Genomic DNA, 69,528 nt, shown 5'->3' with positions numbered 1-69,528 from the left:
TCTCTACCTGGCAGTGGGGGTGGGGGGGAGGGGCAGTGACCCTAACTTTCACTCCCGAAGAGTCAAGACCATTAGTAATCCTACCTGAATTGGGTTGTAACTTTCCATTGACTTTAATCACAGGGCATGGTCCTAAAAGACACCCTAATGGACCTCCTGTATTCCCCAAATCTTATCTTCATTGTATAGTAACAGCCTAACGTCTTCCTGATAGCCAGGATCAATCCACCCAGCCAATAGAATAACCCCCTTCTTTGCCTATTGATTCAGAAGCATGAGGACCCCAAAGTGGCCAGGCGGTAGTCTTAGCTTCCAGTTCAATGGAATCATCGTTGTGTCTCCTAGCAGAGGCGTTGCTCTCTGTTGTGGGTTTAACTGTGCCCCCCAAAGCTCATGTCCATTCAGAACTTTGAAATGTGAAAAGGGGCCTTTGCAGGTATAAATCCAATGACTGGCATCCTTATAAGGAGGTCATATAAAGCCAGAGACACAGAAACAGAGGGAAGAAAGCCATATGAAGGAGGCAGAAATTAGAGTCACACAGCTACAAGCCAAGGAGCACCAAGAATTGCTGGCAACCACCAGAAGCTGGGAGAAAGGCCTGGAACAGGTTCTCCCACAGGGAGCCCAGAAGATCCAAACCAGTAATTTTCTAAATATTGAGTGACATGAAGTACATTATTTTACTACATTTAGCTACCTGCTGTGGATGCATTGACATTTCTGCCACATCCCCCACCTGTCAGCTGTCTTAAGCCTGATCTGTTGTCTGAACATTCCCCACTTTGTCCTGGTGCAGCTTGGGCCAATCTGAACCCTTGTCAGCTGTCCTTAGGAGCATCTTCCTGGAACTATTTTGGGCCCATGGAATCTGGAGGTTAGGGGTCACAAGCTGACCCCACCTCCTTTAGAAACAGGAGAAACAGAAACCAGGGGCATCTCGCCAAATGGTGATGCCCCCTCCTCTGAAAATGAACAGGCTTTTCTACCCAAGACTTGAGTATGAACTCCTAATGATCACTTTCATAAATCGCCAAAACTAAATACCAAGCATGCCAAGAATCCAGCTTTGAGGCAGGAGGCGGCAAATCTCACCTCTGTGCTTTTGCTTTCACCGGGACCCTTCATCTCCTCAGATTCCTTCCATTATTTCAGACCCACTTCCTCACTCGCAAAACCCTCAAATCCACAATCTCAAGTTCGTTCTTCCATCAGGCAAATCCTGCCTTCTTCATAACTTGTCCATAATGGCTGCCTTCTCGTCGCTCCTCTGCTCTGGAGGCCAGCGTTCTTTGAAACTCCAGGCCATTTAACTCCTGGCACAATTATATTTACTGGCTTTTTAAGGCACAACCGTATACAAAATACCTTTGTGTCTACCCAGCATCTTGCTTTGAATTGTTCAATGAAGGTTTATTTGATGTAAATGTTTTCAGTAATGATTCATTTAAATGATCACAACACCATAGTATAAGAAGTGATTTAGTGTGCCAAAAACACACTGCCCAGGCCTTTAGCATTCTGCCTGTAACATTATTTGTGTGAAAAATACACAGGACTGTGCTTTTAAGATTAGTCTTAAAGAGGGGCGCCTGGGTGGCGCAGTCGGTTGGGCGTCCGACTTCAGCCAGGTCACGATCTCGCGGTCCGTGAGTTTGAGCCCCGGGTCGGGCTCTGGGCTGATGGCTCGGAGCCTGGAGCCTGTTTCCGATTCTGTGTCTTCCTCTCTCTCTGTACCTCCCCCATTCATGCTCTGTCTCTCTCTGTCCCAAAAATAAATAAACGTTGAAAAAAAAAAAAATTAAAAAAAAAAAAAAAAGATTAGTCTTAAATAGTTAAAAGATTAAAATCACCAAAGCAAGCTCAGCTTACAAAAGCCTGATATATGAGCAGGTGTAACTACCGCAGAATTGTCAAGGTGGAAGGTACTTAATGCCTTTTTTAAGAAAAATTTTTAAAGGAGGCTCCATGTCCAACATGGGGCTTGAATTCACGACCCTGAGATCAAGTCACACGCTCTACCGACTGAGCCAGCCAGGTGCCCCAATGTTACTAACTTTAAATCTGGAGAATTCAAGTTTGATGGGTTAGTATATAAGCCAGTACTGCTGGAAACAGGGAATGGGGACAAACACAGTATATTCTTAGTAAATTAAAACTTTCATGGCCTTACCTTATCATTCTTTATTGGTACAAATAATCCTTTTATAAAAAGAAGCAAAACATTCAGATTACTTCCAAGTCAGCAACTCAACTATTGACCCTCCAGTGACAAGGGACATGGAGCAAAATGCTAAGATGACAGGAGTCTCTTCCACGGTCATTCATAGTAAAACTTTATTGAACAGAAAACCCAGCAAAGGTTTTCACCTCTGCGAAGTTCCCTTGGTTTAAAGTAAAGCACTGCATTTTAAAAAGCAATTATACATAAGTCTTCCCTAGAAAAGTCCTGCTAAAACATGTCTAGCAATTTCATTGATTATATAAAGTAGTACACTTAGTGTAATTTAAACATTCCAACAGGAATCAAATCGTACCAGCAGAACCATTTCTGCATCTATGAGATCTATGTACAAACACACATGCACACACACACATCTGAAAAGTTCCTCAGGCATAAGCATGCGACACTAATGCCTTCTACTTACAATGCCTATTAAACTACATACAGTATATATTAAAGCTCTTCAGAATAAAGACAGGAGAAGCCTTGGGCAAAACTTTTGTTCATCAATTTGTATCATGGCTTCACGTCTTAGTTTCTGCTTTTGCTTGACCACAAAAGCATGTCCTTCTCCTTGTTGGTTCTTTACTAATTCTGTGCCACTGCCATGGCTGGGTGAGGAAATCTAGCTGGAGCTAGATGATCCAGTCCACGCCTGTCGAGGCCTCCAGCAGCCAGAAAGCAAGCACCATCAGTTTGCTATGGCTGGGGGACCTTCCGGAAGAAGAGAGGCAAAGAAAGTCTTGAAGACAAGCCAGGCTGTGCTCATAAATGAAGGGCTGGTCTGCTCGTCATCCAGTACGTCCCTGTCCGGAGGGAGGTGGTTGGGGTCTTCGATTTCAGGATCGGGACCTTCCTGCAGTTATGAAATACAATGAGAACACAATCAGGACCGTGATAAATACCAAATAATGTAATAATGTTAGGAGAGGGCAGACTAAATCCCTGGCCCCATATTCAAAGCAGCCAGGCAGACAGGACCCCAGGGAATGGTGTCCTAGGCTGGATGGAGTTCTCAGGCCTCACAGCACAACCGTGCTAGTGACATTCTCACAGTCCTGAAAGTTCCTGGCAGTAACATTAAAAGAAATGAGGTAACTACATCTTTATTATTAAACTCATGAATTAAGTTAACCACTTCATTAACTATGAATATTCTAATTTTGGCAGTATTCTGAGTTAAGAAACAAAAATAGAAACCCAAAGTGATAATTTATATTATAAAAATGGTAATAGTAGGGTGATAATTAATAATATAAAAGAATTCTTTTAGGATTATGCATTAAACTGCTTTATAAATCTAGGGAAGTTCTCCAGGACATCTATTCTGTGAGACATGCTTATATTCTTAATCCTTAATTAGATTAACTATCCATTAGCTGGGGTGCCTGGGTGGCTTAGCCAGTTAAGCATTCAACTTCAGCTCAGGTCATGATCTCATGGTTTGTGAGTCTGAGCCTCATGTTGGGTTGTGCTGACAGCTCAGAGCCTGGAGCCTGCTTTGGATTCTATATCTCCCTCTCTCCCTGCCCCTCCCCCACCCATTCTCATTCTTATTCTCTCTCTCTCTCTCTCTCTCTCAGAAATAAACATCAAAACAAATTTTTTTAATAAAAAAAACTATCCAATAGCAGTTTCCATGATAGAACACATTGTTACAGACCACTGAACACTCAAAAACAGTGTGCTAAAAAACCCATTATTTACACATGCCAAAATGCAAACTGCCAAATGCCAAAAAATACCTGATGGATTTTATGGCACATTCAATGTTTTTTAAAAATAGCTACTGCTCGGGGCGCCTGGGTGGCTCAGTCAGTTAAGCGTCCAGCTTGGGCTCAGGTCATGATCTCACAGTCTGTGGGTTCGAGCCCCATGTCAGGCTCTGTGCTGACAGCTCAGGGCCTGGAGCCTGCTTCAGATTTTGTGTCTCCCTCTCTCTCTCTGCCCCTCCCCCACTCATGCTCAGTCTCTCTTTCCCTCCAAAATAAGCATTAAAAAAAACAACAGCTACTGCTCTAAGAATAAATTTGAAAAAATCTTGAAACTTCCGCCTAATGAAATGGTAAACCAGGAGGCTAAATATCTAAAGGTTAAGGATTTGAGAGCCCGGCACTTCACATCAAGCTTGCTGGACTCCAATGGGAGTTCCTTACCTGTAAGTTATTGTTGGGGTCCTGATTTACAGCTTCATGAGGAGGACCATCATTGGGGAAGTTCTGAACTGGCCTCTGCCTAAATGGAAACCATCCAACGTGATGCCTTCAAAGGAAGCACATAAAAGCTCATCTTAGCTAATCACAGTGAAATTTACTCAAGAATTTGAGTCTTCTTGATCAGATAACGTTCCCCTTGCTCCCCTCCTCCAATCAGAGCAGTGCTCTGACTATAAGCTCACAGTGGGCAGATCTGCAGAGATGTTCTGTCACACCATCTCCTAGACTTCCTCACTCGCCCATCGGCTTCTTCAAGGTCACTATGGGGACTATGTTTTATTCACCACTGTATGCCCGGCAGCATTAACAGCACACAGTATGTGCTCTATAAATGCTTGCTCATCCAAACTAAACTTTACACAGGAAAACCTGAACCGGGGGATGGGGGAGGGATAAATACACACACACACACACACACACAACAGAGGCAGGACTGGGATTATATGTAATAACCTAAGATAATAATACCTAAATTTGATCACTTAAATATATGATTCTAGAGACTATAAAACTTAAACTGACTAGAAGTTTTATTTGGAAAATCCAATTAAGTGCAAGTTTTGAAGCAAATATGACAAAATATTAGTAATGATTAATTCTGGATTTATGAGTATTTTTTATTCAGATATTTCTCAAGATTTTTAAAACTAAAGTAAAAATTCTTTTCCACCACAGAGGAAATATTTGTCTGTCTCGACCACAAAGGAGGACATGTCACTCGATGCCAGGGTTTCTTAACTTTGGCACTACTGACGTATTGGGCTAGGTATTTACTGGGGGGCTGTCCTATGCACTGCAGGATGTTTAGCAGCATCCCTGGCCTCTACCCACTAGATAACAGCAGGACCACCCCCTAGTTGCCAATCAAAAACGTCACACTCTGGGGATGCAAAATCATCCTGGTTGAGAACCACTACTCTGAGCTAAGGACAAGCCAAATGCCAGGTCTGTACAGGTTCTTTGGCCCTTTAGAGCTATGCTGACAGTCAGTGCCTGACCTTTATCCTGGAAAGCAGCAGCTGCAGCTTGGTAAACATGTTTTTATTCAAAACAAATCAATTTTCCCTTCCATGCCTCAGAACGGCCGTTATTATTGTGGTTCATGAGCCTGGCAGGTATCTTATCTAGAAGAAAACAGAATGTTCTCCTTGCATTCGCACACGATTGATGTGTTTTCAGCAGTGCCCAAACAAGCCATCAGCTCCTTGCATTGAAAGTGCCAGAATGATATGCTACTGAAATACACTTCCATTAACAATGACTGAGACTGCTCAAAAAGAGAAAAATCTGTACTTGGCTTGAGTCACCATGCAGTGTTAATTTGTATTAAGGGAAAAAAGGAAAGCAAAATCATGTGCTTACAGGTACATAACAACGGTGGCCCCCATGACCATGAGGAACCTGCTCAGGGAGGAGTAGAAGTAGAGGATACTGAGAAAAACGGAAAACGTGGCTGCTGAATAGGTCCAATCCAACCAATCTCGATTTATCTCATCATCTTCTTCCACAATAGGGCCACCTTGTGCATTCATCCGCAAATTTTGATTCGCCCCAGGATTAACCACCACTGGAGGAGCAGCGTTCTGATTAGCTGGCTGGTTCTCGGCTGGAAACTGGTTGTGAATAGGGGCTGGAGCAGGTGCAGAAACCACAGGTATCTCTTGTGCACTTGGTGAGGGGACAAAAGCCCCTGAGGCAGCAGTGGCTGCTAAACTAAAATAAAAATGATAGAGGCAGATACTGTTGAAAGCAAATCACCGTGAAGACTGTGCTTCTCATAATCTGATTTACGCAGGGTCTTTTACTGTTAAGAATTGTCCGTAGGTACATGAAAAACCTGACTTTTAAGTTAGTGAAGAATTTCCTTACTAACAGTCATATCTATACATGCCTCTTCTGCTCCTAAGAGAGACTGGCCATAAATTTCATCTGGAGTTATACATTAAGGCCACGATAAAAGTATGGTATGTTAAAAAAACTAATTAAACCTTCCGCAAAACTTTAAAGCTACCACATACTGAAAAGGAAGTAAAGTAGGTACAGACACAAACACTCCTGAATTAACACACGATTTAGGTAGCAGATATCATTTATACCCTCCTCCACCCACCGAACCAGACAGAACAGAGCTCTGCAGAAACTGATGAAAGTACACTCCTTCCTCCATTCCTAACCCCGGGCGTGCCTAGCATGACGGGAAAGGACTCACTATTGCATGTAGTACTGCCGTGCGTAGATCTGCTGGAACCAGGAGAGCTGCAGCCAACCATAGGTAGTGTAGCCCGAGAAACCAGGCCCCAAGCCTTGGAAGGCTGGCTGGGCAGCTTCAGGCCTACGAAACATTGTTAAAAAACACTCGTTTTGACTTGGTTTAGTATGAATAAATGAAGTCTAAATGACAATAAGGATTTCAAATCAAAGAGACAAAAACTCCATGACAGCTACATGGTAGATTACCGTGCGATGCCCCCGTGTGACCCAAGCACGGAAAGTGCTGCCAAAGCCCTCCTACCATGGTCCAGACCCCACAGAGAAACGAGCGCCCATGGCCAGCACTGGGTTCTCATGCCATGTCATTGCTATGGCGTATAAACAAGCTGGACCCTTTCAGACTAGATGGATACTCACTCCCATTTTTCATTTGCTGAGTCTCACTGCAGCTCGAAACCGACTGTTTATCCTTCAAAGGACAGCTCTAAAAAGCCACATCTCTCTCAAAGCCTTTCCTGAAGGAAACTCCCTCTTCCTTCTGACAGCCATTTCTCCCCACCCCTAAATCTGACTACATGGGGGGCAGAGTTCTGTGTATATGTGGCATCACTCATATATGCTTTCTGACCACTTGTGCCCTCTACAAGCTGCTGGGTTGTTGCCTCACTGGATTCCCGACAACCTTGTGGGGAGGGGGCTATCCCCTGCATTTCACAGAAGGGAGTCTGAATAGAGCTCAGGGAAGACAAGGGGTTTGCACAAAGTCACTGAGCTGGTTAAATAGCATGCTGGATTTGAGACCTGTTTGACACCAAACTCCTGTTTCTTAAACAGCCTAGGGCAGAGCATAGGAGTGTCATCTTTGGCCTTGTGTGCCTTAACAGAGTGAACTCCTTTGGCAGCAATTCGCAAAACTGAAACTATAAAAACTTATGGTAAGATCATGAATGGATTATGTCAACACCTCTGCTGGTTAACTCCCATCCTTAAACAAAGTTATATGTATTGACTGTTCAATAAATACGTGTTGGATAAAATCGGTAAGCTTTATCCAGGTGAAATTCACATAGATATGGGCCACAATTCTCAGGCTGTATAGCCAGAATAAGGGAGGCAATTTTAAGTGGTTCTATCCAATTATCCAATTTATAGGCTGACAGCCTTTTACCCAAATTCCCTACCCAGAGTGCTTCTAAAATGGTATTCTAGTTCAAGTAGGTCTTGGTAGAATACTGGTTTTGATCATTCAAAAAAGTTGCAGTGCAAGGAAATGAGACCATAACAAAGTGCTTTTGTAGCTCTGATGAGAACAGCATTGTAGATATACAAGATAACTCTACGGTTTTACTCAAGTATGTAGGGGTGAACTGACATGATGTCTGGGAATTACGGCAAAAGGAAAAAGCAAAAGAGGAATAGATGAAACAAGCATGGCAAAACCTTCATCATTATTGGGCCTGGGGGACGGTTATGCAGAGATTCATTGCACACTTCCCTCTGCTTTTGTGTGTATTTGAAATTTCCATGAAGAAAAAACAACTCCTCATTCCCGAAAGACCTGACTTGTCAAAATCAAATATTAAAAACTAGTAGGAAAAGGGAAGCAGGGGAATTGAGGGGTTATAGAATTTCAACTCATAGTTAATGATTTTTTTCTCATAAGAACTTTCATAATAAGGTGTTCCAGGAGTTATGAAATCCAAACATCAGAGCATTTAGTCTAGAGCTCTAACTGCTCTAAAGAAACGATCTTTTTTCTAGCACCACCAACTCAGTCCTTGGCAGAGCATTTCTTAAACAATTTTTCACCTTTTGTCACCCATTGTTATGATAGACAAAGCACAAAGCCACTCAGCAAAGCAGCTGCGAGATGCTTACACCAGCTGTTTCCTCTGCAGCAGCACGAATTCCCTCTCATGAGGTCAGCACAATGCAAAGCATCTCCATGTGGGAGGGGAGATGCCTACGTTGTCAACACACGCATCCCTATGTTTATATGTACTTAAAAGGCTATGTATTAAGAAGAGTTAAATAAATAAAAAATCTTTAAAGTGAAACCCTTAAAGCAAAATTCTGTACATTAAGTTCTGCGACTATATACTATCAACACACTTTATTCTTAAAATTGACGCAAATGATACACATCCATGTTGTATAAACCTGGTTCTTTATTATGACACTCACCTTGAGATGTTCTCCCATCCAGAGGGAGAAAGGTTCCGAAGAATCTCCCTTTGCCTTAAGCTATCACCTGAGGAATCCCCAGGATACTGTCCCTGATGAAGACCAGCAGGCTGCTCTGTGGATTCGGCAACCTAAATAAGTGGAAGATGAACATTAAAACAAAGGATCTGATGCAACAGTCTGCAACCAAACTGAAAGGATTATTCTGCTGTGAATGGCTTATATCCCTCACCCCGACCTCTGAACTTCACAAAATTGAACAGATGCAGTGTTATGTAAAAAATATTCTGAAATTTGTTCAACCTAAATTCAATATACAGATATTCTTTAAATCCTTATTTTTTCCTAGAAGAACTATGCTGTGGTTTCATTAAAATCTTCCAATGAAGTTATCACTGGTGAGAAAGCATCCTGATAATGTTCTACAGATCCTACAGTGCTAAATTTACTAAATCAAGAAACCAAATCTGACCAACAAGATTTATAAATACAACCCAGCCAGCAACCTAAAGGAAAGAATGTTCTATACTATGTTCAGATGTTTTAGGAAATAGAGCTGTAATGCTAATTTAGAGTCCATCACTACACTAGAATATTATTACTATATATTCAAATCAACACCATGAAATGAAAAATAAACAATTTTGACTGTCAAATGTAAGTCTTTAGAGATCACTTGATAGAGATTGTGGTCTTTTCCTATCCAATTAAATAAATCATGATGAAAATTCCCAAAGAAGGGGTGCCTGGGTGGCTCAATTGGTTGAACATCAACTTCAGCTCAGATCATGATCTTGTGGTTCATGAGTTTGAGCCCCATGTTGGGCTCTGTGCTGACAGCTCAAAGCCTGAAGCCTGCTTCAGATTCTGTGTCTCCCTCTCTCTCTCTCTCTGTCCCTCGCCTGCTCATGCTCTGTTGCTCTCTCTCAGAAATAAACATTAAAAAAAAAAAAAAGAAAATTTCCAAAGGAAAGATATTCACTTTTGTACTGTTTACAAAAATTAGTGATTCCTTAGAAGAAATTTATTGTGTGCTAAATTTAATAAAAACCCATTTTGAGTGCCTTGCTAATTCAGAGATCTGGATACACAGCTATTGTAGGTCAAATCATGTCCCAAAAGATAGAGTAATGTAGAACTCTACTCTTCTACTACAACACCAATGGCATACAGTCTACTACTGTAATAATAAACACACACTTGTATTGATAAGTTTCTCATTCTTTATTCTCACTGGGGAGAAACAAAATTTTACTTGATAAAAAGGTAATAAAATCTCTTAAGAGTTTTATCCAACTCCGTTTATTTTTACCATGTGGGTCTGAATGACACAGATGGTTATAATCTTGAAAAAGCAGACATACCTTTGTACTGGTCTCTGACACTTTTGAAGGACCCTTCACATTGCATACCAGATGCAAAACATGCCGTTTTTCCTGCTAAAATAAGGAGGTACTTTAGGACCTGAATTCAACCTTGTTTAAGTGCTTAAACATTCAAAAGTTAATGTGTAAATGATGTACCTTTGGAAGCAAGTCCTTGAGACACTGGTGATCCAACAAGAGCTTCCCAGAATAAATTAACCTCTGGTCCTCTGGACGCTTGTCAGGGAAAGAAAGAGAAGCACAGGTCAGTACTTAGCTCACACAAGTTCCCACATACAGAAGAAACTGTTTTATACAAACAACTTGAATATGTGTGTTTTTTTCCTAGAATCACAGGAAAACATTTTTTACAAAAGTCTCATATACAAACCTTTCCTTTAGAAAGTGCTGAACTTTGAATTTCTAACATGCAAATAAATTTAGGATGGCAAATTATCTCTAGTCCACAAAACCACGGCCAACTACTTGACTTTTAAAGTCCTAAGGAAATTCCTTTCTGCCACTAAAAACACAAATTTTATTTGGGGATCCTACGGCCTAACTTCAAAACCTGGTTTGGTCTCACACAACAGTCAAAGTACTCCCAACCAAGGTCAGCCTTCACCAAAACGACCTCGTACTGTCCTGAGATAACATAAGGCAATTCTAAACTAAGCTCTCAAAGAGACTTCCCAAAATACAAACGCAGTTATAGAGAAGATGGTGTGTAGGTACCATTTCGTATAACCCTGTGAGATTTAGTATCCCTATGTGAAGGGAGGAAAAGTTTGAAATTGACTTGTCCACAGTCAACCTGCTGTTGAAGTCAAGATTCCAAACCCGCTTCTCCATTCCAGTGATTTCAAAATCACAGGGACTCTACACACTTTCATACAAATCTGATTTTTAAAAATCTAGTTTTAATTCCTTTAAAAACCATACTTAAAAATAATGGCATCAAATGACACATACCAAAGTAGGTAGTGATCACCAAACAATGCCAGAATAAACAATTCTGCAAAATTTGGAATAAAGCCGCTCCTGCCAAGTAGCTGGAGATTATAAAGCAAACTGTTTAAAACAATCAAAACAATAACCGCATCTATTTATCTGCAGAAATCAGGACTTTTTGACACTGTGCACCAAAAACAAACCACAGAACCGAACTGGATACTGCGTTCACCACTGTTCTGATTGACTTTATAGGGAAATCCCATACACAGAATTTTGTAAAATGCTACTGCAGAGGTGGGATCCTACATTAAAGAGTTCCACACTGGTAAAGGTTTTGAAACCAATAGGTGCCTGTAATTTAAATTGTTTTCCTTTTTAAAGGGCTGACTTGATATTCTGTGCCTTTACCTAGAAAGCTCATTTGAAAAAAAATAATAAATGTTGAACTATTATAAAAGTAAGACTTCTCAGGTTAGAAACCAAATGCTGAGTGCTCTCTAGCCATAATTTTTAAGCACCAATGTACACACCTGAGAGACCTTTTACAACTTTGGCTCTTCAGACTTAATAGGAGTCATGTTTGTCACCCAAGGAAGCCCTTAAGGGAAGCTCTCCTCCAAAACACTGCCTTTTACCAAGTGATGCAACTAGAGACTACGCCAATCTGTATCTAACAGCCATTCTCACAGCAACACGGCCACCTAGTTTCTTGGAAGCAGGTGCAGTGAAACTACAAACAGTCCCAAGGTGAGTGCTAAGGAAATGCAAGCTTATTAGATAAATACACAAAATTCAAAAGAATAAGTCAGAAGGAAAACTCACTTCTACATTCCACCTTGAACAAATCAGGAACAAAAACCACCTGACCCGTGAGCTACCACACACTGCAACTCTTCAGATAATGAGGAACAATTTCACAGTGTTTTTGGGTCCCCATGCTTTCTCTGGTCTGATGGGGATTTACACTTGTGGGCAGTAAAGCACACTGCTGACACTTACATAATATCAGACAGAATAGAAAGTAAATACAGGAAGGTCCAGCTCACAGCCTCCATCACGTGGTGGGGAGAGAGGGCGGTGCTAAGGGTGATGTTGACAGATGTGTCAACCAAAACAAAGCGAGGAAGTCTGTAATTGAGGGGCCAAAGTCTTAAAACGCAGACTCAGGAAGACTCTTGCCGCCTGCTTCCCTTCTAACTCACTCTACCCAGAAAGCGCCAGGGGCTCCTCCCCGGGACTAGGCAAAGGCTGCGGAGTCCGGCGCGGCAGGGAGGGGCCCCGGGCGGAAGGTGGACAGGGCGGGGAAGAGCCACGTCTCGCTCCTGGGCGTGGGACCTTAAGTACACACTCCCTGGGCGCTCACCGTGGCTCCCTAGCACTGGCCCAGGGAGCCTCCTCCGCTCCGCACCGACACACTGCATTCAGAAAATTCACTTCCAACCATTTCCGTGTCCTCGCTTCTATCCAGTGGATGCAATCCTAATGCGGAACACCTAGTCGCCCTGTCTTTTCGGGGAAACTGAGGCTGGGAGGGTGAAATAATTCACCCAAGGTCAAACTGCTGTCTCAGCGGCGTGGCTAAGGCCGGAAGCCAGATCTAGGGGACAGGGCAGTGGTCCGGGTTGGGCGGAGGGGGCGAGGAGAGGGGCTGGGGTACAGCGGGAGGCGAGGTGACAGGGGAAGGCGAGACGACGGTGGCCTAGGACGTGGAGGTGACGGCCACTGGGCAAGGCGAGGCGGCGCCTACAGCGGTAGGACAGGGAACGGGGAGACCCCAGCCAGGGGAGGTGAGCGGGTGAGGGCCAGCCGTCGGGGGAGAGATGGCGAAGGGAGAAGAGAAGCTGTAGGGGAAGGGGAGACGGACGCAAGGAGGGCTGAGGTGAGGACAGCGGAGCCGGGAGTGGGCGCTGGCAGCGGGAGTCGGGGGCCCCTCTCACCGGGCGCTCGGGATAGACGCGGCTCAGATGGGCCTTGAGGCGGCCCACGCTCCAGCTGCGGTCGCCGCTCAGCTCCAAGTCGCGGTGGCGCTGGTTGGGACTCTTCACCAGGAGCGTGACGGGCTCAGGTTCGGGCTCGGGCTCGACCTCCATGTCGGCGGCGCTTGGGGCTTCCGCGGCGCTCTTGAGATGCCAGGCAGGCGGCGTCGCAGCCGCCCCGAAACCTCCGCAACGACTGTACACGCCTCTGGGACGCGCGCCCCCGCCTCGGGCGCCTTTTATAGGCACCTCGCACTAGGGCTCTGCGGCGAGAACACTCTGTGGCTGCCTCGCATTGGCTGAGGCGGAGGTCACGGCCCTAACGTGGCCCAATCAGCGCCCGGATCCGTGGGCGGAGGGACGGGCCGAGCACGTGGGCGCGGGCTGATGCAACCCGCCGCCGTTGCGTCACCCGGAGTCGCGGCCGCGGCCCCGGAACTCCCGTTCGGCGGCCATGTTTGGGTGCGCTTCGGCCCTGACGGAACCGGAGTGCTACGTAGCTTGGGCTGCTCCCGGTGCCTCGCGGAGGGTCCGGCCGGCGGACCGCCAATTTGGCGGCCTCTGCAAATTGTTTCCTCACAAAGCAGCAATCCCCGCCCCTTTTCACCCCCAGCCGCCGAGGCCCACTTCCCCTTTCCCTGCCCTGGCGCTCCAACGAGCCCTGCTAGGGAGGCCTCCCCACGCCTACCGCCGCCCCAGCCCAAAGAACGGCTGGGTCGACCCGTTTGCGAGCCCACCCGGAAGGGCAGCCCCACAAGGCCTTCGCAGGGCGAGGAAGAAGCCTGGCGGATTCTTCCTGGGGCTACGGACAAAGGCTTCTGAGCCGCACTTGCCACTTCATCTGTGGCCTCAGACGTGAACCTTACACCCTCAAGCGTGGGACATCACCTTTGTGCCTGGCAAACAGGCCACAGTCCAGCTTAGGCTAGGAGACCCTTGCAGAGGGCCTCGCCTCAAAGGATACTAACACATGCTTCCTTTAAATTGCAGTTGAGACAAGCCAGGGAGGGTTCTTAGTTAAGGCCCCTCTGACGTAGGCCCCCTCCCTCCCTCCCCTCTGTAGGAAAAAAAGATCTTGAAAAACAAAACTGACATTGCACGGGCCCCATCCTTATTCCAGTCCTGTTGGAACATCTGTTTGTGCAGGTGTCGGGAACTTGACAAGGGCAGGAGGCTAATGGGAGGAGCCTGGTCTGGTTGGTGCCTGTAGTACCACAAACCCGGCACCCTGAAGGACAGAAATGTGTCGTCTCGCAGTTCTGCAGGCCAGAAGTGGGACATCAAGGTGTCGGGCAGGGTTTGTTCCTTCTGAAGGTTTTGAGAGAGAATCTGTTGAATGCCACTCTACTAGCTTCTGGTAGTTTGCAGGCACTCTTTGGAGTTCTAGGGTGTGTGGCTGCATCATCCCATCTCTGACTTCGTGGTTACATGGGGTTCTCCCGGTGTGCATGCCTTCACATCATTTTCCCTGCATGCACGTCTGTCTCTGTCCCAATCCCCCTCCATCCACCCATTTTATAAGGACACCAGTTGTAATGAATTAGGGTCCACTCTAATGACTTCACCTTAACTTGATCATGTGCAAAGACCATATTTCCAAATGCGGTCACATTCACAGGTACGGGAGTTAGGACTTCAGCTTCCTTTTACACAATTCAATCCACAACAGTCGGCCTTACTCTAACACAAAACTAGGATGGCTTCTTCTTCTTTTTTTTAATATTTATTTTTGAGAGAGAGAGATACACACCGAGCACAAATGAGAGAGGGGCAGAGGGTGAGAGAGACACAGAATCCGAAGCAGGCCCCAGGCTCCGAGCTGTCAGCACAGAGCCCGACTTGGGGCTCAAATTCAAGAACAGTGAGATCATGACCTGAGCTGAAGTCAGACACTCAACCGACTGAACCACCCAGGTGCCCCTCGGGTGGCTTCTTTTTCAGCAGGCTTTATGTTAAGAAGGGAGGTGGAGGGCTTTAGAGAGAAATTGTCCCCATGGTGCTTCAACTTTCTGTGATTGGCTTTTGTCTGCTGAGGAGGATCTCTGTCCCTTTTCATCAGGGCTGGCTTTACAGAAGTGGGACCTATACAGTCACGTGGAACCCCACTCTTGGTTTAATGCTCTGCCGTTACCGTGTGAAAATTCTTAATAAATTTTGAACAAGAAGTTCTGCATTTTCCTGTTTCCCTAGGTCCCCATAAATCATGTAGCTGGTCCTGCTTTTCGTACATCAGGATGGAAGAAGGTGACTGATTATGATCTGGTAGTTTTGCACCTAGCTAGAAGCCGACAGATGGGGCCAGGCCATGTAAAACAAACAGAGGCCTTAAAGGAGGCAGCCAGGCAGGTGATATTGACTTCCCTGGGAAATTAAGTATGCCACATGGCATGGTTTCCTCTAGCCTGCAGTGACAATTCTTAGGACCCCTTAAGACAGCCCATCCACTTGTACCCAGTAGTAAGAAAGTAAAGGGATGTAGTTTTTTTCCTTAGGGAAAAGGGAATCTAATTTCTGTGATTCCCTTTTATCTTCCAACAAGAGAGCTCCTTTTATTTTTATTTTTTAAGTTTATTTATTTATTTTGAGAGAGAGAGACAGACAGAGAGAGGGAATGCTTGTGAGAGCACAAGTTGGGGAGGGGCAGAGAGAGAGAATATCAAGCAGCCTCTGAGCTGTCAGCACAGAGCCCGATGCGGGGCTGGAACTCACGCACCATGAGATCATGACCTGATCCAAAGTCAAGAGTCAGGTGCTTAAGTGACCACCCATCCAGGTGCCCCTAGAGAGCTCCTTTTAAAGGACTTTCATGATTTTGCCTATAAGCATATTTAGAGAAACATTGCCACAAATAGGAAGATACATGGCCATAAACGTGCCAGAAATAGGAAGATAAACATAGAGTGACCCTATTCTTAGTAACCTTACAAACAGTATGGGCGTGATAAGACAGTACAAAAATACAAACGTAAAGGACAGCCCGAAGGTCTCCCACTTTCCTGAAGGAATCATGATTACATTGAGGGACTCCACAGTGCCAGGAGGAGAGGAGGAGTCAGAGAAATCTTGATGGAAAAGGTGTTATCTAAGCTGAACTTTGAAGGATGCATGTTTGAATACAAATAATAATGGCGGCAATTACTGATTAAGCCCAACAGGGTGCCTGCATACAGAATTTGTGTAGGCAGTATAACTCAGTGATTAAACTCAGGGTCCCACATCCAGACTGCCTGTTTTCAAACCTAGCTTTTGCCACTTGAGAGCTACGTGACGTTAGGCAAATTACTTAATTTCTCTGTACCAAATTGTCCTCTTCTGCAACATAAGAAAAATAATAGTATCTACTTTGAAGGATTGTCGTCAGGCTTGATGAATAGAACATTGCTGAAGGTCTTGCGACAGATCCAGACGGTAAGTGCTCAACAAATGTTGGCCGTTAGTACTTAGCAAACTGAAACAAGTCCGGCCCAGTGGTCTTTAAACCTGGCTGTGAAAGAGGATCACCCAAGGAACTCTCTTGTAAAGTGGAGACCCCTGCAAGACTGAGTATTGGCGAAGCTATGAAGCAATTGGAACTCTCATACGTGGCTGATAGGAGTGTAAAATGGTACAACCCTTTTGGAATTCGCTCTGGCAGTTTCTCACAAAGTTAAACACACTCCTCCCTACAACCTAGCCATTTCACTCATGGGGATTTACCCCAAATAAATGAAAGACTGGCACAAGAACATTCATGACAGTTTTATTCCTAATAGCACCAAACACTGGGAAACAGTCCAGGCGTCCATGACCAGGAGACTGCATGAACAAACTATGGAACATCCACACGATGGAATACTACTCGCTAATAAAAAGGAACGACTGGGGCATCCGGGTGACTCAGTCAGTTGGGCGTCCCACTTCGGCTCAGGTCATGATCTCGCGTTCGTGAGTTGGAGCCCCACATCAAGCTCGCTGCTGTCAGCCTGTCAGCACAGAGCCTGCTTGGGATCCTCTGTCCCCCTCTCTCTGCCCCTTCCCTGCTTGCGCTCTCTCGAAAAATAAATAAACCTTTCTTTTTTTTTTTTTTTTTTTTTTTTTAAAAAAAGGAACCAACTACTGATACAGGCAGCAGCATGAATGATTCTCAAAACCACAAGCGAAAGAAACAGACACAAAGAGTACATATTATAAGGTTCCATTCATATGAAACTCTAGAATAAGCAAAGTTAATCTATGGTGACAGGAAACAGATTTATGGTTGCCTGGGGGGTGAGGTGACAGAGATCGACTTGGAAAGGACACAGCGGTGGTGTGCCGAGGTCACCTGGTCCCGGGTCACAAGAACGCACTGTGAACCTCTTCAGTGAGAACTCTTTCAAGGGACATCCTATTGATAGCTTGAAATTGGCCATGCTGGGAATATTTACACCACAGAGATCAGCAAACACTACAAAGAGAGGCTGCTTTTTTTTTTTTTTTTTAATCCCAGGGAATCAGATATTAAAATTTACCAACACAACACCGGACACGAAGAAAATTTCTGGGGTGTTGAAATGCTCTGTCTTCATAGGATGTGGGTTATACAGGTCCAGGCATTTGTCAAAACAGATCAAGCTGCACACTTAAGATTTATGCATTTCCCTGTGTGCACATTATGCCTCAACTAAACGTGTAAATGAACAAACAAGAAACCCAGGATGGGTGTCTGGGTCCCTTTTTAGGCCTAGCAAACGGGGCCTGATGCATCTAAGTTGGTACTGGTTCAAGGGCCAGGTTTGGAAGTCACTGGTCAAGTTTGACAGTAAGTACAGGGCTTATTTTAAACTAGTAATAATGATAATGTCAGCGAGAGGTAAGACTGGAAAGAATTCTCGGGACCGCCTCAGGAAAGACTTTACACGGCCACCCTTGAGAGCTGGAGCGTCTTTTGTGGGCAGTGGGAAGTTTTCGAGCAGTAGTTCTGCCTATTCCGGAAGTCCATATAAATGAAATCATACATACTTATTTTGTGTCTTTCAAAGATAGAAATTCAAGCAGATCAGAAAAAGAAATATAGTGAGCTAAAGGGAAATCCATACTCTTATTTTTTAAATGCTTCTGTTTATTTTTTGAGAAAGAGCTCCAGTGGGGGAGGGGCAGATTGGGAGAGGGGGACAGAGGATCCCAAGCAGGCTCTGGGCTGACAGGCCGACAGCAGTGAGCCCGATGTGGGGCTTGAACCCACGAACTTTGAGATCATGACTTGAGCTGAAGTCCAACCCTCAACTGACTGAGCCACCCAGGTGCCCCGAGGGAAATCCATATTCTTTTCTTCTTCTTTTTTTTTTTAACGTTTATATATTTTTGAGAGACAGAAGGAGACAGAGAATGAGGGGGGAGGGGCAAAGAGAGAGGGAGACAGAGAATCCGAGGCAGCAGGCTCTAGGCTCTGAGCTGTCAGCACTAAGCCGGATGTGGGGCTCGAACCCATTGACTGTGAGATCATGTCAGATGCTTAACAGACTGAGCCACCTGGGTGCCCCGGGAAATCCATATTCTTAAATGAGGTTTCTGGAAATGTGGAAATTGAACGGACTATGGAGATATTTTACCTTGATTGTAGTAGCACCTCCGTGATGTTGTCTCTGCTGTGACCTAATTCATATTTAAATTCTGAGGAGGGGAAAGGGAAGAAGGAGCCAAGAACTGTTTTCCTTTACAGTCCGGTTGTGAAGGTCTGGAAGGGGCCTTTGCAAATGTCGAACAGGCAAAAGATCACTGACAGTGCACGTGCTTTATTTTAAACAATCTGGTGATTAGGGCCCACTGCACCTCTGTACTTTGTTCTTGGATCTCTTATTTTACTGGGGTGTTAGAGATTCCCCCAAGCTCCAACCCGAAACCTTACCTTTTATGGTCATTTCTGAAGTCCCAATTTGGCCACACGCACGCACGCACGCGCGCGCGCGCGCACGCGCGCGCGCGCGCCATCTTCTTTGGCCCAGGAAATGGACGTCCTGTTCAACACTCATGAAATCCATTCCATAGCAACTCTGGTGCCCTTGCTAAGCAAGGCCGGAAGCAGCTTTCTTTCCTCACCAAAAGTAGCTACCCCACCCCAGGCAAACCCTCCCTTTTGCCGGGCCAGTGATGGGGGAAGTGTCTTTGCTTGATAAAGGAAAGAGGTATCTCAGATTATGGTTCTCAATCTTTGAGCAGTGTGGCATCCACTTCCTGCAGCTTCCCAACCGTGCTGCTGATCTCTTAAAAGTGCTTGTTACTGGGGCGCCTGGGTGGCGCAGTCGGTTAAGCGTCCGACTTCAGTCAGGTCACGATCTCGCGGTCCGTGAGTTCGAGCCCCGCGTCAGGCTCTGGGCTGATGGCTCGGAGCCTGGAGCCTGTTTCCGATTCTGTGTCTCCCTCTCTCTCTGCCCCTCCCCCGTTCATGCTCTGTCTCTCTCTGTCCCAAAAATGAATAAACGTTGAAAAAAAAAAATTAAAAAAAAAAAAAAAAAGTGCTTGTTACATGCCTTTTCAATTCACAGAAAATTGAAACCGATTCGGTTTTTGAAAACCCCAGGTGCCTCTTGAATGGGAGACACCAAGGGGTATGGCCAGTCAAGGTTGACCATTGTGGCCAACAACGGGCCTGACAGTTACCTGCAGCGTGCGCTTCTAAACCTGGCCCTTACAAGGTTTAAAAATACACCCGGGGTTCATTTACCGGGTAGGTTAAACATAGAATTACCATATGCCCCAGCAGTTCCACTCCTGGGTATATATCCAAAAGAACTGAAAACAGGAGTTTAAACAAAAACTTATCCGCGAGTATTCAGAGCGGCACTGTTCATAATAGCCAAATGGTAGGAACGACTCAAATGTCCGTCACCTGAATATGAATCTATTTATATGAAATATCTAGAGCGGCCAAATTCACAGAGACAGAATCTGTGGTTGCCAGGGGTTAGTGAGGAGGGATTGCTTAATGGGTCTGGGATTTCCTTTTCAAGATGACCAAAAAGCGTTTGGAGCTAGGTGGTGGTGACGGTCACACAACAGCGTGCGTGTACTAAATGTCACTGAACCATATGCTTTAACGCCAAGCTGGGTGTCGGGGTGCAACGATGAATCAGATGTGGTCGCCATCATGGCTGACGTGCACTCACTGAGCTACTTCAGCAGTTGAGATATTGAAATACCCCATGCCGGTTGGTAAACAGCCTCTCCCCTGAGTACCCTTCAGCTGCCCTGGGCCCTCCCCTGAGACTTCTAGATCTCACTACCATTCATCCAATAACCCAGATGTTCACCCCACTCGCCACATTCGCAGATCTCATAGTCAAATGGTGGACATTGGGTGCCTTGATGGCTTAGTCGATTGAGCATCTGACTCTTGATTTAGACTTGGTTCACGACCTCATGTTTCGTGAGATTGAACCCCTCCTCAGGCTCTGTGCTGATGGTGCAGAGCCTGCTTGGGATTCTCTCTCTCCCTCTCTCTCTGCCCACCCCCTTGCCCCACCACCAAATAAATAAAATAAACTTAAAAAAAAAAAGCTCTAGATTTTGCTAGAATATTATTACCTCCTGCAGAATCTCACACATACTAACCACAAACTACCCTGTGTTCTTCTGTCTCCCTCTCTCCCACTCACACCGAGCACCCTTTCTGTCCTCATGAGACCAGCCCCACAAATCTCAACTCTTGTAGTTCACTTCTGGCCTCTTAGCAACCTTGGAGCTCATGGTCAGCCATCTCCAGGTATTTTTTATCATTCTCCTTGACTCCCTTCTGCCTTGGCCTTCCATTCTTGCTTGGCCAGCCCCACTGCTGGGGAACATGTCAGCTGCCTTCTGCATGTTCACTATCTGCCCTGGTGCTCGGGAGCCCCGCCAGGGAAAGTCACAAGGGCAGGTGTCCTGAGAGTTCTGCACCCTTGGGCTGGCAGACATCAGCGAGGCCTTCCCTTCTGACTGGCAAAATCCCGCCGCCCCCACCCCCCACCAGTCATTTTCTTAATTCCCCATTACTGCCTCTTTGTCAATTATTTTCTTTCTTGCATCCTGAATCTACCCGCCTCTGACCTGTAGATACACTCAGGTCTCTATTACTCACCCCCACCCTATAACAGAGACATTTGTGGCTCAGTGAATATTCAAATGTTCCCTCCAATTTTCCAGCACTCTCGCAGTTAGGTGGAGACAGGTGACTTATCTGGCTAATGAGCTTTGAACGGAAGTAACATGTTGCTTCTGGCCTGAAGCATTTGGAAGCCAGAGCACAACATTCCAGCTTTCTTTTCCCTTCCTCAGCTACCGGCTGGAGTGGTGTCCTCACTAACTGGAGGTAGTTGGGATCACTGGCTGTTGATGTGGAGAAGAGGGGCCCCGAAGAGTTGCCTAACCAGCATAGAGATGTTCGGAAAAGAGAAATCAAACTTTGCCATGTAAGCCACTGACAATGCATAGCCTAGCATTGTCCTGACCGATACGCGCCCTAAGATAACAATAATCAGAACGTCTCTGGAATCTACTTCTCCCTCAAGTTTCCAACTTGTTTCTCCCCCACCTTCTTGTCCTTATGTTTCTCTCCCTTGCTGGGTCACTCACGCATAAGGTCTATATATGCATGTCTGCCGCTTTCCTTTTCTCTCTACAAATTATTCCTCAGTCCCTGGGCCCTGACTCACCACTTTACCAGATTATTCTCTGCAAAGCTCCCAGTGATGCCCAACACCCCAAATTCAACAGCATTTCTCAGCCGCTTCAGCCCCTCTGCAGACAGCTGCCCTGAGGGCTCTATTGTGCTTCTTTGACCCTTTCTCTGGGGTCTTCTGAGGGCTTGGTTACCTGGGTTTTCCTCCTGCTCCATCAATGCTGTTTTTTAGACTGCCCCTTCTTCTTTCTTCCCCCTAAATATAGCCCATCCCAGGGTCCAGTCTATACCCCTCTCCATCCTCTGTTCCTTCTCTCTTGGTGATCTCACTCAAGCCTTGGCTTCAGTATTCCTGTTCGAGAATGTGACTCTCAAATCTGTTTACGGTCTCTGTTCTCAAAGAGCGCCCAGCTAACAGTGGACACCCTGAGCTCTCGGAGCCCCAGGACCCCAATTCTGCCCACTGGGATGTCTTCATACTTCAAGTATTCAAAACCAAACCCACTCTCTCTTTCTCCACCAGAAAGCTTGGTACCTCATCCTCCATATTACATGGTTTCTCCATTCTTATAGCTGCCCAGGCTCTCTATCTCCACCCACACATATATCCAGGAAGCCCATAGTTCTGGAAGGTATGGTTTCTTCATCCTCTTTTCCATAGCTTTTGCCACTCCTGGAGCGTTGGGTCTTGCTGACTTGCCTTTGCAGTCTGCACAGCCTCCTCCCTGGGTGCCCTGCCTTCTCTCTTCCAGGCTCCTCCGTCTCCTGCCCAGCCAAGCTTTCTAAGGCTCTGCCCCTTCACCTTCAGTGGCTCCCCAGTGCCTCTGAGTCAGTCATGCGCTCCCCGGTCTGAGAGGGGGAGCCTTCCACGTTATGACTTTCCTGATCTTATCACCACCCCCCCCCCCCCCCAGCTCTCATGCTCCAGGAAAACTGGCTTATTTCTTATTCTCCAAACAAGGGCTCTCCTTATTCAAGTCCTTGTTCAAACCACCGATGCCGCCTGAAATACCTCCTCCCAACCACAGTCCTTGTGTCTGTCTGTAGAATCCTACTGATCACTCAAACCTATTCTAAACACCATTTTCTCTAGAGAGACTGGCCTAATTCCCTTGCTCTTATGGGTTTGCTCCCTCCTTCACATCCTTAGAGCCTTTGATTTGTAACTCTAAGCTGGGATGAAAAACACTTGTTCTCTGTTGACACTGTCCTTCATCCGTATGACATGTTGCTGTCCGTCCTCTCAGCCAGGTGGTTCTGCACAAGGTTCTGCCCACATGGCATTTTTAGAAACTGAATTTATTTTGGCTCCCTTTCAGGAAGCAGTGCTTACATGATGCTTGTGCTTTCGATCATAGGTTTAACCGTCACGTCAAGTGGGGAGTTACCGATGCAGGGGTGGCTGGGCTCTCCTGGGTCCTGTTTTTTGTGAACACTTTTGAATTTAGCAGCATTTTTTGGGGTAACTTCCTGAGCTAAACACAGCTACAAGCGTAACCTGGCTGCTCTGCCTGTGCCTGGGGGCCTCGCAGCTAGGTGGTCCTTCTGGAACATTCCAGCTGGTCTCATCCTCGTAACACCCATCTCTCCCTTGCCACGCAGGAAAGGCCAGGCAGGTGTGTAAAAGGGAACCCAGTCCAAATGGGGACTCTCCGTGTGCTAACGAGGCCCACAGCTTTCTGCCTGGGAGGTAGAACTCAGCAAGCCTATTGGGTGAAAAATGGGCCACACTGTGCTTACTTCAAAGCCACAACAAGTCTGAGCAGGAACTAAAGGAGGATGTGAAATCTGGAGGCTGAAATGGTGAGGGGAACATTGGGAGCTGACTGGGCAGCGGATCCTGGGGGGGACATGGGGGAGGAGTCCCTGCTGAGGTGGCCAGTGTGGCTGCTGGCTGCCGCTGGGCTCCGGCCGTACCCAGCCACTTCCCAGCCCTGAAACTCACAAAAGTGGAGGATTTTATCACTCAAAGGCAGACACACACACACACACACACACACACACACACGGGACTGAAATCTGTCACACCTATGCTGCCCTATGGGCCAAACAATGAGCTGGAGGACCTTGAGAGCCTCTGATCACACATTAAGGCAGGAGGCAGTGGTGGCTGAGGGTGGGGGTGACAGAAGAATGTGGTTTTCGCCCCACCCCCAGCATTCACAACTTTGATCAACCATGTGTGGGCCAAACCATAGCCATCAGCAGGCAGTCATCTGGTGACACCTGTTCTGGTCCAGTTCTCTCGTTCTACACAGAGGCCCAGAGGGGTTAAGGGGTATCCAAGGTCACACTGCCGGTTTGGGGAGGAGACAGAAACTCAAGTCCAAGCCTCCTGGTGGCCATGCTGTGACTCTTTCCACTTAACCCCTCCACCTCTTGGCTTGAGGTAAGATTGAGATACTCAGAGACTCTTATCAAGAAGATGGGGTGCCTCGGTGGCTCAGTCGGTTAGGCGTCTGACTTCGGCTCGGGTCATGACCTTGCAGTTTGCGGGTTTGAGCCCTGCATTGGCTCTGTGCTGACGTCTCAGAGCCTGGAGCCTGCTTCAGATTCTGTGTCTCCCTCTCTCTCTCTGCCCCTCCCTGCTCATACTCTGTCTCTGTCTCTCAAAAATGAATAAACATTAAAAAAAAAAAAAAAAGAAGAAGAAGAAGAAGGAAAAGAGAATGAGTTCCCTGTGAATCTGCAAACACAAGCCAGAGAAGCAAAGGGAAAATTAGTGGCTCCTGTAAATGTTCACGTGGAAGTCTGGCAATATGACCTAAAGATCTAGAAGAAGCTCAGAGAAAAGTTCAATCCAGGGTTGATAAAACAATACAGTTAATTTTTTCAAAACACTCAGCAGAGTTGAGAAACAGCATGTTCCAAAACAAATAAATTCTGTTGACCAAGTGAGCACATTTTTTATTCATTTGTTTTTGACCTTACTGTTAAGGCTTTTTAAAAAAAAATTTTTTTAATGTTTATTTGAGAGAGAGAGAGAGAGAGACAGAGACAGAGTGAGTGGAGGAGGGGCAGAGAGAGAAGGAGACACAGAATCCAAAGCAGGCTCCAGGCCCTGAGATACTAGCACAGAGCCCGATGTGGAGCTTGAACTCACGAACCGTGAGATCATGACCTGAGCTGAAATCGGACACCTAACCGACTGAGCCACTCAGGTGCCCCTCAAGGCTTTTTTTTTTTTTTTTTTTTTTTTTTTAAACAAAGCTATTATCAGTGCTCAAAATGCAGTTTCCAACAGAGTGAAAATTGGTTTTTTGTTTGTTTTTCCAACGCCCTAACCCAGAGCATTTTTTGTCCTTGGATCAGGGTCTCCCTGAGATCTGAAAAGGGAGCACCCATTCGCCAGGAAATGGTTTTCTATGTGATTCTAGAAAGACAAGCGTTCCCTGACTGAAGCTTCACCTTATCTGGAGTTGGGGGTTGGTCCCAGGTCTAAAGAATGGCTCAGAGGCAGGACCCCTCTCCGGTCCCTCAGGAGCAGAGGAGCCATCCCTAATGAGCTCAGCCAGGCACTAGGTGACCCTCACCAAGTCCCCATGCGGTGAACCTACTGTGGGGCTTGTAACAGCCTAGAAGCCCCCAGCCTTTGGTGTCTGCAGCCACAGGACCTGGGAGACACTGAAGTCCCTTGGCTCCCGATCCTAAGAAAGGGATTTTTGCCTTCGTGACTAAGTGGGCACTTCAGTGGGCTTGGAGGGGGCTTACCAGACCCAAAGATGCCTCGTTCCTTTGGCCGCCCTCAAGAAAGTGGCCATTGCAAGGAGGCCCAGCCAGTCATACCTCCCAACAACCCACTTGTATGGGTTGCAGGGGTGCATCTAGAGCTGAAATGCCCTTTCAGGGAGCCTCGCCCGCTGGCACGGGGCATCTCTTAATGTACCTTCTGCTCATGCGTCCTAGCTTGGTTGGCGCAAACGCTCTGTAAGCATCCAAACACCCTTACCTGAACAAGGCTCATCTTCCCCAGGTTCCCTCTCCCTGCTGAGCCCCGTCTTGCACTCACCTCCATCGCAGCCCCCTCTGCCTCTGTCTTTGGCTGGTGCTTCCTTAACCCTCACTCTTTACCAGGCCTTGGACGGGGTGTGGACCTTTCTGATCCTTTGCCACTCTGGCCATCTTTATACCTCTTCTCTGCTTCTCCATTCCTGACCCACCAAACCTGCATCCTGAACATCCCTAACCAGACCTCCATCCTCCCTCCCCAACCACACCTGAAAATGAACATCCTTCCATGAGACACCCTAACTCTTGTCCCTCCTTTGAAGCTCGTTCTCGACACGTCCACCACCAGCACCCCTCCTCACATGTTTTTTTCCTTCCTTTTCCTTCTCTGTGGGATATGATGGAGAAACGCCAGTGATGCCCAACATGGCCTTTCTGCAAATCATGGGTCACCACCCATTAGTGGATTGCAACCAACGTCAAAAGAGAAAAAGAGGGGCACCTGGGCGGCTCAGTCTGTTGAGCATCCGACTCTTGATTTCAACTGAAGTCGTGATCTCAGGGTCATGGGTTCAAGCCCTGAGTCTGGCTCCATGCTGAACATGGAGTATGCTGGAGATTCTCTCTCTCTCCCTCTCTCCCTCTACCCTCCCTTAAAAAAAAAAGAGGAAACAAAATATAACAGAAAATATCAGAGCGCATCACCCATAGTAAGGAGAAGTATCGTTTTGTGACACTTTATAGTTTCAGTGCATGTTTGTCTCAAGTCTCAACAAAAAATATATTTCTCACTGGGGGTTGCAGCCCAAACAAGTTTGAAAGTCCCTCGTCTACTAAAGAACCAACCCAAATGCTGAAGACACGTTATTGAAAGTGAAGAGAGTGAGAAGTGGTTAAAGAAATTTGCATCATGGAGGCCCAGAGGGCCCTGTGATTCCTCCTTGGAAGGGCTGCAGAGGGGTGTCCATCCTCCTGACTGTTGGAGGAGGGAGGTACACTGAGGGAGCACTCCTAGGGAAGGTCTAGAAACTTCCAGATTCACACTCAGCACTCCGACTCAAATTTGCAGATAAATCAAAGACGGAAATCTTAATTCGTTGTAATCAAGATCAAAAGAAAACTTAAAAGGAATATATATCCACCAGAGAACTTTCCACACAACTTCATCTGCTACTTCCCTAGCCTATACAAACAAAGCCCAGAGGATGTGTCCATTCGAGTGGGGTCTAGCCAAAGTCTGGAAATCTACCAGCTTCTTCAGTCGGATCATCAGATGCTACCAGTTAAGGTACATCAGGACACGAGTCTTGTCCCCACCGACAAACAGATGTCCCAGGCCTCCTCAGCTTTGGGCAGGCGTGGCCATGCCTGGAGTTACTGGCAGTAAAAGGTGAGCACGTTTTCCTGGTTTCCTCGGATCAGGATGACCGGAGGTCTGAGGTCCTGGGACAGCGTCTCCAACCAGGCCATGTACAGGGAGCTCGGACACTTTCCTTTCCTCCCTATAGGCAAGGTACTGCAAGGCAGGAAGAAGCGGCAGATGAAAAATTACCAGGAGGCCTTCCCCGCACAGCCCCCCCCCCCCCCCCCCCCCCCCCCCCCCCAGCTCATGACTTGCTTTCCGAATAGCAACTCTGTTTATGGAGTCCTTCACCACTCCTTCTTCCTAGCCACCCTAAGAACGATCTCCCATTCTCCCTGAAAGCTCAACTCCAATGTACCTTTACCCACCAAGCTTGTGTAAACAAAGCCATGGCCCTGGTAAGACTCACACGATCTGGTCTCCACCTATCTCCACAACCTCACCTCCTCCCAGCCTGGGCCTCGCTCACACCCCTGTGGACACAATGACTTTCTCTCCATTCCAGAAAAAAAAAAAAAAAAAAAAAAAAAGGCAAGCTTGCTCTTGCCCCAGGGCCTTTGCATGTGATGTTCTCCCCACCCAGAAGGCGGGCCTCCAGCTCTCCACTTTGTCTCCTCCTTCAGATCACTCAGGCCTTGGCTTACAAGCACCTCCTTCTCTGATCACCTTATCCAGAGCCGGCCTGTGCGGGGAGGGGGGGGAAGGGGGGGGGCATTGGTGATACAGTGGTTAACATAGCTGCCTTCCAGAGCAGGCCACTGTCTCTCTTTATCACAGCACCCTGTTTCATTGTCCTCACAGCCCTTCCCACTCTCCAAAACCTCTTTTCATTTGTTGTCTGTGCTGCTCACTATCCTTTCCCTGTGCCTAGAGCACAGACTGGTACAGTTGGGCCATCGCACGGGTGATCTCACCCCCTCAGGCCCCTTGAGTCGTGCCAGCCTGTGGCCACAACAGTGTGATACGCTCACATGTTTCAGTGTGTTCTTGTCCTGCCTCCTGCCGTGTATGTGAGGCCCTGGGAGCAGCACTCCCCCTTGCCTTGGGACAGCCCTTTGTCCGCACTGCAATGCCGTGCAAATAACGAGGTGCCCTGGGGCGGCCGTTCAACCACATAATTACGGCTATTTCAGGAAGTGACTTTTCCACCACCTTAAGATTCCAGAAATACTTCAGGATGACGGTGGCTGCCCTGCTCTTGGCTCCAGGAGAAGGCGCAGTATCTCACAGGCCCAGCGGGCGTTACATGAACTTGAGACACCGGCATCTCACACGGGGCTGCTCTTTACAGTCTGTTTTCCTACGGTCCATCCCAACCGTTATTTCATCTGAACTTCAACACAACCCCGGGGGATGGGCAGGGCCTGCAGCAACCCCCCTTCTTCCCAGCTGAGGGCACCCGGGCAGAAAGGAAGACTGAGCGACTCTGGGCTGCAGAGCACGGGCGGGAGCTGGCAGCAGGGAAGCTGTGAGCAAGGCTCTGCCCCTCCTCGGTCACGTGGCTTTGGCAGGTGGCTTACTGCCCTAAGGTGAGGACACACCAACCCCCCTCACAGGATGCTTGCGAGCTCTACAGAGGACAAAGCACACAAAGGGAGCCACGCAATGCCTGGCACACAGCAAGCACCTCCTAACGCCAGCCACTGATGTCGCACTCATTACTACTTAGCGGCCAGAAAGGACAGAACTAGTGCGTGGCAGAGCTGGGGCTCCAACCATGGTCTGGGATCACCCCCCCCTCCCCCGCCAGCTGCCTCTTTTCACTGCAACACTCACCTCTGCTGAGAAGGCCAACCAGGGTCCCTGAGCAGCTGTCTCTTATTTAAAAGTCCAGCCTCAAAGCCTCCCTTGGGACCACCTCTACCCTCCTTTAGAAAGCAAGCTCCCTAGGGGTGCCTGGGTGGCTCAGTCGGTTAAGCATCCAACTTTGGCCGAGGTCATGATCTTGTGGTTCATAGGTTTGAACCCTGTGTCATACTCTGCACTGACAGCCTAGAGCCTGCTTCGGATTCTCTTTTTCTCTCTCTTTCAAAAATAAACAAACATTGCAGGGGCGGGGGCGGGGGAGGGGGGGCGGAAAGCAAGTTCCCTAGGACTGGGAAAGGTGGCGGGAACAGGGGTATTTCAATCAGCTAGTGTCACCACAGTTAGGACATGTTTGTGTCTGGTGACACTCAGGGGAAGGGAAGTGGAAAGATCGAAACCCAACTTTTCTGATTTAACAGGCTGAAGTTTCAGTTACGTTGAAAGACTCTCCAGGAACTCCCACGTCATTCTCAGGCACTGAAATCAGAAATTTCAAAGCTGGTGGCTGCATTACCAGGGGCAGGGGACACCCATCACTCCTGCTGTGGCCTTTCAAGCTTCAGCACCACGTTCCCTTCCCCAGCGGGGCCTGTCCACCTGTCCTCCCTTTGCGCTCCACCCCAGGCCCATCACTCCTGTTCCCAGGATTAACAGCTTTCAGCTGTTAATCTTTAGAAATAACGCTGCTCCAGAATAAAGGAACCTTTTGTTCAGATTTGCATCTGACCTGGATCCAAGGTTTCAGAAAACAATCCCCATTTCACAGCTGTGGGATCCTGGGCAAGTTGCCCTAACTCCCCTGAGACTCAGTTTCCTCATCTTCAATGTGTGTGTGTGTGTGTGTGTGTGTGTGTGTGTGTGTTGTGGGGGAGACAGGTATAAAACAGAAGCACTTCACAGCGTTGTGAAAATTACTAAGGCCCAATGCCCGAGTGTGGCATAGAAACTCGATCGACAAGATGCAATGTCGACGACTACTATTGCCTTTGAGGAGGGCGTCTTTATGGAAGAAAGACGGATCCAAACCCAAAAGTGGGACCAGAGACAGGTTGTTCATCTCGGCAAAAGTTATCGGGCTGGCTTATCATCCTATAAGGCTGGTTTATCAGCTGTGCAGGTTAAGCTGAACTCAAACATGGGCCATTGATCAGATAAACCGCTGATGGGTACAGAGCAAACACCAAGTTCTGCCCCAAACCTGCTCTAGAAAATGGTCCAAGTGCACTCTTCAAGATGCTGAAAAATGTAATTTTATCTTTTCACCGCGGCCTGGGAGGATTCTTTTCCTTCCTCGGAATTTCTGGGGAATGCAGTTTCCTTGACTCCGCCCCCAGACACTGATCTGGAGGGAACAGAGGAACTGGCCATTTTGCTCAGTGCCCCGGTGGTTCTGATGGAAGTGACCCTCACTGAACTTGTAGAAACACTGGTGGGCGTGTCTCCGGGGTGGAGACAGGCAATGCCGAGGTGCGGCCGCTGTGCCCTCCCAGTGAAGGTGGCCCAAAGGCTGGGGCCCCTTCGCGCAGCAGATGTAGCTGGTCCCATGGGTTCGGACACCATGCACAGACATCTTCTCTAAGATGTCTGGACCCATGATTATTTGTACCTGCCAATCCCACGAAGGTTGGTGGGGGTGGGGGACTGGCTTTCCCTCTGAGGTCCCGGGGATTGGGAAGTGGGAAGGGAGAGGTATCAGCAGGGGCTCATCTCCCAGGATGAAACTGCTCGACTTATGGCTGGAGAGACCGACTCATTTTAGTGGCAAGTAAACTTAGAATCACAGCATGTTAGAGTGAAGGACAACCTTGGAAATAATTAGGTTTAACTCTTCTCTATAATCAGGGAGACGGAGACACAGAGAAGTAGGGTTACTTGCTCAAGGCCACACAGTGAGCTAACGACAGCAGAGACAAAATGCAAAAAACCTGCTTCTCAGGGGCACCTGGGTGGCTGGGTCGGTTAAGCCTCCAACCGGTTAAGCCTTCGGCTCAGGTCATGATCTCACGGTTCCTAAGTTCAAGCCCTGCATTAGTCTCTGTGCTGACAGCGTGGAGCCTGCTTGGGATTCTCTCTCTCCCTCTCTTTCTGCCCCTCCCCTGCTCATGCTCTCTCTCTCTCAAAATAAATAGGCAAACATTGAAAAAAAATTTTTTTTGAAAATCCCACTTCTCTTGGCTCAAACATCTGACTTCGGTTCAGGTCATGATCTCGCGGTTTGTGGGTTTGAGCCCTGAGTCGGGCTCTGTGCTGACAGCTCGGAGCCTGGAGCCTGCTTCAGATTCTGTGTCTCCCTCTCTCTCTGCAACCCCCCCCCCCCACTTTGTCTCACTCTGTCTCTCAAAAATAAATAAATATATTTAAAAAATCAAAAACAAAATCCCACTTCTCTGAACACAGGTAGCGTTCATGAAGAGGTGGTTTCACACACACCAGGTACCACACCCAAAGAAAGTTCCGGGGAGTCAACCCAGGATGCAGCCATCCCCACTGTCTTGCACTCTGACCCAGTCCACAGCCTAGTCCAGCCTTGCCCTGGGAACATTCTCTGCTGGGCATTGGCCAGAGGCTCACAAATAAACCCAGCTCTTTCTCTTACCACAGTTCGGACATCAAAGAAACACGAAGCGCTTTCTTTGTACAAAAAATCATCTCCCTACCGGCCCCGGGGAGCACTGCTCCCGCAGAGCCAGCCACGTGGGCGTGCAACCCGTGCAGTCGCGTGGGGCCCCTGCACTTGGAAGGGTCCCACGCTGGGTTTAATCCTCTGCTGCCGCCATCTTGCCATCCTTAATAATGTTTGAACACATTTTCATTTTGCATTGGGGCCTGCAAGTGGTGTGCCGGATCCTGGTTTCAGGATAGGAAAAACCAGTCCCCGCAGGCTTCTTGGCTGTCCTGAGGAACTCCCAGGTGACTAGCCCTCAGGAAATGTGAGCCAGGTCAGCTAGCTGCCTTGCCTCATAGCCCCATTCCCTGGGAGCTGGGCTTCTCTCAGGGAGGGCGCTCAGAGGGCTTGGCCGACCATGTTTTTCCTCCTGGCCTCTGAGAGAATAGAGCCACCCTGAGACCCTCAGTGCCGCTGCCACCTGTCCCCTCGCCTTCTGCATACTCAGAAGTGGCCCATAACCAGACACAGCCAGCAGCAGCGGAAGCCGGAGGGTCTGACGGGCATGGAGCCTGGGATGGCGAGCCTCTCCTTCTGCTGCCCAGGCTTGGCACCAACATCAGTCGGGGGTGGCCAATGGCCAAGAAGGACCGGGTGATTCCCAAACAACCAGGAATTGATTTTCTTCTGGAATGGGCTGGGTCCTCTTTGCCAAGCTGAGTTTGGCAGGAAAAGGAGGCGAACGAGGGAAAACCATGGTCAGGGGAGTCCGTGAGGCCTGGGACGTGTGAGGCCCTGGACCTCTGCCAGCTGGCACTCAGGTGAGGGGGGTGCGGAGGACGCAGGCCCAGCCACGTGCTAACGAGCCACCTGGACTGTGTTTCCTGGAACTTCGGGCCCTTCCGCCTCACAGGGGAGGGCTTGGGTCCCCAGCCCTCCTGAGGTGCGCACCTCCTGAATCCCTTCCCAGAGCGGACGCCCCGGGCCTCTGCGACAGGCTTCCCCTCCCACCGGGGGCCACTTACATGACCACTAGAGCAGCGTCCTGGGAGGAATCCAGCAGGATCTCATTCAGCCTCACCTGCCGAAGGGACTGGAACGAAAAGCCACGTGGTCACTGCCTACATTCTTGGGAAACGTCCCCGCTAAGCCCACCAGCCTCTTTTAACATTCAAACCAGATGCACGAATTGTTCCCCCTAAACTATTACAGACTCTCCTTCCTCTGAGATGGAAGGAGCCCCTCAGAGTCACTGAGTGCCAAGTTCACCTTGAGAAGCCCTCCGTGGCTCTTCCTTGCCGGACCTTATTACCACGACTGGGGGTGTAGTTGGGGGGAGCGAGCGCCTTCTGTGGTGCGGAGGGAGCTGGGTCTGAATCTCAGCCCTGATAGCTCACAGCAGAGAGAACCCGGGCAAGGCATGCGGGCCCCCCAAGCTTCACTGTCTTCGCTGCAAAATGGGTAGGATAATCCCCTCCCTGGGGGAATTTGGGCAGCGTCGAGAGCGATAACCCACGCAAATCACCAAGCCGAGGTCCTGGCATGTGGAAGTCTCTCCATAAGGTAGAGTCGGAGCAGAGGTGGAACATGCCATCTCCTTCTCTGCACCAGGCCAAGCCAGAGCCTTCTGGGGACACTATGCTTTATCCAGCATTTCCCAAGGAGCTGTGGGCCCTCTGGGGCGGAGCCTCAGGGCTGTGACAGATCAGAATTCCCCAAAGCTTACGTGAGGTTGGGTTGGGAGGCTCCCTCCCACCCCAAGACCTGTCTCCAGATGGTTCAGAAATGATTGACACTCAAGAGTCTGACCGTGGGAGGACACCCCAAAGAAGGAGGGAAGTGAGTTCACTGAGATCCCAGACTCCGGACCCTGCACTAGTGACGTCTGCAGGGAGCAATTCTTCCTTGCGGGAAGGTGGGATGGGATGGTGTCCCAGAGTTTGCTACATGTCCTGTAAGGGGCAAAGTGGGGGTGGGGGGACCACCGACCCAGAGCACACAGGGAGCAGAACTGTGATCCCCAGGCGCTCCCACAGCTCGCCCCACCGCAGAGTGGCCACGGCAGCCACCACTTTCCTTTAGGCCTTGAAAGAGTCTGGAAGATGCTACCTGGGCAGGAGCATCCATGGCTTTAGGCTGCTTGTGGGATGGGATCCACAGGCTAAGGGGAACCACCAGGCAGCTTGTTGGCCCATAGCACAAGATCTACCTTGACCTTTGCCACCTGTCTCAGGAATCCCTCCCACCAGCCATAGAGAGGAGAGAAAGACCTCTGGCCAGTCCATTGCCATAGCCAGGGGTGACTCAAATGGGCAGAGGGACCAGGCTCTCATGCCAAGAATGGCTCTGAGTTCCACGACTGGGCTACCAACATCTGTGGCTTGAGGATACCCCAGAGGCTGGGGCATGGTAGAGGGGGAGGGTTAAGAGGAGAACGTTAAGAAAGTTCAGAACATGGGGCGCCTGGGTGGCGCAGTCGGTTAAGTGTCCGACTTCAGCCAGGTCACGATCTCGCGGTCTGTGAGTTCGAGCCCTGCGTCAGGCTCTGGGCTGATGGCTCAGAGCCTGGAGCCTGTTTCCGATTCTGTGTCTCCCTCTCTCTCTGCCCCTCCCCTGTTCATGCTCTGTCTCTCTCTGTCCCAAAAATAAATAAACGTTGAAAAAAAAAAAAAAAAAAGAAAGTTCAGAACAGGGGCGCCTGGGTAGCTCAGTGGGTTAAGCATCGGACTCTTGATATCGGCTCAGGTCATGATCTCACAGTTCATGGGTTCCAGCCCCTGCATCAGGCTCCATGCTGACAGTGCAGAGCCTGCTTGGGATTCTCTCTCTCTTTCTCTCTCTCTCTCTCTCTCTCTCTTTCTCTCTCTTCCCCTCTCCACTCACTTGCTCTCTCCCAAAATAAATAAATGAGCTTAAAAAAAAAAAGAAAGAAAGTTTAAGACAGATACGGCACACGGCCCTGACCCAGAGGAGGGCCTTGACCCCCACCCACCCCGGCAAGGCCCTTCTCTCTCTGGTACCTTGACTCTGTTCTTGTTAATCTCCTCGTCTGAGATCTTCCAGGGGCAGTCCCGCCTCATCTCGGTGACAGCAGCCTCATCCTTGAAGCCGTCATTCAGGCGGAAGGGTGCAATCATGTCCTCAAACCTCTTGGTGCTAGGGACAGAGAGAGGAGGTGAGACCAGGTGAGATGGCCCAGTTTCCATGGGAACCAGGTCCCCCGAGGGAGATGGACATGGGGACCAAAGGGACGTTCTTTGTAGGCTGAACCCATTGTGCCGCTGCGGTTTACATCAAAGCAGCTTCTGCGCAGAAATCAGCACTGACGCTGGCTGTGGCATTCAACCAACCTTCCGCAAGCTGTCCACACGACCGCCTTGGGATCCACTTCTACCCACTCGACCGGTCCCCAGGTAGCTCCTGAGTACCATCCTGTGCCAGGCTTTGTGCTACTTGCCAGGGAACAAACCCCACAACGTCCGCTATCTACAGAGCGCACAGTCTGCTGGGCAATAAACAGGCCAATATAGAGGGGAAGTTTCCTGAAGGCACAAACTGAGTACCAGGACTGGGAATATTTGGGGTGGGGAAGGCCTTCCTGAAGCTGAAGGATGCCTGTCCCTCTGAAGCCAGTTCTTCACAGGTCAGCGGGTGCTGAAGCACACAGAACTGGAGGTGCAAAGGCCCTGAGGCAGAAGTGTGTTTGGTGTGTTGGGGGAGCAGCAAAGGAGCCAGCATGGCCAGAGCAAGGTGAGTGGGGCACCCAGATCAGACAGGCCTTCGTTATTTGCCCTGAGTGAGACAGGAAGCTGTCTGTGGCTGTTCTGTGACTTGACTTACATTATTTCAAATAGAAATTGGGACTGGTCAGCATTCAGATGAAGCCGCCTGAAGCCATATGGATGGATGAGCTCACATGGGGGACAGAGTCAAGAGAAAAAAATGTCCAGGGCCCAATCCCAAGGATGCAGACTAGTTTACGTCAGATAAAGGAGGAATAATCAGCAATCAAAACTGGAAAGAAGGATGGGGCGCCTGGGTGGTTCAGTTGGTTGAGCGGCCGACTTCGGCTCAGGTCACAATCTCGCGGTCCGTGAGTTCAAGCCCCGCGTCGGGCTCTGTGCTGACAGCTCAGAGCCTGGAGCCTGTTTCAGATTCTGTGTCTCCCTCTCTCTGACCCTCCCCCGTTCATGCTCTGTCTCTCTCTGTCTCAAAAATAAATAAACGCTAAAAAAAAAAAAAAAATTAAAAAATAAAATAAAAAACTGGAAAGAAGGATCACTAAGGTAGGAGGGATCCTGTCAAGGGCGACGTCTCCAGAGCCAAAAGAACTGTTTCAGGAAGGATCGCTGTGTCAAATGAAGTGGAGAGGCAGAGAAAGATAAGGACAGAAATGAGCTCTGTGGACAAGGTGGTGCGGAGGTGAGCAATGACGCTGGCGAGGGTGATTTCCGTGAGGTAGTGGCCACGAAGGGCTTAAATCTCTTTGGAGAAGTTTGTGCAAAGGAGGAGACAGTGGGCCAGGAAGTGGAGGCAGAGAGGGGCCAAGGCAGGGGTTTTAAAGATCAGGGCTGCTGGATGGGGGTCTGCGAGCTTTTGCTCTCAGTCTCCTCCCCTCTGGAAGGTATTCCCCGGTGTCTCTGCTCGGGGCCTTTCTCAAGGCTTTGCCAACAGAGACAGCTGCATTGTCTTGTGTGTTCTGGTCCATGTCAGCAGCGTTCTGATGGCTCTTGACTTCCTCTAGCCTGCACTTGGGCCAGAGTAAACCCTGGTGGTGGGAGCTGTGATTATTCACCTCTGCCCCAACACGCAGTAGGGGCCAATATACCCATCACCACTGACTAGTTCCTTTCTTGATTTCCTTCCCTTTCCAGGAAATGGGGAATCTAAGGGAGAATTAAGAGGTCGGGCGGACCTTACTTTTTACTAGGGAGGTGGAGTGCTGGAAAACCTCGATTAGACTGATTTACAGAAAGCAAACCCTATCGTAAACGTCTTAGTTTCAGAATATGAAATTGAATCATTGAGCAAGCAAATAATCTTCCTTCTGACCCCACCATTGAGCCTAGCTACAAGTTCACATGGGAGTGTTGCTTAAAGTCTGTGTGCTTGCTGTTGTGGGGGTGGGGGGAGAGGAGGAGAGCCGTGGCCCAGACCATTCAACATTCGCCCCACTCTAAGCACCGATGTATTTATAAAAATAACATCAGGGACTGTCCCTGCCATGTTTCTGCCTCAGGGACTTTGTACCTTCAGTTCTGGAATGTGCCTCTGCCACGGCCCCTGCCCTCCAGCCATGTGCTTCTGGGCCTGTGACCCTGCCAACCCTGGACACAGCCAACTGGAGCAAAGGTAGCCAAGAAAATAGGCTTTGCGGCAACCTCTACCTTCGCCTGGCAGGAAGAGATAAACTAGGCCAGTCATAGTTCCTTTTTCAGGAACTTAAATTAGGCAATGCCTAGAGAAGGAGTAAGTTCGTAGTGGAGCTGAGACCTCACAAAAAGGTCAAGGTCTAGAGCTCAGAAGCCACAAGTAGGCAGAAGCCATCAATCTGGCATTTTTGAACATCGACTCAGGACTGTCTTTAAGACAGTGGTTCTCAAAGTTGGGTGCCTGGACCAGCACCTGAGAGCTTATTAGAAATGCAGGTTCTCAGGCGCTGACCCGGATCTGCTGACTCAGCATCTTGGGGCAGGGGGCGGGGGAGGGGAACCCAGCAAGCTGTGTTGTCATACGCCCTTCCATGTGATTTTGACAGGGGCCAAGGTTTGAGAACCACTGCTTTATGAAAACATTCAGGGTGCTGGAGAAAATTTAGAAACTTATGAGTAGCAAGCAGTGGGAAGTGTGAAGCCAGACATCCTCCCCCGCAGGTCCTTGGGGTGGGTGGGGGTGGGGTCCCTTAAGGATGAAACACCTGCCTCCCCTCGAGGGGCAGAGCACCCGGGACGCGCGCCAGCGTGAAACACGCGCTCTGAGAAAAGCACGAACTGACCATTCACTGTCCTCCAGCCCAGCTGTGTTTCTGGCAAAGCCCAGAGCTCTGATATGCGAAGGAAGAAACGCTGGCAGGAAAAGAAGCGGCTGCAAACTCCTACCCCTTCCTCTTTCTTCCCCTGAGCCCCGTGTAGGTGGCTGCCTGCCCGTGGCTCACCAGACACACAGGGGCAACACGCACAGGGGTCTGCAGGGCACATGGCTGGTCCTTCTGCCTGGGAAGGAAGTCACCGCAGAGAACTTACTGCTCCGCCCGCGGCTTCTGGTTGATGTCAGGAAGGACGTGAACGTCGTGGAATCCCAGTCGGAACTTGCTCAACAGAGAAATGATCCTGGAAGGTGGAGAGTTCTAAGCATGAGTTCTTCCAGGAAACGGGTTGGTCTTGAGTGTCTACCGAGGACCCAGCAGCGAGTACAGCAGATCAAACCCTGCCCTCAGGGAGTTTGCATTCAGGACAAGAGCCGAATATTGATAGAGTAGGTCAGATGATGACGAGCAATGTGGAAAAGTAATGAAGCAGGGTTTCCCCAAGTATCTCCGTACTATACTAGCACACCTTACGGTTTAATGTGTCTATACATCTGCCGGGGACCTTGTCACAATACGCAGTCTGATTCACCTGGTCGGGGGCAGGGGCCTGGGATTCTGCATTCTGATAAGCTCCCAGGTGATGTATACGGCTGCTCCACGGACCACACTTTGAGAAACAAGGGTCTAAGGGATGGGAAGGTAAACCACAGGAAATTACAGGGTGGGCTAAGGAAACAGAGATGCCGCACGTGAGCTAAATGCAGAACCAGGAGCGACAGCCACATAGCACTGGCTTTGCGTGCAACAGGGGAGGAGACGCCAACGCCATGGTTTGTGGCAGTCAGGGAGGGCTTCATGGAGGAGGCGGCAAGCTAGCCAGACAGTGCCTGGTGTGTAAGATTATTATAAGGGGGTGTGGTGTCCACACTGGAGCCTTCTAAATAATATACCTGACTTGGCTCTAGCCCACCCACTGCATCAGAATTCCCGGACGGGAGGGGACTTTGGGGATACTCCAGAATGAGCTGGCAGGGTTTGAGTGCATGGGGGTGGGAAGTCCCAATGAGTGAGAACATGGGGGTGCAGGGGGTGAAGGGGGAGCAGTGAGTGGCTAGCTGGGGGAGGCAGGAGGGAGGGATAAACCTTAAGGATCAGGCTGGGGCCCAGGTGTCAAGCTGCCGCTGGTCCCTGAACTCGGGAGCGAAATTAGGAAGCAGAGCTGTGGGCAGATGTGTTGGTGTGCAGCGTGGGGGTGGCAGGAGGCAGCACAAGCCTGGTCTTGAGGGGGAAGAGGGCTTGGCCTGGTGGAGGGACGGTTGGGAGGCAGAGAACACTCTACAACCTTCCCATGCAGGACAGCCTGTGACCCCCATGGGGCCATGGTCTTGAGCTCAACTAAACCTGCTGAGCCCGGCTTCCATTGGGGGCTGGAACTGGAAGCTGAGCCGGCAAAGCAGCCTTCCTGGCCTGTTTCTGGAGATCACAGAGAAGCTAGATGCTGCTCTTTCTAAGCAACGCTTTCCTCGGCACTGCTGGGAAGGGCCTTCCGGTATAGAAGCTCTCAGCAGGGGTGAGGACAAGGAGATGGGATTGCTGGGCACCCTGAACTCGCACAACGGGTGACTGAGAAGGCATCATGGGGACGCAGTCCTGGTGCAGGACCAGGGTGGCAAGGCCACAGGGTCCCGGCCCTGGGGCATCGTGGCTGGGATTGGTGTAGAGGGCACCAGAGGCTGGGCGGAGTTTCTTCTCTTTGGCTAATTAATCGCACGACCTTGAGCGAGCCACCCATTGTTCCCAACCTGTCTGCCCCATCCAGCGGTCTTCCACCCTACAACCTTTCACCTCACTTGACCTTGCTTTTGCTCTAAAACAACCGTGGCCCAACTCTAGGCACACGTGAGCCACCTGCCCGGCCGCACACCTGTATACCTGCTTTACCATCTACTTCCTTTTTGACTTAAATCAACTCATTTCTTACTTAGCCACATCTTAAAAGGAAATGTCATATGGCAATGTTCAAAAGAAAACCAGCATCTCCTGCCGGAGAGAGACGATCAGTAAAACCCACAAACCACCGTGGCTAAGTTCTGACCGGTAGCCGTTGCCGGCCAAGCGCCCCAGCCAGGCCTGTTCTTTCCGGGTGAGACAGATTAGCCTGGGTTTCCCGGCAGAGGGCCCTCCTCCTGTGGAGTGAGCCACACACTTGGAGGAGAATTAAACGTCACTTCTCACCAAGAAATTCAGTAGGATCTGCGGCCCCGTCTCCTGGCCACGGAAGTCACCTCCTGTCTCACCAGGAACAGCATCCCAAGCTTGGGGGATGTCGCCCTGAAGGATCCTTCTCCATCCCTCCTTTCACACAGATTTCTCCTTGAGCAGATTTTGTGGTTTTAAAATGTAACACTCCTCCCCCTCATGGCTGGAACTAGAGTGCCTGCCGCTTATTAAAAGGGGGACAGGACACCAAAGCCTGCCCTGGCCCAGAGCCCCCTCACCGCTGCTGTGACCTGGGGAGAGCTGAGCCCACCCGGGGCAGGGGTGCGGGTGCGGGGAACGGGGGTGGGGGCACCCCTGGGGAGAGCTGGGCTGGCGCTGGACCAGCAAGCCCCACTTACGCCTTTCTCTCCTGGTCCATCCTGTTGATCTGGCCCCCCACGAACACGCGGACCCTGCATTTGCTCCACCTCTTCTTGCGGCCGAGGAGATAGGGGATGAGGAGGGTGAGGCCTGGCAAGGAGGGTCCCCGTAAATCAAGAGGGAAGTCCTCTCAGGACAAAACACCCTCCGGGTTCTCACCCCGCTCTGCCACTGGCAAACCTCTTCCCCTCGCTGGGCCTCAGTTTACCCATCTGTATCATGAGGGTGCTAGACTAAAGCAGGGTGGCACACGGGGCTCTGTGGGCTGGGGCTCATTTGGCCTGCATGACGTTTTTATTCTATCTATTTATTAATATAATTTATTGTCAAATTGGCTAACATACAGCGTGTAAAGTGTGCTCTTGGTTTTGGGGGTAGATTCCCGTGATTCGTCGCTTACATACAACCCCCCAGTGCACATCCCAACAAGTGCCCTCCTCAATGCCCATCACCCATTTTCCCCTCTCCCCCAACCACCCTCAGATTGTTCTCTGTATTGAAGAGTCTCTTATGGTTTGTCTCCCTCCCTCTCTGTTTGTAACTATTTTTCCCCCTTCCCCTCCCCCATCATCTTCTGTTAAGATGCTCAAGATCCACATGTAAGTGAAAACATATGATATCTTTCTCTGACTGACTTATTTCACTCAGCATAATACCTTCCAGGACCATCCACGTTGCTGCAAATGGCATGATTTCATTCTTTCTCATCTGCATGATGTTTTTAAATAAGTGAGCTGACATTTAATAATTGGGGGCTCCTGGGTGGCTCAGTCGGTTAAATGTCCAACTGCGGCCCAGGCCAGGATCTCACAGTTTGTGGGTTTGAGTCCCACGTCGGGCTCTGTGCTGACAGCTCAGAGCCTGGAGCCTGCTTTGGATTCGGTCTCTCCCTCTCTCGCTGCCCCTTCCCCGCTTGCACTCTGTCTCAAAAATAAATAAGCATTGGGGCGCCTGGGTGGCTCAGTCGGTTAAGCATCCAACTTCGGCTCAGGTCACAATCTCGCGGCTTGTGAGTTCGAGCCCCGCGTCGGGCTCTGTGCTGACAGCTCAGAGCCTGGAGCCTGTTTCAGATTCTGTGTCTCCCTCTCTCTCTGACCTCCCCCCCGCCCCCCCTTTCATGCTCTGACTCTCTCTGTCTCAAAAATAAATAAACGTTAAAAATAAATAAATAAATAAATAAATAAATAAGCATTAAAAAAATATGTTTATAATAAGTGGGGGCTTTGCATGTGAAAATCTGGATTGCTGGCATTTTTTGAAGATGAAAGATTTGACCAATGGATGGGAACCCTCATCCTTCCTTGTCATCCCTTCATAGAAGGCCAAGAGCAGCTGTCACTTATCACTGCATAACCCTGGACAAACTACGTCACCACTCTATGTCTCAGTTTCCTTATTTGTAAAGGAGTCTCAAACAACTTCCTACCTAAGGATTGCATTAGGTTAGCCCACGGAAAGCACTTAATGTCAAGCAACGGTAAGCGTTCTCTCTATATTAACTTTCACCAACAGGATACATACTACTGGAGTGGGAACATTTTCTGTCTACCTGGGGCCCTATTTCTGTCTACACGGAATAATAAAGCTGAGAGGCATGTATCTTAAGAAAAATGGGAGAGGGTATATTTCTTTGGGAACAGAAGAACATTCCTACAGCTTTTCTGTGCACTGGCCCATCTCCCCCCGTTATGGCGGGTGCCCGTGGCTCCTAAGGCCCAGCTTGTCTGAACATTCCATCCCGTGCCAAACTCAGCTCCCCCTATAAAGTGCTCCATTTTACAGCTGAAACACTGGGGGCCAAGAGAGGGGCCCGGCCAGGCTCCCCCAAGCCCAGAGGTGGGCCCGAAGGCCCCTATTCCCCTTGTCTGGGCCCCGGGGTCCCTCTAGGAACCTTGTCCAGAGTGGCCAGGAAGGGTAGGCCATGTAGGGAAGACAGCCTTGGGGAGAGCTGGTGTCCAGGGGGGCACTGACCTCCATCGTCAAATAGCCAGTAGATGTCTATGGTCTTCTTGCCCTGCTCAGACTGGAAGACGGTGCTGGCCTGCTCCTCCCGTACCAGGGCCTCGGGGTCCACTGCAGGAGCACAGGGGCAGGTCACCTGAGAGCAGTGCACATTCAAATGCCTGCGTCTGTCTGAAAACAGAGCCACCTGCCCTGTGAGGTGGGCTCGCTGTCACCCGGGCCACGCACACAGCGGCCAGAAGCACCCTGCTCAGGGCATGCATGGTGGGGACTGGCCCAGATCACCACCAGTGGCTCTCCTGACAGTGAGACCCTCATACCCGATTGTCAGGCAGGTGGACCAGGAGCGGCAGTCCCAGACATGCAGTGCTAGGACGTGCCCCTCCCTTGCTCCTAGCGTCTCTCTCCCAGGATTCTGGTGAGCATTGGAGACCAGGGACCATTCTCTTAAAAACAACCCTGTGCCCCTCGCAAATGCCCACCGGATGCCCCCAGCTCCTGTGCTGTTCCCCTGCCTCCCAGAGCATCAGTGGGAAAGGACTGAAGGAGAAGCCTACTCCTCTCCTCCCTGACATCTGAGTGTGGCCAGGTGCCTTTGGAGGGGTCGGACATGGGCTGCAGAGCCAGCTGGGTGTGTCCTCACAATGTCAGGATACTGAATTCCCAAAAAGGGCTGTGATGTTGAATATTGCCCCATCCCACCTGCTCTGGCCCCCAGTTACCCATCCCCAAGGGTCTCGAGCACCTCCTGCCCTTGACCAGCTTCCCTCATGGCCCCCCACTAGCTGCCCCATGAGGTGAGAGCGCCTTGAGTGGGGTGGGGACTGACGTGTGCCTGAGACAGATGGCCTGGCCCCGCTGGTGCCGGCTTCTTTGCTGTCCTCCGCTGGGTCAAACACTGGGTCAAACACTGGGTTAACTGCAAGAGAGGGGACAGTTTTGTTCCCAGGCTCTCCTTGCCTAGGGCACTTCCAGGCTCCCCCTTATACTGGAGAGTCCTGACTCCTCACCTTCCACTGACCTGGCCCCTGCCCCTGAGCCAGGAGCCCTCACAGCATCTCCCCTTCTCAGTGAAAGTCCCCCTCCTCCGAGAGGCCTTTCGGACCACGAGCCCTGTGTCGGCGTCACTGTCTAAAATGACTTGTGGGTCCACTGCACTTCCTATGGGAACAGCAGCTTCCCAGGGGCAGACTTTGTTTTACCCCTGCAGTACCCCTAGCGCCTAGCACAACGTCTGTCAGGAGCACGGGCTGCTGTTCTGTAAATATTGGTTGCATCAATATTCATTGCACAGCCGCTGTGTGCCAGGCATGCTGTCTGTACAGGGTGACATGGGTCAGCACGCCCCGGTCCCCACCTGCCAGAACTGTAGCATCCGTACCTGTCAGCTCCCCCTGGGCCGCCCCCACTTATTTTCTAGACCATATATTATTTCTTTCAGCCCTGCAAATATGACTAATTCAGGGTCTGCAGATTCCTGCATGACTAAACGTAAAACACATCCCTCCTCGGTGCCCCAAAGATGGTCTCGGAGATGTCCCGTCTCCGTGGCCTTTCTCTGTGTATTTTCATATTCCAGTGTCTTTATCTGGGCATTCTCCTTTCTTCCCTCTTTTTCTTTCTCCTCTTAGATCCTCTTTATCTCATCTGGTTGCAAAAACCCTGATAGTGATTGGGGAGCCCTGAGTTCCAGTCGCATTTCTGCACCCAGCTGGAAGTGTGGCCTTGAGCTGATCACGTCTCCTTTCTGGGCCTCAGTTTCTTCATTTGGAAACCTGATGAGTTCTAAGAGGCCATCAAAAGCTAACTTTTTATGAATATATGAGCTTTTATTCCTTACTAACTTCTCTCTCTCTTCCCTCTACCACTTAAAAAAAATCGGGTTCTAGAACTTTCTGGGCTCCTGTTCTGGCTTTTGACAGGCATGCCAATAGGTGGGGCATGTACTCACTGTGTGCCTGCATCACTTCTGAGACGTTGAGCCCCTCACGCATCCTCATGACACACACACCGTAGTTGAAATCAAAAGCGTCGCTGGGAGGAGAAGAGGTGGGGTCAGGTTCCTCTCGGTCCCAGCCCTCAGCCCCCAGCCCCCCCCAGGAGACCAGATGTCTAGAGGTGGCCTTGTCTTCCACCACGCCCCTCTTCTCTGGGCCTCGTCTCCCCCTCTCTGTGACACGCAAGTGGAACCGGAGAGTCCCCCAGGACCCCTCTGGCTCTATGGTCTGTGGCACTATGGATGCTGTGAACCCTGTACTCAGAGGGAAGCCAAGTCAGGCCAGTCTTTGAAGCAGGCTCTGTCCTCCTGATACATTTGGATAATCTGCACAACCCTGCCGACAGAGGTGGGCATGGGAATCGCTAGCCCCATCTTATAGATCCAAAACTTGAGTTTTGGGGAGTAACTTGCCCATGACTGCACGCTAAGGAAGTGGCCAGCTGGGTCTGGAGTCAAATGGCTGAGACAGAACCCTGAGGGCAGGCACAGACACAGGAATGGCCTTGCTCAGGAAGGCAGCTTGTCTATGTGGAATGTCTAGAAGACACCCTGGAAGTGTATTTACTGCCCGGTTGACAGAGGGCCCCGGAGACCACCAGTAGGGCTTGATCTGATGAGCCAAGCATTGCCCCCGTGGGTTCTTTCAGTTACACATCTCTGGGACAGGGGCTTCTCAGGCCCCAGCATTTCGGGGTCTTGGAGCGCCAAAGCTGGGGGGTGGAGTGCTGAACAGACATCCCACCACTTCCTGCTGTGACTGTGTCCGCGGTGGCTCAGGTGCACGGCTCAGAGTCAGGCAGCTGGTTCACAGCAGACCCGGAAGCAGGTCCCAGGGACCCAGCGCTCAGCCTTTGTTCTGGAAATGCTACTACACACTGCCTCTCTATGCCACATCAACACAGAAAAGCAACCCAGGCAGGCATTTGCTGGCCATTGCGCAGCAAGAGCTGAAGGAGAAAAGGTTCGGAGTTCACCCTGAAGTCCCCAGGGAGTCCCCACATGGTCGCCGCCCGGGAGGCCTTCTGTAGCCCACAGGCGAGCACAAGGTTTTCACCTAAAAACCCACATTTTCAACTTCTCTGAAAAACCAGAAGATCTGGGCAACACTGGGCCCAGGCCCACATTTCTGCCTGGGCACGGCTGGCTGCAGCCAAGTGACAGCTGCTCACTCCAGCTCGCTCCCCATCGTCCCACACCCGGCCAGTCCCCTTCTCTGTGTTCCCTGCCTGCCCCTGCCCATCTTGGTGTCCGTGCCCCAGAGTGGCGAGCCCTCAGTGGGTCTGTTTCTTCCTGAGCTTTGGACTGCCTTCTTCTAACACCCACTGCTTCCCAAGGCCCAGGAAACTCCCAAGGCACAAATCAAGAGACCCCAGGCCCTGCCTCCCTCGTGCCCTCACTCACTGCAGGATGCCAATGTAGTCCTCCACTGTGGCCGGGTGAGCCGACTGCCAGTTCTTCTTGAACCCAATCACCAGAATGTTGGGCTTCATTCTCCCGAGACCTGTGGCCTGCAAGGGGTAGGGGGTTGGGGTGAGGGACCAGGCCTCGTGCCCCACAGGGGCTCTGTGCTGTGACGAGGGTGGGGCTCTCTCAGCCCCCGCTGCCCTCTTTGCCAGGTGGCGAGGGCTCAGAAATCCCATCCTGCCAGTTCAGGGTCCTGCCTGTCTGGACACACCTGCGAGAAAGGTGACGTGACAACCAGAAGCTACGATCACGTCACCGTCCCCATTAGCTCTGGATTATTCCAGTTCCTGCTTCTCCAGCAAATTATTCCTCGTCACAAGTGACTTGAATTTGGATGTCAAGCTTTAGAGTATCCCCAGGCCATCTCACCTGCCCATTTTTGTATTTCTTTTTTCAGTGTTTAAAAATGTAAAAAAAAAAAAAAAAAAATCCCCAAATGTGGGAAACTCGACTGCATAATTTGTGGTAGTGGGGGACTGCGTTCGTGCTTTCCCCTGTAAGATAAATAAACAAACAAACAAATAAATAAATAAATAAATAAAAAATAAAAATGTAAAAAAAAATTTTTTGACATAAAATTTACATAACACAAAATTAACCATTTTAAAGGGTATAGAATTCGGTGGAATTTAAGATATCCAGAATGTTGTGCAACCATCACTGCTATCTATTCTCAAAATATTTTCATACCCCCCCCCAAAAGACCGTATATGTTCTTCTTTAAAAAATCGTGAGAAATATTTAGAATTATTAGAAAGGACTCCCGGGGCGCCTGGGTGGCTCAGTCGGTTGGGCGTCCGACTTCGGCTCAGGTCACGATCTCACAGTCCGTGAGTTCGAGCCCCGCGTCAGGCTCTGGGCTGATGGCTCAGAGCCTGCAGCCTGCTTCCAGTTCTGTGTCTCCCTCTCTCTCTGCCCCTCCCCTGTTCATGCTCTGTTTCTCTCTGTCTCAAAAATAAATAAACATTAAAAAAAAAAAATTAAAAAAAGAAAGGACTCCCAATGTTGACTCAGAATTAACATCTATTATTTTATCCCATTTTACACATGAGAAACCTGAGCAGTAAAATGAATGGCCTGGTAGAACATCCCAGAACTTGGTCTGAGCGGTGGCCTCATACCGCTGGGTGGTATCTGCTTACGTAAACATTCATCAGGCTATACACTTAATGCTTTTTCACTCTGCTGTCTGTAAATTATATCAGAAAAGAAAAACAAGGATGGCTCAAGCTCCCACCATCCCCACAGACTTCCAGGTCAGTTTCCCCTAGGCCCTGGGCACCCCGAGAAAGTGCCCCAAATTAGCATATCTGGAAAGGGGAGGAAGGTAGGAGACTCCTGTGGGAGTAGGAGCTTCAACTAGCCCCTTAGGACATCCTGCCTTCCGGGTTGTCCCACCAAAGCCACGGCACCTGCATGAGAATCTGTACACCGCTACGGAGGTCCTCGGCAATGACGTCTGAGTAGAAGGCCTTGATCTTCCTCTTGTTCAGCCACTTGGTGTGCCCATTGGCAATGAGCCGGAGCTCAGGCATCCTCTGTTTGCGGGGTCCCTGCAGGTGGGGGGAGCAGGTGACCTCAGGGGCTCCTTCCTTCACCCTCTGGCCTGAATGAGATTCAGCCCCTCTCCTCCCTGGAGGCTGCCCCATGGGCTCAGCCACACCCAGAGGTGCCCATTCTCCCATATGGAGTTAGGGGAGGGAAAGAAGAGAAGGGAAGGAGGGAGCAGGGTGGGGGAAGGAAAATGGAGGCAAGAGGTGAGAGGTAGGGCAGTGGGGAGAAGCTGGTGACTGGAACAGGGGAGGGGAGAGAACCAGGCCCACAGCAGGGTCCGGTAGGCTTTGCTTCTCCACAGCCCTTCCGTCCTCCACGGCCCCCAATGCTGCCTGCCACCCTTCCAAGTATGGACTTCATGCCCAGGGGCTCCTCCAAGGGGACGTGCCCACCCCACCTGCAGGGGCCACTCACAATGAGCACGTGGCCACAGACCATCAGGCTGAGGTTCCGGGTGAAGGTGCCCACAAAGTCAACCAGGGCCGGGCGGAAGTTGGGGGGCCCCGTGAGCACCAGGCACTGGGGGCTGAGGAGGGGAAGGGAAAAGGGCATGAGCCATCTGGACAGAGCCCACAGGGGTCTGGGTGCAAAACACAGGTGCCGGGAAGCGTAAAGACTGGGAGTGGGGAGGCATAGCATTTACAAGAGCTCCGTGTCACCTGGGTGGGTGACTCGGCCTCTGGTCAAGGGCCGCTGCCACACTCAGCTGGAGCCAAAATTGGCCACTCCTTAGCCATGTGACCGTAGGCCAGCTACGTAATTTCTCTGTGCCTCCGCGTTCTCATCAGTGACCGCGGTAATTTCACACACCCCAGAGGGCTGTGGTGAGACGGCGGATGGCACTTTGTGCAGCAATGTAACCTAAGTACTTAATGGCTGACTGTTAGCTATTAAGGTGTGGTGGGAAGGGGTCCAGGACACCCGAGTCTCCCTCTAAGGAGAGGTTCGTCATAGTCAGCCTGACGGACACCTGTGGCAGGGATGGCAACACCCCATCGCCCTTCTAGAGCCCTCTGCATTTCAAAGAGCAGATCCTGCTGTGGAAACTCAGGTACAGAGAGGTCACTAGACTTGCTTGGTCCCCACTGAGCCATGTCAACCTCGTCTCCTCCCCGCAGGGCGGTTCTCCTCCACCTCTGTTCCCTCTCTGAGCAAGGACCGCGCCCACCCTGGGTTTTCCCCGGGGCAGGGGCACGGGTCTTGGCCTGGAGCCTCCCAGAGCAGGGACATGGCTTTGCTCACCGGTAGTTCTTGATGTGATCCTCCACCTTGTTGAGGCCCACCGAGTAGCTCAGGGCCAAGTTGTAGGAGCCGGCCTGAACCGAAGAGCCCCAGTTCACCTCTGAGCAGGAGGGGTGAGCACAAGGTTAGAAATCCCCGGGAGAAGCCAGACGTGCCAAGTGAGGGGACGTTGACCTTCTTTAGGAATCGAGCACCACGGGAGCTGGGCTGGCTGGTGGGTGGACAGCCTACGGATCTCTTCCTGATGTTTGCACATGTCACACGGCTACATATTTAAAAGTTATACTTCATAGGATCAAACTCTATAAAATATTCTCCTCCCTTGACAAGCAGACAACGACCTGGAAAACCAGGTTCAAATTTAGAATTCCAGGCCTTCCCGGATTGCCGCATCCTGTCCCCAGACCACTGTCACCCCTGGATCCGCACTTGCGCGTATGTGGGCACCACGCTGTGTCCACCTGCCCTGCGGTCAGCCAGCCCCTGGCCACCCGCAGTCCTGCGTGTCACACCAGCAGGCCGGCCTTTTCAAGAGGATGGACCTGGGCAGGCAATTCCTGGGTCCTGGGTGCCGGCAGGGGTGGTCCGGACCCAGAGATGTGGGTTCTGAGCAGACACATTTCCCGTAGGCTTCTCACCCCACTGGGAGGGACGAGGCTGGAGGGTCAGAGCAGGGCCCTTGAGAGCACAGAGCCTGACACAGGCCCTCCAGCCGGGCCGAAGGGCACGATGGCGTGCTTGGCACCCTCAGGGGGAGAAGGGGCACCTGGGCCCCTGGGCAGCCTGAGACCGCACACCTGGCTTCTTGTAGATCACGTAGAGCAGGAGGAAGAGAACGACGCCGATGGCGATGAGGGCTGCCCACCAGGTGAGAAGGAACATGATGACCACAGAGATGACAGCCCCGAACAGCGCCGTCCACTTGCTGTAGTATCGGAACGAGGGTCTCCACCCTGGGCGGGGGACACAGGTCACACTCGAGCCTCCTCCTGGGCCGGTGCTGCTGAGGCAGGGCCTGGGTGGCAACACCAGCAGAGCCCAGAGCCGGGATCCCGGGCTGTGCCCACCACCCGGGTCTCCTGGGGCTGGGCCTGGAGGCTCCGGGGAGGACTGCCCGCCCGCCTCGGCTGGCACTTGGCCACGTCAGGCTACTCCAAGGAGGAGGCATCCAGCTCTGGCCAAATACGGTCACGTGTCCGCAACAGCACCGGCTCCCGTGTCTCCCAGGGAGCCAAGGGGGTGAGAGCATGAGGAAGGATGTGGTTCTGCGGGACTCCATGCCACCGGGCCGTGCCTGGCCCACCACTACTGACAGCTGCCCCACGGCACGACTGTGGGGCACCACAGCCCCCAGTCTAAGGCAAAGGTGGCCTGGCGACCAGCCCACTGGGGATTTGGGGCCTAATAATAATAAGAAAAAGGTTTTCTCGAGACTCTTTACTGCCATCTGCTAGAAGTTTTTCAGGACAAACATAGAAATCGATGATGCAAACAGGCGGCACCCCAAGAGCTGTGGAGTAAACAACCTACAGCAACCCTCTCTGTGACTTTGGGCCATTCTCTTCCTCTTCTGGGGAGTCAGACTCCTGACTCCTGTAAGATTGGTGCAGGAAGGCACTAGAAAAATCTCTGCACCCTGGAAACTGTGTATGAATCCACATACCGGGGACACTGTCCACGCTTGAGAAAGGATAGCTACTATGATGATGATTTCAATGGTTCCTTGAATTGGTTTTGATTTGGGAGGTGACTCTGGTCTGCCCACCTGCATCACACCTTCCGCTCCCCCACCCATGCCCCCGCCCCAGGTGCTTCCTCCCACAGAAGGGTGGAGGGGGCTGCTTACCAGGCGAGTTGGTGATGGAGGCGTGGAAACAGCTGAAGTTGATGAGGGCATAGGAGCACAGGAAGAAGTTGGAGATGATGGGGGCGATGGTGTTGAGCTCAGCTTCAAGGACCCGAGGGGAGAGAGGACAGTCTGTTGGGCAACCAGCCAGGGAGCCACCTGGCACCCTCCCTCGCAGTTGGGGGATTCCAGACAGGCCACAGAGGCTCAGTGAGTCTCGGCCTTCTCATCTGTGAAATGGGTCCATCGCGTTGTGACACTCAAGGGGCCGATGTTTCGTTAACTGTAAAATGCCAGCTCTTAAGAGGATGGAGAGCAGTGGGAGAGGCTACGGGATCACAAGGACAGTGGCTGTCACACTTTTTTTTGTAACACAAATTACAGTAGGAAATATTCTTTACAGCGTGACCGAAGACACGGGACCTATACCATCTTTTATCTGAAACCCTGAGACCACAAGACACACACGGTTCCACCCGCAGTAGAAACTCACTCAAGAACAAGTTCCTTCCCTTCCCTGCCTCACTCCACTGCCACTGCCCCGAGAAACCCCAGACAAACTTGTGTATGTGTATCTTGTCTCAGGGCCTGCTTCTGGGGGATCCCAAAACAAGACAATCACCTCTTATGCATCAGGGCCTCTGTGCACGATTCCACTGAATCCACCATAAGACCCCTGCCCCAGAGAATCTGAAATGACGGTTCTCAGTCTGAAGTGCAATCAGAACCGCCCAGATAAAAGGACATCAAATCTGAGTCAGGGGCGGGGGGGGGGGGAGGGGGTGTGGGGGGGGGGCGGACTGCACGGTGAGCAGGAAGCAGAGGTGTGTCTGGGGAAGCCCAGGCCTGACGAGTCATTTCCATCCCCCGGGGGCAGCCCTGCTGCCTCCTCATCTGGTTCAGGATCCAGAGCAGCCAGTGTCTGGAAAGGTTCCCTTGAGTGGACGTGAGTAGATTGGTAGGGATCGCTGATGCCAGCGTGAGTAGCAGGACCACGGGACCACCAGCCGAACCCCCCACCCTGCTCCTGCATAGAGAGCAGGGGCCGGAGGGTCAGCGTGCCGTAGCATGGCCACCGCCCTTGCTTGGTGCGGCCACCTTTCTTCTAGCAAGTTCTGCCTTGTTGGTTAAGGAGACCAGGAAGTACTGGGGAGTGTGTGCGTACACGAATGCATGCGTGTGCATGTGTGTGTGTATATGTGTGCACACCAGTCTCTTCCTGCCCATCTATGACACACCTCTTCGGCACTATCTCTCCCATTCTGCAAATGAGACCAAGGCTCAGGAGGGTAAAAATGATGTGTCCAAAGCAATACAGCTGGCTTATGGCAAAGCCAGGATAGAGAGACAATCTGGGGCGCCTGATGGCTCCATCGGTTAAGCGTCCAACTTCAGCTCAGGTCATGATCTCACAGTTCGTGAGCTCGAGCCCCACCTTGGGCTCTGTTGTCGGCACTGAGCCCACTTCGGATCCTCTGTCTCCCCCTCTCTCTCTGCCCCTCTCCAATTGTTCTCTCTCTCTCAAAAATGAATATAAATTTTTTTAAAAATCTAAAAAAAAAAAGAAGAGAGAGAGAAAAGAAAGTCCATCTAACTAACTGATTAACTGGGATCTGTCTCCTCGGGCATCTTCTATCTTGAAGTCCAAGGGAGCTGGCAGCTCAAGGGTGGAGAAATGAGTTTAGACACCTACAGAGATACTGACTGAGCTGTTTGTATCAGCTCCCACGAGCTGTCCTGTGCTCCAAAGTTGTCCCGGGGGTTAATTCAGACCTGGTGTCTGGGGGGCGTGGGCAACTTGCCAGGACACGGGAATACGGAAGCAGGAAAAGAAGGTAGGGTCCCTTCTAACAAAATCGAATGGTCCACCTGCCTGGTGTGGTGTGGGAGCCACCCTGTCTGGAGGTGGGGGAGGGGCGGGCACCGCATGACCCTCCCGAGTCTTCTCCCAGAGAGGGCCTCGCTCAAGAGTTATTCCACGAGTGCCCACTCCCTGCCAGGCCCGGCTGGGCGCTGGGCGCCAAGGTGAGGGGCACAGAGAGGAGCCCTGCCGGCCCTCGCAAGCCTCTGCACCCTGGCAGCCTCTCACCGATGATGATGAAGGCCACGGCGATGGCGTAGGCCAGCAGGTAGCCGCGCACGGGCTCCTTGTTCTTGCCGTAGCCCTTGCCGAAGAAGCCGATCAGTGGGTACAGCTGGTCCTCGCACAGGCACTGTGGGCACAGGAAGACGTGCTCACCCCAGGCTGGGCGCCCCCCTCCCCTCCCTTGCAGCCCCAGCTGGCCCTGCTTCCTCCCTCCACCTGGGGGTCTGGGTCCTGTCTTCTCTCTCTCTGTCTCTTTTTTAAACGTTTATTTTTGAGAGAGCATGAGTGGGGGAAGGACCGGGAGAGAAGGAGACAGAATCTGAAGCAGGCTCCAGGCTCCGAGCTGTCAGCACAGAGCCCGACACGGGGCTCGAACTCACGCACCAACTGTGAGATCGTGACCTGAGCCGAAGTCAGACGCTTACCTGACCGAACCACCCAGGCGCCCCCTGGCTTCTGTCTCTTAAAAGGGAGTCATCTCCCTGCCCACCCCCACGTCACCAGGGAGCTAGCAAGGGGGCAAAGAGAGGGGGTGGCCCGAGTGGGGGTGAGACTGGGTCAGAGAAATTGCAGGCAGGGCGCCAGGCTGCACAAGGGAGACTCTGGGAGGGAAATGCGGGTGCCCTTTGCAGCACACCATGGGACGGAGGCCGCTTCCTGCAGGTTTGCTCCCTAGCCCCCTTTCTCCTTCAGTCTAGACGTCCCCGTCCCATGATACCTCCAGGCCTCTGTAGGGGTCACCTGGGGACCCTTCCACCGGGCCTTCCGACACTCGCGGCCCCGTTCCGCGGCCTCACCTGGAAGACCTTGGCGGCGGAGACGAGGCAGGCCAGGGCGGAGGAGAGCGTGGCCCCAAAGATGCCGGCCGTGATCAGGGGCGCGAAGCCCGACACCATGCTCATGGTCTGCAAGGACATGGGGTTCGGGCCCCTCATGGTGGGGCCCCTCACGCCCGGAGTCCTCGCCTCAGGCAGGGGCTGGGTCCTGAGGCCCCCGAGTCCACACTCCTCGCCTGGAGATCCCAGTGCCCACCGAGTCAGGGACTGGGCCCAGGGGCCCCCCACCTGAGCCTGAACCTCTTTCCCCCGCGCCCGGGACCCAGCCCCCCAAACCATGTGTGTCCCAGCCAGTTCCAGCCTCTGTCTGGCCCTTCCCCACGTCTGCTGGGCCAGACTCCCTGGCAGAGGCCGCACGTACCTGGTAGTAGTTGATGAGGCCATAGCGGCAGCTGTGCTGGTGGGCACACTCGGTGAAGTTCCAGCCGTAGCCACAGGCCAGCCCCTCGCAGGCGCCCGAGCCGGGGGTCACCGTGGCATTCAGGACCCCGGAGGCATCGCGAACCACGCAGGAGCCTGAAGGGGCAGCAGGGCTTGGGGAGGCCTCCCGCCCGCCCTTCCCTCCTTCCTCCTCTCCTCCCACCCCAGACACTGGCCGCTTCTGCACAGGGCGAGATGCTGCTCGAGGGGCCAGCTCTCCCTTTAGCGTGTGCTACTACTAATGGATGATGACGACGACGACGATGACGGCAATGAAATCTGCTAACGTGCAGAGGCACTCACGACGTGCCACGCGCTCCGCTAAGCGCTTGAAACAACCCTGGGAAGCAAGTATGACCATCGCTTTCGTTGTCGGTGCCATTCTACAGTGGCGCGGTGACCTACAGTGACCCGTGGAGATCACCATGTCCTTCTTAAAGCAGAGACCTGGCTGGCTGTGACCGGGGCCGTGTCCCTCGGCCACCCATGAGCGGCTCGCCTCACAAGGGGGTGGTGGGCAGCCAGAGCGCCTGTGAGGATCTCAGTGTGAGGCAAGTGTCAACAGCCCAGGCCTGGGTTCAAACCTGGCTCCACCACTCGGTGGCTGTGTGACCCTGGGCAGGTCGCTTAACCTCTCTGAGCCCTGCTTTTCTCCTCTGTAAAATGGCGGGTTGGCAGTGCCTGGATTGAATGCGGTGAGGCATGTCAAGGGCCGGGCATGGGTTGAGTCAGCGGTTATTGCCGTCTTCACCACCACCACCATCATCATTATTGTTATTATTACCCGTCCTTGGGTCAGAGTGTTGTTTGTCCTCTAGGAATTTCCCACTCTTGAATCTGTAACCTCAGGTTTGAAGGGACCAGAGGAGCCTGGTCTGACCGTCCCCATCCCCACCACAAACAACCACCGCCCCCCCCCCCCACGAAGATGTTCTGGTCACCACCGGTTGTCCCCAAAAAGAAGGTTTGAGGGTCCACTTCTTGCGGTCACCATGCTCTCCCTGTTAGAGAGCTGAGCCCCCTGCCCCGTGTGACCCTTCCGGTGGTCTGGGCTGGCTACTCACCGATGGTGGCCGAGATGGCCAGGTAGGAGATAGTGGTCCAGAAAATGGCCATGAGCGTTCCCTTGGGAATGGCTATAGCAGGGTCCTGGGGGAGGGGGAGGAAGAGAGAGAAGGCATCGGTTAGCCTCTGGGCCTCCGTCAGGCCCTTCTCTTGTCTGAGGCCCGGATGGGCCAGCAACTGCTGGCTGTGTGTGAATCACCGTCAGGTACCCATTGATTTGTGAGGTTCCACGGCAATTAACATACAGACAAGCCCCAAACTCTCCTCTGAGGAGAAACTCTCTGCTGGCATTTTCCTAGCAGAAATAACAAATCTTCACATGCACACATCGGGTATTCCACTCTTCCAGACACTTCCTCAAACATAACTTCCTGGGCAGTGGCCAGGGTGTCCCTACCCTGCTGGTGGGGAAACTGAGGCCAGGAAGCTGAGCGGAGGCCCCAGCCGGCTGAGCCAGGGGCGGCTCTGTCCTGACCACACCAAGTCCGCAGCTTCAGGCCTGGGGGGGCTGGTGCTGAGTGGTGCAACACAGGTAGGGACCCTTACAGCAGGGTCCCCCCGCCAGGTGTAGACCCCAGCCCCGGGGGCAGGCCACACGGGCACTGGGAAGGACATCCGTGCACCTCCCCAGCTTTCCCACAGCTGGCAGGTAGAACCACAAATTACAGAGCTTGGAGGGACCGCGACACCGTTCAGCGTCACAGGCAGGTCCAGACAAAGCTGGCAACAACCAGTTCCCTGCCTCAGACACTCAGGAGCCTGAGTTGGAATCGATGGTCACTCAGTGATGAATGAACGAGCCCCGGACCCCGCCCTTAAGGACCCTGTGCCCCAGGGAAGGAGGTCCCGCCAACACAGGGCAGATGGCACCTGTCACGGGACAGCCTGAAGTGTGCTGGAGAACAAGCGGAAGGAGGGAGAGCAACACGGTGCAGCGACCACGGAGGGCCTCACGGCAGAGGGGACGGCTGAGGTGGCTCTGAAGGCCCTGGGGTGGGAGGAAAGGTGAGGCAGGCCAGAGCCAAGCGGAAGCAGAGATACGTTGCTGGAGCGAGGCTGGGGGACCTGGAGCTTCCAGATCTGCTGCAGTGTCTGCTTTGGGGGGCCCGGCAGCTCTTCCTTGGGCACCAGGATGGCCTGACTAGGTCAACACACAGAGTCCCCCTGGTCCCAAGGCCAACGGACCGCCTCCACTTCCCCTCCCACCTACAGTGGGTTGAACAGTATCTCCAAAAATTCGTGTTCGCTCAGAACCTCAGATTATGACCGTATTTGGAAATAAGGTCTTTGCAAATGTCGTTAGTTAAGATGAGGTCATACCCAGTTGGGTGGCCTTAAATCCAATGACTAGTGTTCCTGTGAGAAGAGGCAGGGACACACAGAGGGAAGAAGGCTGGCTGAAGACAGCCGCAGAGACTGGAGAGAGGCAGCCCCATGCCAAGGAATGTCAGAGCCACCAGAAGCTGGGAGAAGAAAGGAAGGATTCTCCCCTACGGCCTTCAGAGGGAACGTGGCCCTTAACACCTTTGTTTTGAACTTTTGGCTTCCAGACTGTGCAAGAATAAACGTCTGGGATTTTTTGTTTGTTCGCTTGCTTTTGGTTTTTGTTTGTTTGTCTCTGAGAGACAGAGCATGAGCAGGGGAGGGGCAGAGAGAGGGGGAGACACAGAATCCGAAGCAGACTCCGGGCTCTGAGCGGTCAGCACAGAGCCCGACGCGGGGCTGGAACCCATGAACTGTGAGATCATGACCTGAGCCGGTGTCAGAAGCTTAACCGACTGAGCCAGCCAGGCGCCCCAGTGTCTATTTTAAGCCCCTGTGTTTGTGGTAGTTTGTCACAGCAGTCGTGGGCGGTGGGCACACCCGGCCTCCATCCTACCCCTGTATCTTGGCCTGAAATCTCTGAGCCCGGCTCACAAGTCAGGCACATCCGAGCCCACATCCCAGCCCGTCTCTTCCCAGGGGTATGTGCGCTGGGACAAGCCCCTTCACCTCTCTGAGCCTAGGGATGCCCCGAACCCCGATCTGTGAGATGATAACCCAACGTGGCACGCAGCCAGCACCCACAAATGTGAGCAGTTAGGAGAGGGGACTGTGTCGTGCTCGGGGACACGCGCTGGGACCACAGATGCAGCACAGACCCCACAGCTGTCACCTGGAAGTCCCTTGTGTCTCAGCCTCAGCCTCCCCATCAGAAAATTAAGCTAGTAAAGCTTTCCTCGGCCATAGCACAGGCTGATTGTGAAGAGACGTTGGTCACGAGATTGCTCTGTCAGCGCTAAAGGGTCGGGGAGGTGTGAGGGATTAATATGATGGTAACTCTGATGTCACCCTTTAAAAAAAATTTTTTTTTTTAATGTTTATTTTTGAGAGAGAGAGAGAGAGAGAGAGAGAGAGAGAGACAGAGCACAAGCAGGGGAGGGGCAGAGAGAGAGACACACATAGAATCCGGAGCAGGCTCCAGGCTCAGATATGTCAGCACAGAGCCCGACGCGGGGCTCAAACACACGGACCACGAGATCATGACCTGAGCTGAAGTCAGACTGAGCCACCCAGGCACCCTTGACGTCACCCCTTTAAATGTCACATTCTCTGAGGTCTCCGGCCACCTTGTGTGAATTCGTACCAGCTCCTCCACCCCCGCCCCCAGGGATTCCCTACCCTCCCTCTGCTTCGTTTCTTTCCCCAGCACCACCCACAAGCCACTCTCACTCCACGTCCTCCTTATATTTCGGTGCCTTGTCTCTCTCATGAGAATGTCAGCTCCACGAGGACAGGAACTTGTGCCTGTTTTGTTCCCCGCTGTGTCCACAAGATGCAGGCACAAAGCAGGTACTCAAAACATATCCACTGAATGATAAACTTAGGATCACGCTGAAGCCTCTTTGTTCTAGAAACTTGCATTCCAGCTCCTCTGCCACCTGTGTGTGTGTGGCCCTGGGCCACCCCAGCCCTCTCCGCGCTTGGTTTGCTCCTCTGTAACATGGGGGTGATGAGGGCATGAGCCCCTTGAGTATAATGTACCCAGCGGCCACATAGTAAAAATTACCACAACCTTGACTTCTAGCCAGTAGTACTTTCTCCATGCTGGGCACTATTCTAAGCACATCACATAAATTAGCACATGGAATCCTTCTTCCCTGCTCTGCGAAGGGGAGGGGGCGGTGGGCTGTTAGTCCCATTTTACAGTTGGCAAAGCTAAAGCCCAGGGAAGTTTTAAGGGACTTGCATAAAGTCTCCATGAATGGAAGCTTCTCTCCCATTGAGGACTTACTGTCTCACAAAATGGGCAGAAGGCTGGATGCAGGAGGGAAAGGCCGCTTGGGGGCTTGAGGGCATTTAGGACAGAGTAGAGGTGCACCCCCCTTCCCCCCCACCCCCCACTACTGGGTCCAGGACAGCTGCCTGCCACCCAAGAAGCTGGACGAGGTGTCTGGATAAATTGCTAGGCTGCGATGATCTGTAACGGGGCTGGCAGGGGAACCAGGCTGTCTGAGCACAAGACAGGCCACTGCAGGGACCTCAGGGCGGACAGGCAGACCAGGCCTCTGCTGGCCGCTCCCCAGAAAAGGAAGAGGAACCAGACAAACACAGCCACTCCGGGATTCCCAGGCCACGCTGGGTACCCCCCAGGCATACCCAGTTAGAGCCAGGCTGGGCGGAGACTGTCCCCAAGGCACAATTCTTAAGTCGTTTAAGAAAATGCATCAAGGAGGGGTGCTTTGGTGGCTCAGTCTGACTCTTGGTTTTGGCTCAGGTCATGATGTCACAGTTTGTGGGTTCGAGCCGTGTGTTGGGCTCTGTGCAGACAGTGTGGAGCCCGCTTGGGATTCTCTCTCTCTCTCTCTCTCTCTCTCTCTCTCCCTCAAAAATAAATAAATAAACATTAAAAAACTGCATCAAGGAGCACCTTTCGAGTGGGACTGGAGGCTGGGGGAAAGGGCCCCAAGCACAGAGCCAGGCTCTCACTGATCACCCCACATACACACCATCTATCTCCTGGATCCTGCCCTGGCAAAGACCCCATGGCTTTCAAAGCCCAGCCTCAGCCCTACCTCCACCCAGGGTTTTGCCGGAGCCCCTGCCAACATCCGCCTGCCCTTCTCTCCCACCTTCTAGCAGTTTGTACTTCACTCTAAGCCTCCCATCCGGTACGTTTCACCCTCTATCCACTCAATAAGCATGTTGTCTGACTCTTAGCTGGGAATTGGGACATAGAGGCAGGCCCCAGTTGTCCAGCTCAAGAGAACGGGATGGGCGAAGAGACACGTAAATGGCCCGATGTCTTTATGCTCAAGAGCCACGACGGCCAGGAGAGATTTAAGGATGGAAGCGTTATTTGAAAGAGAAACAGAACTTCTCAAGGTTAAAAAAACAAGCGTAGGGCATCCCAGGAAGAGAGCACAGCAGAGGCAAAGACGTGGAGGAGGGACAGACAGCAGCAGGTCCTCGGGACTGGGGCAGGGGTCATAGCAATGGCATTGGCAGGTTGGAACCTTGAGCTCTGAGCCTAGGAAACTGCCCACATCAGGAGGGTGGAGGGCCCTGGGAAGATGTCAGCCCAGCCAAGATGTGCATGAACCAGCTGCAGCTTTGGAAGGTCGAGCTGCCTCCGTCTTCCCCTTAGGCTGACTCCCGGGAACCAGGGAGGAGACTGGCCCGCTTTAGTCATTAGTCCTCCAGGCCTAGAGCATAGCTGGTGCCAATCAACAAACCTCAGAACTGAGTAGAATGAACGGACCCGGTTTGGATTGACTGGGGTTGAGTTGGGTTGGACTGGACTGGATTTTAGAAGCTCTGACTCCATGGTGTCTGTGCCAAGCTCAGTGCCCAGTGGGAGAGATCCCAGCGGGACACAGCCAGGAAGCCGGGGACGGGGGGGGGGTGGGCGTCTGGCTCACCTTGAGGTCCCCAGAGATGTTGGCCCCTGCCAGGATGCCTGTAGCCGAGGGAAAGAAGATGGAGAACATCCCGAAGAAGCTGCCTTCTGCACCCCGCCAGTCGGGTACCAAGTTCTGGACAAAAATGTCCGCTGGAAGACCAAAGCCTGAATCAGGGACACCTGGAAGGCTGGGCCCAGCCAGCCAGGCAGGAGGCTCCTCTCTGGCAGCTCCTGGCCCTGGGAGTTGGGGGGTGGGTCTCATCTTCCTCATGCTCACAGAATGGGCCCAACCGGTGGGCAGACTGTACCTGTCCCCAGAGCCATGGGCAGGGGCCCCAACTTGCACGTACCCCGGTAGCTGAAGAAGCCTTTGGAGGCCTTGTCCTCAGATGGGGGGATCAGCGTCCCCACTAAGTAGTTGGCAAAGGAGATCATGATGACGAGGAAGAAAAGCACCTGGGCCTGGGGGGTGGGTAAAGGACCCTAGAGGTCAGATGGCCTGGCCCTACCTGCTCAGGGAGCCCCAGCAGGTCAGAACCCGCCCATGATCCCGTCTTCATTCATTCATTCATTCATTCATCACCCATTATGCTGCAGGTCCCGTGCTGGGAGTCAGCCGCATAGCAAAGCTCTTGGCTTGTCTTGCTGGTGAATAAGGAACACGACTTCGGGGTAAGAACGAGGGTGTGATGGGGACTGTGGGTGGGGCTATGGAGCAGAGTGACCTGCAAAGGTGTCTTCAAGGGTCCTAAAGGAGGGGATGAGTGACAGCAGAATGATCGGGGGCACAAGCCTGGGACACTCAAAGAACGGCAAGGAGGCCGCAGACCCGGAAGCCGGAGGGAGGGGGAGAGAGGGCAGGCGGCGGCAGATCTGGCCAGTCTGCCCGCTGACGCCCGAGATTTCTGCTGCCCTTGCCCCACGGTGCCAAGCCTCTGAATTTTGGCTGGATACAGATTCACGTGAGGACCACGTCTCCCTGCCCTGCTTGCAGCTTAGCTGTGGCCGAGAGATCAAGTTCTAGTTGATGGAATGGAAGCAGAGGAACATGAGCAACTTCCAGGTGGTGCCAGAAAAGGAAAAGGAAGGGGAATTCGCTCCTTTTCACCCTCTCCCCTTCCTGCTGAGCGGACTGTGGACATGGTGGCGGTGGCCGCCATGGAGCAGGTGCACGGAGGCCACACCCAGGGATGGAGCGGCCACAGGACAGAAACGGTCTGGGCGCCTGAGCCTCCGGGAGCCACACACACACACACACACACACACACACACACACACGGACTTTTACAGGTGAGAGAAACACACTGGTCCTGCTCCAGTCCCCGCCCTCAGGGTCTCTGTCACAACAGCAGAGCCGAAAGCCCAGCTAATACAGCGAGAAGAGGCAGGGCCGGGCCCAGGACCGGGGCCTCACGACTCACGTTCTTCACCTGACCACTCCCAACATCCCCTCCTCACCTTGGACTCCCACTCCATGCCAGCCAGGGAGATGGCCAGCAGCACGGTGACGGTGACCACGCCGATGATGCGGATGTCATTGATGGGGTCCACGATGGGCGTGCCGTACTCCTAGGGCGGGGCACAGGCCGGGCTGCACACCCCACCCCTCCATCACAGGTGCCCTCTCAGCAAAGCACAAACACAACCACCTCGCCCACCCACAGAAGATCCACAGTTGTGCTGTATCGGCCTGGACAGTTTGGCCCTAAAGGCAACACACCTCCCTGAAGGGGACTTCTGGGAATGGTCTTTATGTGATGAGATCACCCAGTCACCCACAGCGAGCAGACAGCGGCCTGGCAGGCAAAGGGGGGCAGAGGGGCAGGAAGGCCTGGCCCAGGTGGGGGGAGGGGAGAGCGAGGTAGGCTTCCCCGGGCTCCCTCTGCCTGGGGTCCAGCCCCCAGCTTTACCTGGAGCAGGTCCCGCACGGTCTCTGCAAAGCCCACGGTGTGCATGGCCACGCCCACAGCATTGGCAAAAGCGAAAATGAGGCCAATGGAGCCCCCGAGCTCTGGGCCGAGACTCCGGGAGATAAGGAAGTAGGTGCCACCTATTAAGGACAGAGCCAGAATCCGTGAAACCAAAGGATCAGCTGGCTGGGGTGGGCTTGGGGCAGGCAGAAGCCGAGGCTGGGAAAGGGTAACCACGGGACCCACGGGGCCCATAGCACAGGAGATAACTGAGGCCATCTGTGGGTGCCCAAAGCCTTCACCTGGAACCAGAGGGAGCAGCCTGGGGAGTCCCCGTTTTGGTGGGGGTGGGGTGGGTGGGAGTGGCTTGGAGACCCATTCCCGGGGAGGAGACCGGGGGAGCGACAAGAAAGAGGAGGGCCTTCGGGGTGGGGTGGGACCCACCTGACTTGACCTTGCCGTTGGTAGAGATGGCCGAGATGGATAGGCCTGTGATGGAGGTCACCGTGACCGAGAGCAGGATGATGATCCAGGTCAGGACTGGCGGGAGGGGGGGGGGTGTGTGGAGGGGATGTGATTACCAGGAAACTCAGCTGGGGCATTTCCCAGGTGGGGAGCCATGTGAGGAACCTAAATTAGCCAGCTGGCTTGCCATGCCACCAAAGTCACCGAGCCTTGGTTTTCTCTGAGCCTTGGTTTTCTCATCTGAAAAATGGGTCTCTGCCTACCTCCTGGTATATTCTGAACAGCCAGCACATAAAGGATCATTAGGTATGGAAGGGAAGGTACCCTCTTTTAGTAATAAAAAGTAATGTAGGGACACCTGGGTGGCTCAGTCGGTTGGGTGTCCGACTCTGGCTCAGGTTATGATCTCGTGGTTCACGAGTTTGAGCCCCATATTAGGCTCTGGGCTGACAGCTCAGAGACTGGAGCCTGTTTCAGATTCTGTGTCTCCCTCTCTCTCTCTGCCTCTTCCTCTCTCTCTCTCTCTCTCTCTCTCTCTCTCAAAAATAAGTAAAACATTAAAAAAAATTTTTAAAAAGTAATAGTTACCACTTGACGAACACCTTTGGGTACCAAATCCTATGGTGTTTTACATGCATCATAGAAACCCTATTATAGGTCTGTGGGTAGGGACAGTTATCATTCCCAGTTTACTGATGAGGAAACCAAGGCTCAGGGAGGTTAAGAAACTTGTCCAAGGTCACACAGCATCAGAGCTAGCATCTGAACCTTGGTGTCTGTCCAGAGCAGAAGTTCCTAACCTGGATGCTATGCAGGAGAGATTGGCTTTGAGAGGTTTAGGGACCTACTGAGGGCCAACAGGGCCAGGGAGAGTCCTCGGGTCTGTTGACTCCAATGAAGACTCCCCTGCCACACCTCCCTGTCCTCTGTCACTGCAGGAGCCTGGGGCTCTGCAGCCCAAGTTCAGGATTGTGGCCTGGAAGGATAAGGTCTCAGACACACTCTTCCCCTTCCCCCAGGAGGTGACACTCACCAATGCCCGCCTGGGCTGTAATCCAGGGGAGCCTTAGGTAGAGGATCACACCCCAGATATTGAGCATGCAACGGATCTGGGAAGAGAGAGGGGTCGGAGGTCACCTGGGTGGGCCGGATACCCCAAAGCCAAACATACAAGTCCCTGTCCCCAGTCATGGCATGGCACGGCCTAGGGGACATGTGGGTCCTTTCTTGGCTCTACTCACTGCAATGGGTTCCTACTTCAATGTCCCTCTAACTCACTTGGGCACCCAGGGAGGGGGGGTACCCAGAGACTCACTTTTCTGCCCTCCCATTGGGGTCTGAGGATGGGCTGTAAGCATAATCACCCCTCACCCGGCTCCCAGCCCGGGATCCTGTGTCTGGCAGCCCCAGCCGGGGCCCCAGTGGCCAGCTGCTGGCCCAGGGCCTGGCATCCAGGGGCAGCTCAGCAAATGCCAGCTGAGCCAATGCCCCACATACAAGCAGAAACAGCACTCAGGTCGCTGTGACTTCAGCTTCCAAATTTAAAGCAAAGCCAGAGGCCACAGCTGAGACTGAAATTCCATGGAGGTGGGGGTGCTGATGTGGTCTTGGGCCCCAGCCACGTCTTGGGGAGGGGCAGGAACATGTGGCGTTTACAAGGCAGGGAGACCTCTAAGATCCTCTATACGCTCTGAGATACTGAACGGGGCCACGCCAGGCTCTGGCTGCCACAGCTCAGGAGGAAGATCCAGACGCCATATACGAGCTGCTGGGGTAGAGGGGAGCTCACAGTTCAGATGGAGAAACGGAGGCACAGCCAGTAGGCAGCTGGTCAGAGTGAGGTCAGAACCCAGGCCTCCTGCCTTCCAGAGCAGGACCAAAGCCTTCTTCTAAATCTCATGTGATCCCCTCTGTAAGGTCCCATAATGCCTTGCAAAGCCAAGTTCATTTGATTCTTTGCTGTTTGAGGACTTACTGGTGCTCTAGGCCACAGGAAACCTTCCCCTTCCCGTCACTGAGAATGAGAAAAACATGCGCGCACACTGTGTGTTTCGTGCTGCCCCCTGGTGGCTATGGGGGAAAACAATGTCTTCTAATAATTCCAGGGGAAGCATTGATCCAAGCAATTCCCGTCTATTAACTCATTTAACGCACATCATTCACAGATGAAGAAACTGAGGCACAGACAGGTTAAATAACTTGTCCAAGGCCATAGAACAAGTGAATATACACAGATCTTTCCTAGGGCAAGGTATCAGTCTGGGGGTTGAGAAGCACAAAACCAGGGAAAATCTCTGAGGCCCAGGCTGGACCTTGGGTCTACCCTGGCCACTGACATCTGAGAGTCAGAGCTGAGCCTGGATGGAACTCTGTCTCGCACTCCCATTCCTGGGCATCCCACCCACACCCTACTCACCATCACCCCCTTGACCCAGCCAAAGCGCACGGGCTCCCCAGGGTTCTTCTCACTGTTGGTGCCTGTCTCGTCCTCCACCAGCCCGTCAGTCATCTCATGGCCGGGCCGGCTGTCGAAGGCCACGGCGTGCAGATGGCTGCCTTCCTGCTGGAAGCCCAGAGGCCACAGGTCAGGCAGGGGGGGGTCATGACACTCCAGCCCCCCATCTCGCCTCCTCCACAGTCCAGCCCCGCAGGCAGCAAACCCAGCAAGCCTCCTCTCCGCTGCAGACCTTCCTCATTCCCACCTCCCTACCTCTTTCAGGTGCGTGCAGCCTCTGTTCACGCACCTCCACCCGCCGTGGCTCATTACCTCTCTAGGAGGCTACGATTGCTTGATTGGGTCATCGGTGCCCGGACAATAAACATTACAACATGTGCCCCGAGCTCTATAGCTTCCACGCTCACATTTCACTGAGGCCTCTTGACCCATGAAGAAGACACTTGTTTGTCCCCGTGGCACAAGAGCCAAGGCTCAGAGAAGTTAAGCACCCGTGTCAAGGTCACACAGCAGGACCGTGGCCAGTCTTTGAGACGGTGCTTACCTTGAGGAAGGAGTGCAGATGGGCCAGCGTGGGCCGGACCTTTCGGGGCTCTCCGGGAAGGGTGCTGTTGGCATAGTGCTCGTAGGCGGGCACCACATCGATAGTGTTGTAGCCGAAGGTGCGCATGTAGAAGGTGCTGCCGTGGGTCAGGTGGCTGGGGTGGCTGCTGTCGTAGGCAGCCGGCGGCGGGGGCTCATCGCCCCCCAGCAGCGTGCTGATGGTGAAGCGCCCGCTGCACAGCGTGGGGTCCCCCGGCATCTCTGACCCTGGCAGCTCTGCCATGGTGGCTCTGGGTGTCCGGGGAGGGGGCCAGGGTCGGCGGGGATGTGCTGGGTGGCTTTATAGGCTGGCCCACAGCGGGGAGGAGGCAGGGAGTTTGGCCCAAACCGCCCATGGCTGGCGAGCAGGGTCCCTGGACGGGGTGGGAGGTGGAGCACGTGCCCACTGCTGTCCTGCCCGCCACCTGATCTCGGAGATAGCAGCCCGGCCTGGGACCGGAAGGGCTGGGCTGGACCACAGCCAGACGCAGAGCGGGAAAGGGGCAAACACGTCCAGCCCCTGGGTCCCCGAGAGGCTCTTCTGAGTCTGAGAGCTGAGGACGTCTGCAGGACCCTAGGAAGCAGTACTCACCAGAGGGGACTCTTAGGGACCCTATGAGGGACCCTAGGGACAGCCTGATGACCTGTGGCCCCACCCTATGCAGGTTCAAAAACCTCTCATTTTACCTAGTATTTAGTTTTAGTTTTTATTTACCTAGTATCTGTGAATAGATGAATGGTATGATGTTTAAAAAGATGCACACGTGTATATAAAAGGTTAGTCTCTCTCTCTTGGACCTCTGACTCCTAGTTGTGCCCGTCCTTCCAAAGACATCTCAAGTGTATAAGCCATTACGTGCAAGCACCCCCAGACCAGAATTCAGCATGCGATAGGTGTGATCTGTAGCCACCTGGGGCCTGAAGGGCCCCTGGGGCTGACTTGTGGCTGGTCAGGGGCCTGCGGGGCAACTGGGTACCCAGCCTGCACATGCACCGCAGAGCCTGAGTTATAGAGCCCAAGGGGGCAGCGCCTCCCCTGGCCCAGCCCAGACAAAGAGCCCCCCGTTCCCAAGGCGGACAGCAGCGAGCAGAGGCCCCATTTCATCGCTGGCCCAGGTCAGCTGCCCTGAGGCCATGCCTTGATTGCATGGGGGCGGGGGGGCGGGCTGCTCTCCGGTCACCAGAGGCACCTGAGCCATTGCAGGGGTGGGGGCTGAAATCAGAAGAGGGTTAGGAGAGATGAGTTAGTGTGGTGGGCGCCCAGATGTGCCACCAGAGAGGAGGGGTGCCTGCGCTCAAGGTGCTGTTAAGTTAGTGGGGAAAAGGGACATGGAAACGGACTGGCCTGGCTGTGTAGTGAGGGTAGCAGTGGGAGAGATTCCCCCGCAGGAGGGTCAGGGTGGGGACAGCAGGGACTCAACAGACCCCTGACCAGAGCCTTGGAGGACGAGTTGTTTCTCTGGAGGCAGGGGATGGACGGAGACCCCGAGGCCACCATCAGCTCCAGGCTTCTGAGGTGGGCTTCTGCTCAGGGGCCAGCCATCCTTGGGAGGGACAAAGAGGGACACATTTCTCTCCCTCCCTCCCAGAAGGGGGCAGGTAGAAATGCTTAGACTGTGTTAGATAGTAAACTGGGTTAAGGAGTCACCCTCCAAGATGAGGGTACTTGGACTGGGGTCCAGGAGCCCCACAAAGTTGTGGACAAGTTTTCATACCTAAGTGCATTATTCTGGGAAGGGGGACATACCTTTTGCTGCTAGAAGCTAAGCCCACGGGGGCAGGGATCTGGGCCTATCTCGTTCACAGATAATCCCAAGCAGCTAGAAGAGCCGTAAGTACTCCATAAATGCTTGCTGGACGGGTAATGAAGGGGGAGCCAGAAGCCAAGAGGGCAAAGAGCGGCTGCCATAGAAACCCCCGGCTGGCAGTCTTAGCCTGAGTCAGGGGTGTAAGGGGCAGCTCCTGGCACTCTCCCAGCCGAGCCAGACATGGAGGTGAGCCGAGGATGACAGGCCCCTGATGACAAACCCGAAAGGCTATGATCACTGTGTATCTGTTTGCAAAGTTTATATATTCATCATATGTGTTCATTTTTTTTAAGAGACTCTCCTCGGGGCTCCTCTTAACGAGCCCCCGGTTTGCCTACCCCCTTCCCAGGATTTCTAGCTGCCCCTCAGAGAGGCTTCTGGAGAAGTGTGTCCCCAACCTCCACCCAGTGGGGCCGAAAGCTAGGAGGTGAGGTCTCCAGGTCAGTTTTCCACCTTCCCTGCAGGTCTGGGCAGGGAGAGGCCGGCAGGTTACTCATTCCGTCCCATGGGGCCTTGGGGGCAGATCTTATCACCCTCTCACTTTTAAACTGAAAGTCACAGCTGCCTAACACCCCCTTCCACCCATCCAACACACTCCACCCTGGAGCAGCTGTGGAAATTTCCTGATTCCCATCTCAGGAGGGGAAGAGGCCAGGAGGGGCCAGGACTGGTTTCCAGCAGCACAGGGGCCACAGGCAGAGAGAGGAGCCACAGAATTGCTGGGTGATCTTGGGCAAGTCACTTCTTCATCCCTCCATGACACCTAGGCCTAGGGGAGCCCCAAGGTCCCTTCTAGCCCCGCAGCTGCTTCAAGAAGCCGCTCCTGCCCCTCTGCATCTCTCTGGGGTGAGGTGAGAGTTAAACAGGACCCCTTGAAGGGCTTATCAAAAGACCACGTTGAAGGGACTGTCAGAACACCTGGTCCCAAAGCACAGACCCCCAGGAAAGCGGATTCTTATACGTGGATGGAAAGTGATCCATTTGGAGACACTTTCCAGGTGGGGGACACAGTGCTGGGTCAGACACAACACCTGCCTTGCGGGACACCAGCTTCCATGTGGGCCCCAGAGTCCTGCAGGTCTGGGACCCAGGACTCAAAGTCGGATGTACCCTGAACCAAGCCCTGTGATGTGAGTCTCAGGCTCACACCCCAGGCCTCAGTTTCCACGTGACTTTGAGCACATCACCTGACTGTGGTGAGCCTCAGCTGCCTCAGCAGCAAAATGGGAAAGCCACCTGCCCTGGGTCATTGGTGGCTCACCTGTCCAGCGTCAACCCCCAGCGGAGAGACTTCGGGCTCCTTGCGTCTCCCGAGGGGGATGGAGAACAGAAGGGGGAAAGGAACTGACTCAGTGGTCGAGAAACTCCCTAGGAGCGACAACTCTAGCCACAGGGCTGATGTGGTGAGGACAGGAGGGCCTGAGGCAACCTCTGCATCTCAGAGCCTCCTGTCTTCGAGGCCACAGAGCCACTCAAGCATTTCTTAGGCTCCTCCTGCATACCAGGCACTGGAACTCGCAACTTAGCCTGGCAGGCAAACCAGCAACTGGCTAGGAGAGGGGGCAGCTGCCCCGGAGAGGGCGGGGATTCTGGGGCCTGGGGTCAGCGCAAGGAAGAGGTGGCCGGGGCTGGAGCACACAATGCCATGGGGGTAAGGGGAGGAGGGAAGAAAGGGGAGAATGTGAGGTGTTTCTTCGGTCACACACATTTATTGAGTGCCTACTGCATACCAGGCCCTGTGGTAGGCAAAGGAAGCACCATGGAGAACAAGACAAGGACCCTGCCCTCTGGGAGCTTACATTCTAGTGGGGAGACAGACAGTAAGTAAACAAACAATCATTATGATACATTTAGTGGTAGGTGCTATTAAGAAAACAAAGCTTTAAAAAAATTTTTTTTAGGAGGGGCATTTAGGCCTGAGAATGAGAATTCAAGGTAGGCTCCAGCAATGAGAAGGAGCCGCCCATATGCCAGCAGGAATGAGTTCAGGGCTTCCAGAAGGAGGAGAGAGCATGTGCAAAGGCCCTAGGATAGGAGTGTAGACAGCAAGAAGGCTGGTGTGGTTGAGCAGAGGGACTGAGGAGCTGGGGTCTGAGACATGCAGGGATCACTGGGCCTCATAAGCCAGGGTCAGAAGGTTTATATTCCATCATGTGACGGTCAGATTTCCATTTACCAGAAATCACTCTGGCTGTTGGATGGACGATGGACTGAGGGAGGCAAGGTGCAGCAAGGCTAGTCGGGGACTACTGCAGGTGCGCCATGGTGGCGGCCAGGCCAGGGCAGCGGCTGTGGGTGGCAGCGGGGGGAGGACTGTTGGGACCTGAGGTGTGTTGTGAAGGCAGAGCTGACAGGCCCAGCGCATGGATTCACGTAGAGCAGCGGTTGGAGGGAAGAGCCCAGGAAGGACCCTATGGGGCCAACGGCAGCATCGCTGCTGAGCAGGGAAGCCTGGCAGTGCCAGGGTAAGGGGCCTGGACTGCGAGATGCCACCTGTCTCTGGGAAGCCGCTGGCGAGCAGGGCAAGGCAGAAAGAACAGGGCCGGGGAGGGTCGGGAGGGGTTACCGCAACAGCCAGGCAGGAACAGATGGCAGCCTGGCTTAGGAGCCCCCGGGCCGTCCCCTGACTGCACGCGGTCTTGGGCATCACACCGGAACCCCTAACAGACGCTGACTCTGTGACCCCAGCCTGGAGAGTCTATGGGCTTGGGGGCCGGCATCTCCCCGGGGGATCCCGAGGAGTGTGCTGAGATCCGGGGAGCTAAAGACCATAATCTTCCACACACAGACTCCCCGCTCCCACCTCACCCCATCCCCAC

The 69,528-nt window shown here is 52.2% G+C and overlaps 2 protein-coding genes across 10 annotated transcripts; both read right to left on the bottom strand.

Annotated features, from left to right (window-relative positions):
* Positions 1-2,315: 2,315 nt before the first annotated feature.
* On the bottom strand, positions 2,316-13,371 carry HERPUD1 (homocysteine inducible ER protein with ubiquitin like domain 1). 3 transcript variants are annotated; one of them, XM_045442823.1, is made up of 8 exons: positions 13,091-13,371; positions 10,359-10,436; positions 10,200-10,274; positions 8,836-8,966; positions 6,650-6,772; positions 5,803-6,153; positions 4,381-4,486; positions 2,316-3,080 (listed from the first exon to the last, which is right to left on the bottom strand). In XM_045442823.1, exons 1-8 carry the CDS (start codon positions 13,241-13,243, stop codon positions 2,916-2,918), a joined length of 1,182 nt encoding a protein of 393 aa, XP_045298779.1. In that variant the 5' UTR covers positions 13,244-13,371; the 3' UTR covers positions 2,316-2,915. The 3 variants fall into 3 exon arrangements, with proteins under 3 accessions (XP_045298779.1, XP_045298780.1, XP_045298781.1); XM_045442824.1 differs by having other exon boundaries at positions 10,200-10,271; positions 13,091-13,362; XM_045442825.1 differs by lacking the exon at positions 2,316-3,080 and having other exon boundaries at positions 4,407-4,486; positions 5,960-6,153; positions 13,091-13,365.
* Positions 13,372-26,402: 13,031 nt separating this feature from the next.
* Positions 26,403-65,191, bottom strand: SLC12A3 (solute carrier family 12 member 3). 7 transcript variants are annotated; one of them, XM_045442816.1, is made up of 26 exons: positions 64,864-65,191; positions 64,281-64,427; positions 62,898-62,973; positions 61,844-61,939; positions 61,400-61,539; positions 60,948-61,058; positions 59,840-59,951; positions 59,509-59,639; positions 54,607-54,691; positions 53,484-53,638; positions 53,084-53,191; positions 52,290-52,413; positions 50,201-50,302; positions 49,152-49,307; positions 48,355-48,454; positions 47,527-47,638; positions 46,971-47,111; positions 45,496-45,602; positions 44,047-44,129; positions 42,841-43,014; positions 42,105-42,206; positions 40,112-40,223; positions 37,708-37,794; positions 34,486-34,621; positions 32,491-32,558; positions 26,403-27,207 (listed from the first exon to the last, which is right to left on the bottom strand). In XM_045442816.1, exons 1-26 carry the CDS (start codon positions 65,143-65,145, stop codon positions 27,066-27,068), a joined length of 3,189 nt encoding a protein of 1,062 aa, XP_045298772.1. In that variant the 5' UTR covers positions 65,146-65,191; the 3' UTR covers positions 26,403-27,065. The 7 variants fall into 7 exon arrangements, with proteins under 7 accessions (XP_045298772.1, XP_045298774.1, XP_045298775.1 ...); XM_045442818.1 differs by having other exon boundaries at positions 42,105-42,266; positions 42,925-43,014; XM_045442819.1 differs by having other exon boundaries at positions 42,925-43,014.
* Positions 65,192-69,528: the final 4,337 nt, after the last annotated feature.

The sequence above is a fragment of the Leopardus geoffroyi genome, chromosome E2 (assembly GCF_018350155.1).
Source record: "Leopardus geoffroyi isolate Oge1 chromosome E2, O.geoffroyi_Oge1_pat1.0, whole genome shotgun sequence".
Lineage (NCBI taxonomy): Eukaryota > Metazoa > Chordata > Mammalia > Carnivora > Felidae > Leopardus > Leopardus geoffroyi.
This window is presented reverse-complemented; position numbering and strand designations above follow the sequence as displayed.

Bases quoted from the DNA above. Each gene is read 5' to 3' on its own strand.
- HERPUD1 (XM_045442823.1), bottom strand. From the start codon at position 13,243: ATGGAGGTCGAGCCCGAGCCCGAACCTGAGCCCGTCACGCTCCTGGTG. The intron at 10,437-13,090 runs GTGAGAGGGGCC...TTCCCTGACAAG, and splicing joins GCGTCTATCCCGAGCGCCCG to CGTCCAGAGGACCAGAGGTT. The intron at 6,154-6,649 runs GTGAGTCCTTTC...TTTTTATTTTAG, and splicing joins CGGCAGTACTACATGCAATA to TTTAGCAGCCACTGCTGCCT.
- SLC12A3 (XM_045442816.1), bottom strand. From the start codon at position 65,145: ATGGCAGAGCTGCCAGGGTCAGAGATGCCGGGGGACCCCACGCTGTGC. The intron at 61,059-61,399 runs GTAAAGCTGGGG...GCCCCGCCCTAG, and splicing joins CCGTGCGGGACCTGCTCCAG to GAGTACGGCACGCCCATCGT. The intron at 59,952-60,947 runs GTGAGGAGGGGA...CCCACCCCCCAG, and splicing joins GCATGGAGTGGGAGTCCAAG to GCCCAGGTGCTTTTCTTCCT.